Consider the following 63,927-nt stretch of genomic DNA (forward strand, 5'->3'; position numbering starts at 1 on the left):
GCACTATAGGACTCCCATCCACTGCTATTTAAAGGGAACACTGCAGGATGACTTGGAAAGGTTGATATTCATCATCTGATTTGGTTCTGATTTTCATAAATTGAATCAGATTCAAGTAGGAGTCTGGTAGAAGAATGCTAGAAGTCTTAAAATTCTAACAGGTTCTATTTGAGGATATTCTATAAAAATGGAATGCCCAAATTGTGTAAAAGGCACACTCTGCCATGCTTGAGAGCACCTCAAAGGGAAAGACTACATTAAGAAGCAGTTAGTGTGGAACTTGGCTTGGGGAAAAAGCCTGGTGAGGGAAGTGGAGAGGTTTGTGGTCCTGCCACCAGAAGCACTGGGTGTTCATGCTCTGTGCGTCTGCTTTCATGACTATTGCATCAGCATGCACGCGCCTCTCTCGGCAGCTGGCAACTTCATGGCTTCCCTATCAGCCGTTCCTAAATATTCCCTGGTCTTTAAGGCCAAGACAGACTGGAGGGCCCATCCATCTGCATAGAATTTCAAGATCTAATTTCCAAACTTGCTGCTCGTTTCAGTGCCATGAATGATCATTTCTAGAAAAAATTGTAAATAATGATTCATGCTGATTGGCCACATGCTCTATTTTTAAAAAAGCACCATTCTGAGTAGCTGGCATCTAGTTTTTAGCACATCCTGTGAGATGCAGAGAAAACCACTTCTTATTCAGGATCTCAAATTCTTCATCTTCAAAGTGGTAAAGAAAACCTAGATAATTAAGCCATATTGTTATAATAGAAGTCATGAGTGCTTGGGAAGTCATTTGATTTTGGACTTCATTTAAATTACCTGATGTTTAGGGAAATTGCAATAGACAGAAAGAATAATGACTTTAAAGATTTGAATCAAGAAGCATTAGAAAATTGTACACTTTCTTCGTGTCTTCTCCTGTGCAACTTAGGTTTCAGACAGGTGCCCTCTAGCAGTCTAAGCAGAACTGCTTTTATGACAGCTCCGGAGAAAGGAAGGTCATTAAAGCAATGAGTTTCAAAGAGCCAAATTCAAAGAAAGTGTAAAGAGTGTAGGTGATTGACGAACAAAGAAAAGTCAGAAAACAAACTTTGCCATTGTTATCTGGATGCTTATCAGTGAAGTAACAGAATTTCATTTCCTACTGGAAGTTGCTTTAAAAAAAATAGTGGTTTACTTTCTGACATGACAAGAAGTCCAAGGCTGATTCTGAGGCTTAAAGTTATCAAAGACCCATCTTTCTGACCTGGCATCCTGCATTTTGGAAATGCTTTATTTCTGGTCTCAGAAGTGATTGCTGAATGGTGGTCATAATGACCAATCACTGGCAGAAGAGGAAAAAAAAAACGACCATAATTGGCTTATGCTGATTACTTTCCTTCCCTGGGGACAGGTATGTATTTCCAAGCAAATGCTGTGCAACATCTGAACTAAAGTGGGGTTCTATTAACAAGAAAGAAAGTAGATGTGACAGTGAGTAGGCATCAACCATCTCTGCCACAGCAACAGAAACTTTCTGTCTGGGGATAATGAAAAAAAAAATTGGCTGAATTTGGCTTAAAAAAATAATTTTTCATTAACTACAACCTATGCCATATTTGGGAAATCAGCCTAAGACTTCCAACTCCTCATATTCTCTTCTTACGTGAGTTTATGACAACCTCAAGGGAGAAGAAATCTGATTTTGTTATGCATCTTGGGACAAGATTTAGAATGCTAATTTGGGCTCCTGGTTTTCATAATAAGTGGCATCTGCAGTAGATCTTCTCAGTAAGAGCTAGAAGAGTTCTCAGGAATGAAGGTAGGAATGAGGGGTAGCCTCTGTTTATTAGTTCGGACATTAAAATATGGTATGTGCAAGGCCATGAACATCTGGTATCTCTGCATGGTAGAAGGTCTTACTGTCTTGAATGCCCAATCTCTGAAAACAACTAGTTGGGCAGAGCTGAGATGTAGCTCCCGGACCTGCTCCAAGTCATGGCTGTTTGAGAAGGAAGACCACCTGCTTACACATCAGAGCGATGTCATGTCAGCTCTCCGAAGGTCTGATGCCCGGAAAGTGGCCACCATCCTGCTGTGTGGGCATATGACAGAGGCTGCCCATAAGCAGCACAGAGACAAAATCTTGGGGGCTACCACAGGGCACACTCATGACCCTCTCCTGACCTAAGTCCAAGAAGATGATCATTCAAACACCAAGTAGATGGCTCCCACGACAAGTAGCACTGTACGTAGACGGCCCAAGATCTAGCAAGAAGAAATGGACACACAGCCACTGAATGCTCCGTTAGGTAACACAGCTCACATTTCAACACCAAGAGAATCCGCTCACATTTAAAACTCAGGAATATCCCAGTGCTTTGCTAAAATGTCTGTAACAGGGAAAGCTGCCATTTTTTTGTCTCCTTGTAAAAGCAGCATTGGGGAAAAAGAGGTGGGAGAAGTAAAATCCCCTATTATTACAACAGTGTAACTTTCACCGGAAACCCAAATGCCAAATCCCTGACTACTCCAAAGGGTTAAATAAAGCTCCTTTTCCTTAAGGGTGGAGTTGTCAAGCCCTAAAAGAAGGAAACTTCCCCCACTGGGTTCAGAATAGGATCCCAAAAAGAACTTGTCAGGCTGGTATTTGGCTTCTCAACCCTTTCCTCTCCTGGGGGAATGGTAATATATGGTAATACTTGAGGAGCTTTAGACCAGGGATAGAGACCAGAGACTGTTTTGTTTTGCTACAAACTTAACCTCTATGGGTCTCTTCTTAGGTGGTAAAATAGGACTCACTTCACAAGATTATTAAATATCAAATAAGATAAAGTGTTTGAAACTGCGAGGATTCAGTTTGGCAAGTATAGTATTTTTACACAGATAACGCTACCCTCTGAGCATCCTCAAGGTGACGTAGAGGAGAGAGAAGTAACAGCATACAGTGATCTCATTCCTCTGCCAAGTTCTCTGCACTGAAGGGATGAGGGCTGGTGAGATTTGCTGGGCTGGAACTCAATATGCAAACCAATAAAAATGTATGTTTGAGGATATGTGTGTTTTCTTTGATCTTCTAGAACATCCGTAGCAGAAATCACTTACATTTACGCACACAAATACATGGTTACACAAGACAGACCTTGCCTGGAGCGTCAGAACCAACATAAAAGCCATCCCTTTCCCTTTCATACTGGAAGCTGCTGTTAGAAATGTGGTGGACAGAAATCGACACCCCCATTACTCTCTCCTGAGACCACTAGACAGTTCCTGTCAAGCATCATTCAATGGGAAGAGTGGGTCACACTGGAAAAATGATCAAGGCATAGGAAAATGGCTTTTTGGTAACCTCATGTTTAAAAATATATTTTTATAGAAAAACAATGCTATGACTTAGTTGAAACACATTTTAACATATTTTGAGGTTTGACTCTCTGGACTTGAATTTAGACACAATTTACAATGTTGTTTCTATAAGGAAATAAATGTATTCTGACATCCAAAGGATCAATTAATACATGAACTTCAGCACAACTCATCTGTAAGTAAAACTGCAGTACTTGTTTTCTTTGTGTATTTTTAATGAGCCAAAGAAAATCCCACACCAGCAGATGGATAGTTCATGTGCAAGATCAGTAATTGAGTGATATGTACAAATCTAGTAATTAAACTTATTTGCAAAATAAGCATTAGTGGTATTGAGAATGGAGAGAATTTTGTGGGATGGAACTTAATCTGAAATTAATGTGTAGTGTTAGAGGAACATGCTTAACAATTTTAAGATGCAATATTTTTTAAACCATCTGTGTAATTCTCTGTATACAGAATAACCAATATTTTATGGTATGCAAAATCACACACACAGAAGTCTTAACTAATTAATTTAATCTTCATGACAACTTCAAGAGATTACTATTCCCAATTCAACCAGAAGAAACCAAAATTGAAGCATAGTGAATTAAGTAATTTGCCCAACATCATCACATGGTGAGCCCAAAACTTCTGACACCTGACTTTCATTTTGACTATCTGCATTAAACCACACTTTTGATTTCAAAGCCTTACAAGTCTTTAGATTTTTTTCAAGGATTTCCAAAACACTCTTTAAAAAAGTTTTTCCTTTTGAGTAAATAATGTTTATGCATTAAGTTTAGTTACAACTTCCAGAAGTTGAAATCTATAGCTAGTCTCGTTTTATATTTTTGAAAATTCAAAATAAGTAAAATAAGTCAGATGCCATGATCCTAAACTCGGACATCTCCATTGCGCAGAGAATCCACCCTACCAATATCTGAATATTTGTGCTATCAGAATGATTCTGGAAATATGCTGGAACTGCCTGCCCCTAGAGAGACATGATACAAACAAGAAAGAGAATGGGCTCCATGTTCACTAGACTGGGGTGGAAATAATTCAGCTCCCTGAGCCTGTATCTCCCACGTAATCTCATCCTGTCAAATGGAGATCCTAATGTCTACCTCACAAAGTTATAAAGTTTGAGCAGCCATGTGAAAACACTTTGTAAAATGTATATAATTTCCATGTAGTGTTTTAGTTGAGCCGCAGGTCAGGTGAATGGTAGCATTGGGTACAGAGCTCTGTTAGGTAGAAAGATAGACATAAGCAGCCAGGGAAGGGGAGATAAGGTTCAAGTAAAAGACTGTCCAGTCTGCCCAGGCATGGGGACCCCTGTAAAGACAATAAAGGCTTTGCAGGAACCGGAAGTCTTTGCCTCGCAGAACCAGGCCAAACTGGTCCCAACACAGGCATAATCAAAGCTAAGAACCACCCAAACCTTTCCACCTCATCATAGTCTCATTAAAATAAAATTGCAGTTTTGCTCCCCTCCCCCACCCCCTTGCCACCCCACTGGCTTTTCTATGTGCATTTTGGGAAAAGATGCCCGCACCAAGAGGAATGGGTGTATAACTAGACCTGCCAATCAAATTACCTCACCCTGTCAATCAAAGAAGGGCCTTCCCTGAAAAGTTCAGAGCCTTCGTCTGCCTTGAGTCTGGCCGGCTCCTCCTACGGAGTGTATTCAAATAAAACTGTCACTCTGCTTCGCTATTGCGTCTCAGCCTTTCAGTTCTTTGTTACAGTGGGGCAAGGACCCAGGAGAACAAACTCAACCTGTAACAGTTCTACCGTGAGGAAGGATGCTAGTTTTATGTCCTCGGGCTTTTCAAATTAGAATGGCTTGTTTCTTCTGAGGCACTTCCTCTATGTTTTCATAAACAGGGTGGAAGACTATAACTCAACTATCCCAGCTAACAATTGATAACCACCAATTCCAGGTACTTTGTGCCCCCTTGAAGAAATAAATGTATCCCCTTTGTCAACCACAGAAGAGAAATATGAAACATATGCAAATGGTTCAACTGACTCTAGTGTAATAAACCTATGACTTAAAATAACTGATTGTAGTTCATTTCCCATTTAAATTACTTTCATGACATACTGCCATAACCTGAAAGACTTTGCAGGAACTAACTTGGAAATTGAAGATCAATGTTCTGAGACATCCTAAGAATAGTTAGAGGATTTTTCTGTCTTAAACCAGTTGGGAAGTGGAACAGGTCTCCCCTCCTAGAGTTAGGGGCCCCTGGGGAGAAGTATCCTGACTTATTCCCGGGTTCAAACAAATCTGTGAAAATTTGATAATCCCAACAAAATTAATTAGGGTCAAGTGAGAAAAAACACAAATTTCAAAGGTTAGTCCCTGTGCAGGGCTGGAGGGGTGGGTCAAGAATTCAGCCTACGGTTAATGTTGAATTTTGTCCCTTTTTATTGAGGATGCAGTCCATTTGGATTCTTCGTAACTCCCAATAACAAAAAAAGGCCAGCTCAGTTGCTACAGAAGATTCTAGATGAAAGAATCGTCTCCACAAAGCTCCTCATTGTACAGATGAGAATCTGAAACCCAGATCTCTGGATGTGGTGATTTGTTATCTGGGATCCTCTCTGTGACTCAACTGGCTTATCAGGCATTTTGAGGTTAGGACTGGAGCATATTTACTTTTCATCCTATATACAGTACAGCTGATAGTATAACGAGTACTGTTAGCTTGAGGAAAAGAACACTTAATGTCCTGGCTGTCCATTTATGAGACCATGAACAATCTCGTTATGAAAATGGAAGGCATACCAAATATTCCTGGTAACAAGGAGCACCAGCCACGGTCCACCTAGGAAAAGATGACAGTGCCTTCAAGGCTGCATGGAACGACCCAGCCAGCCCCACTGAGTGGAATCTTCCAGTCACTGGAGTGAGCCAGGAAAGCCGATGGCCTGGTCCCAGTGACGCCTGCTCTGGGCCATGCCCTTAGGCACATGGCAGCCTTGGGATGATTTATGATAAGGATACAGCCCCAGACCACAGCCCCAAGCAACTGAAGAAACAGGAGGGAAGTCAGATGAATATGAAGTTGTCCTTCAGGACAACTGCTAATCCAACAATAGAGGCCACCTTGCATGGAACAATTTTAAAATATAAATGATGGTATTTGTCAAGGTTTATACATCAATCTGAACTGAAAGCCAAGAGTAAATTATCTTTCACTAGCTCAGGTCCTGGAAAACTTTTTTACCTTGATTCAAGGACACAACTTGTTCTGAAGTCTTTGGATTTGACATGGCTCATAATGCTTGCTGTCATCAAAAGATGAGCTGGAAAATACCACATCCTTGTACCCTTGCTGATGTGATTTGATGGGTACACACAATGTGCTAGGCACTGGCGGGACATACTATATTCCCATATAATCTTCAGGACCTACATCCCAAATCATGTCTTTTCCTGTAACTACATATGTTCACTAAATATACTAGCATCATTTGTTTAAAAATTCTTACTTTCATAAGAAGCTGTTGAAGTTAGCAAGGAATGGTACCAATGTTCATAATACATTTACATTTAGGAATCATTTTTACTGAAAACAAAGGTAATTTTTTATTAGAAAAAAACTAACATATTTTAATACAAGATCACCAGTTATGAGAATGCATACCAAAGAATGGCACCAAATTGGTCTTCAAAAGAAACAGCACAATGATGGGGCACCTGATAGTCCACCACAGCTGTGAGGAGCCTGCAGCCAGGCTAACTGCCAGCAGACACACAGTTCCCACCACCCGACACACAAATATGTACAGGTTATGTAAGATTTAGAAAGCACAGCAGAAGAGAAGGATGAACACACCCACATACGCATATCCATGTTGTGTATATGTGTGTATGTTTTCCTTCATTTTTCTCCGCTCAAAGAAATTCCCAATCTAGAATTATTTTAGGCCTAATACCACACATAGGAAATATCACAAAGCAAAAGTTTACAATTTCCTGGGAGCTATTAACTGGAAATATAAAATGTGTTTTGCATTCTTTTTAGTGTACAATCCACAAACAAACAGAAGTTGTTATGTAGTGCTTGCCAATTAAGTGTAACATTACTGAAAAGCTTTATTTATACAGTGTTTACATTACAGAAGAGGAGGATCAGTGCTGAAGAGGTAGGTAATCAGTGCTTCCTAACTTTTCTGATACTTACACGGGGAGATCTAAGAGTATAAAACATATTTCAATTTCAAAGGAGTTGTTTGCTTCCCACTGATCATGTGCTCCCTGCAGGCACGCTGCTTGCTGTTCAGTCCCGCACCTTCCAGGGGGGGCAGACACACAAGGTCTCTTCTACTGGACCCTACAGTTCTCGTTGCTCTTGGACTCGGGGCCAGCTTCTGGGCTGGGGGCCAACCGACCTCGCTTGGCCCTCGAGTCTTCCCTGGGGCTGTCAGCGGAACCCCTCTCAGGAAGGTTACTGCCCGAGAGAGATCTCTTGGAGGGTTCCCGGAAGATGGTGCCTGCGTCCACTGGGCTTTGTTGAGCAACCTTGACCTGCAGCACAAACATCTCTGTTACAGGCTTAAATCACATTCACATTTCTACAACATGGAAAATAAGATAGTTATGTCACCAAGTATTAAGTTAAATTCTTCTGTAGGAGTTATTCATGGCTTTGTTATTTCTTCTTCTTGAGAACAGACTCCACCTAACAGAAGCTAGGGCGATGCTGGACAGGACCCCTGACAAGCCACCTCACACACTTTCCTTGAAGGCTCCGATGGCCAGAACTTGCTCGCAAAGCCAGTGTGACATTCCCAGGTCAGAAGGTAAGCTTTTGGAGGACGTCTATATCCTTTTCACCTTTGTATCCCTAGTGCCCAGAACATGCCTGACTACCTAGCAACATTCAAAGAGAACCCACACCAGCTTCCGTTTATCCTAATTGAGCCCCTGCTGTCATTCAAATGAGCATAATCCAAGCTAGGACCACCTTCATGGGGTGGAACCTTTACTTATAAGACTGAAAAGACCTGCTTCTCATACAATGGCATTTTAATCATTTTTCTTAGACTTTTGTTTTCTTTCTATATTGAATTCAGATTATAGCAGAAGGGAAGTTACCTAATAACAAAGTCCAGAGAGAGTGAATCCTCTTTCTGATATGCTGCCCTTGTAAGAGAAAGAGGGATCCCAGAAAATACAAGACTTTAAAAAGAAGCAGATGAGAGGGCGGGTGGCTAGTAGAGCCACGATTTTTTGAGGTTTACAAAGTAGTGACACAAAATGTGGAGTCAGGGAAAAGCAAGAGGAAAAAGAAAGTACAGAAAAGTTTCACTCAACCAGAGTTATAGGCGAGAGTAAAATTTCAAGTAGGAAGATTTTTGAAAGAAAAAGAGAAAAGGCTCCTAACGAGGGTGATGCGCGTTCAATACCGATGCTGAGCAGTCGCCATGTGACGGATCACTTCCTGAGCAACTCACTCCAGGGACCTCCTTCTGAAGCAGTAAGAAAAAAGAATGGAACGTATTTCCCCATTCATATTCTTTCCATAGGAAGTATGTGGTTTTAAAAGGCAGCTAAATACTTTTCATTACAGAACACAGTAAATCTGGCCAACAGATCAAATCCCTGGAAAGCTTGCCGCTCCTTCAGATTATGTTCAGGACACTTCAAAGGAACAGCCTTGAAGGATCAGGCCTTAATGGAAAATGACCATCCTTGGAAGAAAAAAAAGTTTTACTGGTACTTTTTTTTTTACGTAGAAAGTAATACAAAAGACATTCCTCTTGAATCCATCAGATGCACGGAGCCAATCTTTAGGTTCACTATTAAAAAAAAAAAGGGACCAAAAGAGATCATATAGGGAAAAGAGAATTTGAGCTCATAAAACTTTTTATTTATCCCAATTAAATAGCCAAAGCCCACCCCCCATTAGTTTATTCCTCTAGACTCAATTACTCTGATGCCGAATTGAGGAAACTATAGTCTGTGATTGGAGTTTATACTGGAATTGATCTTCATGTTGGTTAGCCTCAGACTTGTCCATAACTGGATGAGGTCAGATTCACCAAGTATTCAAACTATTAAGTGTGCCCACACCCTAACTGTCTTACAAACTATGCCTGCAGCCACAGAGGGAAAAGGGGGAGCAGGTGACAGCTCAGTGTTAATCAACCTCATTAGCAGGAAAAAATGCAAGGTCCCACTAAACTGACGACAGACGTGGTGGTGACAGCATCACTGTCACCCCTACAATTTGGTGGGGGTCCTCTGGGGCTGCCCACCAGCCCCAGTTCAGTTAAGTCTACATACACAACTCCCCTGTCCCCAGCAAATGAGGAGCTCCTGGGCTTACTCACCCCAGGGACATAACAGCAAGTGATCGATCCTCACCTGATCTGCCCTTTACCGGCTTCCCTTCTGAACTTGCCAGAGTCACTAAAGGACCTGCTAAATGACTTAGGGAATCACACTTCTCAAAACTTAGCCAGTCCTTCAGGCAGGGACTCATAATCCTGAGTTTTTAAGCAACTGCTTTAGGAAATGATACCTTGCTCTGTATTTCTCAAACTGAAAGAGGAAACGGGCTTAACAGATGAGGCAAGATTTTTATGAGGCGACTCAGCAAAGGTCGAATTAAACTAAAAATCAATAGTCTGAGTTTTGAAGAGTTTGTATCTAACCATGAAGTCTCCTAACCCTCCTCTCAAGAGGAACCCCCCCCATTCATTTGCGTAAGTGCACAAAATTGCTTAGCAATTCATAGCTGCTGGTGCTCACTGCAGCCCGTAGTTCATGCACTGAGCTCAGATCTGCAGGAACCATGGTTACTACTCTGTAGGCACCAGATTCAACAGCGGTGTGGAGAGAAGGCCCCCTAGTGGGCAAAGCTCTTTTTCCTAGATAAGAAGTATGAATGCCACAACACATGTAAATGGCTTTTCCAATCAATTTCTCATACAAGAAGCAAAAAAATGACTGGTGGTGATTTCATGAGACGATTCTCTAATGTACTTCTGAACATCCACACCTGCAATCACTTCAGGGCAACATTAACAGCCCCCATCATTCAGCAACTATCACTGAGTGTCAGACACAGTATTAGGCATGAGGCCACAGGTAAATCATAAACATAAGGAACTAGCTCATCAGAACTCGTACTGCACCTCAAAGGCAGATATTTAGCAAGTCAGCGCAAATAAAGTGAGCTGCCATAAAGCAGTGAAAGTACAGGGTGGTATCTGCACATCATGATTTTGTTTTTAGAGAGCCAGGTAAATACTTTATTTGATCCCCATAAGTGTGAGCCAAGCAGGAAGAGATATTAGTACACACAGAGGAGCAAGGAGTGGCTCCGGTCACCCACCGAAGGAAATGACACAGCCTACACCAGAGTGTAACCTGACTTCCCCTGCAGCCAGGGCTGAGCTTGAGGCTAAGAGCTTTGGTCAAGCAGCTGGGGGGCAGATAGGTGGGAGGAAAAAGTGTGCAACAAGCAACGGCCAGGGCCTGTGGCCAAAAGGAAGTCTCCCTCTTCAAATCCTGCCATGGCAATGCTTGGCATTTCCTACAAATCCTTCGGGTTCTGACCTACCAATGTCATTCCCCATCAAGCTATTCATAAGTAGCCTGTGGGGTCCAGGACGAGATTGTGCACGAGGATAAAGTAGTGTTTATCCTCGGGTCTGCTCACTACTGCCTTATTTATAAATGCACTAAGAACAGTGGACTTTAAAGAGCTCCTGAGCCAGAGTGCAGTGTCAAAGCCTTACCCAGATAACACTGCACATTTCCTGGGTTTCAGGGGGCTGATGCATGTTGACAGGAGTTTACCTTTTGTGCTCTGCTGCCCCCAGCTGTTGGTTTGGAGGTCTCAGCGTGATTTTCTTTGTGGAGACTTAGTGGGGATGGTGCTGGCTTCTGTGCAGCAAGGCGGGGACTGGTCCTCGTTGCCAGGGTTGTTCTCCGCAGGACATATGGGCTTGTCTTTCCTGATGGGATGTCAGCAAACCCTAAGGGCAAAAAAGCTGCCGGTCAGCACTGCTAGGTCCAGCTCTACCCACGATGGAAACAATAGTTGTTACATAAAGTTTTGACAAATGTAAGGGGAATTCCAAAAACACTTTCTCCCAGCTCCAGGAGACAATGGATTAGCTTCACAGTTGCCCTGGGAGTTACCAAATCAAATAACAGGTTTTATCCTACTGGAAGCACTAAGAAACCACACTGGGAAGAGAAGAGACAGTAACGTTAAACAGAAAAATGTTTCCTGCTTCCTCTCTATATGTGGATGTCTTAACTCATGTTTTCCTAAGATGTGAAGACCCAGCAGGCCTTCCTGTAAAACTTAGATTGGAGGGGAAAAGGGGATAAAATGGAGAGGAAAAATAAAAAACAAAGTCCAGCTCTGTTTAAAAGAGGGAGAATGTAAAATGGTAAGGGCAACTTCAGGTGACGACTCTCCTGTAAGCACTTGGAGGGAGGACAGACTTGACCTTGGCTAAGACTGATCCCACTCTGCTCACACGGTCTCCTTCCACAGAGGGAGCAGACGTGATGGGGGCTGACCAAGGGGAGGCAGCCGATCCCCAAGGCACTAAAAGACAGCATATCACAAGCACTCCCGAGCAGCATCAGTGGCTGAAGCAGCATTTGTTTTTGTCTTGTTTTTAACCCTCTAACTACAAATAAAAAGCAATAATGAGAAACAGACAGCTAACTCTCTATGGGCTAGATTTCCTAAGGCCCAGAGACACTCAGAACAGTGCTCCTCAAACTATGTATGGCAAAGAACCAGTTTTGTTCATTTGGGGGGAGGATGGCGGGGAGTGCGTAATTTCCAACCTGCTGTGGTGCAATACTTTTGTTTAACATGATAAAAATGAATCATTAGGAAAATGATAATGTGCTTGGAGCTTGGATGTTATAGCAACGTCAAAATGCTGTGAAAATTTCCATACTCTTACTCTTGATTTCTGTATATGTGTTCCTGGCATGAACCAATAACAAACAGCTCCTACACTGGCCCCAGTCCCTAGCCACACTTGGAGGAACACTGGGTTTAAATTAAAAAAAAAAAAAAAAAAAAAAGGCAGTAAGTGGCTGCAGCCAGAAGGCTAGCATCATCAGCCCGCCCTCCAGCTCTCCTACCTGGGTTGCAGCTCATGCCTAAAGGCAGGAAAGCTAGAAGAGTGCCCTTCATTGGGGGATTTTTTCAGCACAGAAATATCAAATACTACGCAGATTTTTGATGGTCCTTTTTCAAAGCTACGAGCACTTTTTGAACTGTGGCATGAGTAATTAGATCCTAGTCATTCCCTCACGACAGAAGGAAAACACCTTACCAATTTAAAAGTGAACTACTGCTCCTGAAGGTCAATTAGCAGTGTTGCCCAATAACCTAAAAAATAAATGCTTCTGTCTTTTTGTATAGAAATTTTTCTATGGAACTTCAAAAGAAAATCTTGTTTTTAAAGATTTCTACCTTTCTTTACAACTTCTGGAAGTCCCTCTGGCTCAAACTCAGTGTCTTCAGCATCTCCTGTAGAATAAATACTACTTTTGACTGCTTTCCTGCTTTTTTCAGAAAATGTCTCTGGTGCCGAAGGTGTTGTTCCTCCTCCATTTTCCCGAATCCCACTGGACCTTTGCCTTTTGCCTGAAGCTTTATTTTGGCTGGATAATAACTTCTTTTCAGTAACAGAAGGGACTGGAGATGGTCCTGAAACAACTGAATCTGGCAAAGGAGAACTCTGGAGATTAAGTCTAGGCTGTTGTGAAGTCAGACGGGCAACCTGTGTTTCTAACATCTCTCTGGCTTTCTCTAGCTTCTCGTGGCTTATAAGCAGGGAACAGTACTTCTCCAAGTATTCGTCTGCCTCCTTGTTTTTCTCTTCGAGAGTCTCTTTCAGTTCTTTCATCTCAGTCACTAACTCATCTACATTAGCATCCACAGCAGTACCTGTCAAAAATAAAGCAACACATCACGTCACTTGACACTTCCCTAATTAACACTGGGCATCATAAAGTAGACCACTTTAAACTTGTTCCTTGATTTTTTGCTGGGGAGAAGTGGGGCACCCACGTCTGTATATGTTCTTATAGTTCAAACAACGTTTGTCCAGGAGGGATCATACCAAAGTACATGTTCTAATAGATTACATGACTCTTACCAGGAGAACTTAAATAAAATCCACCCAAATCTCAAGCTTATATACCAGCTAACCCATCAAACTTTCTTGTAGTTATTCCTATAAGAGCAAATGGATAAGTTTGTGACAACCCCTGTTCTCCCCTGATAATTATTTATTTCCATCTTAAGTGAATGAACAATAAAAGTCAAAGAACATGTCACCCCCCCTGTTCTGAGAGAAATCTTCCGCATACGTGGATGTTTTATTGCCCTTGTCTAGCTTGGATTAACACATAGGCTACAGGCACACACCTGATCATCTACATTTGCTCTCTTACAACACTAAACTATGTTTTCTACCTTTATCTTGTATCTACCTACCACTTCAGCATTTTATTAAAAATAATAATAATAAAGAGAGAAATGTGGTATCCACATATAAATCAAGTATAAAAACCAAATGAGTATTCATATTTGAACTGACTGTTTATAGTTCATAATGCATGAGCAAAACCGAAAGCTTCTGTGATGAATGCCCCTGTAATGTTCACCATGTAACTTATTCACTATGTAAGATTTTGTTCTCCATGTAAGAACTTGTTCGTTAAGCTTCAAAAGACTGGAGACTGACAAAAATTAGGCTTGGGGTAGATTAATGATTGTGCATTGAGCATTGACCCCCCTATACAGAATTTTATTGTTGTCAACAACCATTTGATCAATAAATATGAGAGATGCCCTCATAAAAAAAAAATATATATATATATATACACGTACTTGCAATTGTAAAATAAATAAGTAACCGGGATGTAATGTATAGCATAAGGAATATAGTCAAAATATTGTAACAACTTGGTATGGTGATAACTGGTACCTAGAATTATCATGTATATAAATGTTGAATCACTGTGTTGTACACCCAAAACTAATGTAATATTGTGTGTCAACTACCCTTCAATAAAAAAAAATAAAAAAAAAAAAAGTCAAAGAACATGAAATCTCTGTTGTAATGGCTTTGGGAGACAGAAGGGGACCAGTGAGAAGGCAGCTCAAAAAAAAACTCCAAAAACCATCTGGAGGCAATGGAGAGTCTGATGGACTAGGTGGGCACTATAATCGGGGGAGTTTCATCAACTCGTAGCTGCCATGGTTGGCATTAAATCTGTGTGAAGAACCCCCTGAGATCACTCGCCCAGCTATGGTCCAGAGACCCACTCACTCTATGCTTGCCACCATCTTTCCACACAGTAAAAGCATCCACCCTGGGAACAGTTGTCATTTCTTTCCTTCTTCATTTCCACATCCAAAAATACAGCCCCCACCCCCAAACCTTTACATGTAGGTGACCCACAAGGACAGGCCAAGCACAGCCATAATCAGCTATGTACAAATTGCCGTCGCCAGCTCAGATGCCCATTTGCCTTTGACGTAGGAACTACGTAAATGGACACCCACATGAAAAACGCTTCTTGGAATGGCTCATTAGCAAAAAGTGCTGCCAGATTTTTGTACGTTTTATAGAACAGAAGAGGAGGTATGTCTGTTTCAAAATGCAGGCATTGTTCTGAGTCCTGTCAATGACCCCAAGCAAGCTGAGCACAACATGCGGAAACTGGAAAATGGGTAACTGCTGAAAATCAGCACTGAGTAACAAACAGCACATGAACAGCGCTTCCTATGCGTACAGACCCTGTGTGTAAGATTTCACCAGACGAAGCCAGTTTGGGCCCATTGATGTGCCCAGGTGACACCCACCTGTGTTTTGTTTCTCTTGCGCAGCTCCAAGGTGAGACAGCTCTTTCTGCAACAGTTCCTTTTCCTCTTCCAGCTGTTTACAGGACTTGATCAACAACTTTATTTTCCCCTGCGCACGTTCATTTTCCTTTTTCAACTGATTTGCATATTTTAGATTGTCCATCTACAAAACAAAACCTTGCATTTAAAACCTGAATTTCTTTTCACAAGCATTTAAAAACATAATCATGAGACATAATTAAGAATCATAGATTATAAATTTAAGATTTGTTATATTCAAAATAAAACATCTAAAGATGCATGAAACACCTTTCCTACCCAACTCAGTCTAAGCCTCCCCAGTAGACACTGGGTTCGCCACTCCCTTTCTTAGTATCAGCAAGTGCAAGTCCTGGTTCCCAAGGTAATGGCCTATGAAATAGCCTGTGTTTATCCCACAAGAATCACACCTGGGGAGGGGTGGGGGGATATGTGGACATGTTCTTGGTGGGTCAAAAATTGTTGATGAGAGAATCATGTTCCCATTTGTAATCTGTGCTGTTGCACAATTTCAATACCTAAAATGGAATTTGTTTTAGTCATACCAAGTGAAGGCCAAATATTATGGCTCACGATACAAATTTACACTTTATAATAAATGAATAGAATAGAACGGTGGGCATCAGTCACAGCTCAATAATAGAAGTTCACAGTACCCTAAACACTGCAAAATTCACGTCCCACAAAAACCTTGAAAATGATATAGAGGCAAAACTTGACCTGAACAGACAGACATAAAGGTATTTATAACCTTTATTTATCCCACCTTGTGAGAATATTCATACATACATTTTGCTGCAGAAATATGAACTTGATTATGAAATATTACTCCGGACTCCTGCTGGGGTATTATGTAATATATGGCATATTGCATTGTATTATGTAATATCCAAAAAAATGCAGAATTCTAAATTCAGTGCTAAGAGTTTCTGCTAAGAGACTGTGTACAAAGGCAGACCAAACAAAAAAAGAACCTGAGTATCATATTCATGCTGCAAGTAAATTTAATTCTTTATATATTTCATCTTGAAACAATTTATTAGCAACGTTGCAGTAAATCTGTACTTTCAGATCTCCTGTTTCTGATTCCAACCATAATTCAATTAGAAATCCATTTAATTCAATTTCATCAATGCTTATCAACTAGTACTTCATTAAAATTATATGTGCTCTGGACTCAGACTCCAAGAAGGGACTAGTGGTTACCAAAGGGGAGGGGTGGGGGAGGGAGGGGGAAGGGGACTGAGGGGTATTATGTTCAGCACACATGGTGTGGGGGGGTCACGGGGAGTGTACACTGGAGAATGGTACAGAGTTCTCAAGATGGGTCTCAAGATAAGTTGACGGCAGCTGAGGGCAGACCCCTCCAGCCATAGATAATAATTTGGTGGGTAATTCCAAAGTCTTGTTTTATTTGTTTCCAAGTTCACTGCTGTCACCAAACCCACTTTCCCATGGCTTATTGGGAGGTCAAGGTGTAGCACAGAGAAGGCAAACAGTGAATCTGTGGCATCTTATTACACTGATGGACAGTGACTGCATTGGGGTATGGGTGGGGACTTGATAATAGGGGTAAATGTAGTAACCACATTGTTTTTTCACGTGAAACCTTCATAAGAGTGTATATCAATACCTTAAAAAATTAAAAAAAAAACTATATGTGCTCTGAATAGACTCAACTAACAATATACCATTTTGCACACAGTATGTAGACAGACATTCTCCACAGAACTGTTCAAGACTTAAAAAGCAGAAAGCACACTTGAGATATAATGTTATATGCCAATTTTACCTCAATTTTTTAAAAAAAAGCAGAAAGTGAGTAAATTAAAAAGTAGACCTAAAGCTACTTCTTTTCTCTTATTAAACCTAATATCTCTCATTTTGTAGGAGAACATTATTGATCATTAATATTATTTTGAATTTGATTAGTCTGTTTTTTATTGGTATATTTCTGTCACTTGATAATTGTATAAGAGCATTAAACATAAGTTTATACCTAATTTTCTGTTTGAATATATTCAATATACAATATCATCATTTTTAAAATTTAAATAATCTTACAAGTAAAGACCTTTACTGGAAGATCTTTATTTTCCAGGTTCACTTTTATACATTCTGGATGGGATTTGTTTTGTGAAAAATATTTGTAGGAATCAAAAGAGCCTCCCTTTTTGAGCAGAATAACTATAGCACTATCCACAGTCTGAGAATCCTGAGACTAGGGTTCACCTCTTTTTTTTTCTGAGAAAAATATCTTATGGGCCTGCATGGAGAAGAGGAGAATGTGTGCCTGACCAAGTGCTCCCACACCTTGACCTCCCAATAAGCCATGGGAAAGTGGGTTTGGTGACAGCAGTGAGCTTGGAAACAAATAAAACAAGACTTTGGAATTACCCACCAAATTATTATCTATGGCTGGAGGGGTCTGCCCTCAGCTGCCGTCAACTTATCTTGAGACCCATCTTGAGAACTCTGTACCATTCTCCAGTTGGAGAGGATTCACTGAGCCACTGATAAAAGTTTATTCAAGCTGTAGGACTACAGACCATCCACTGATTTTTAAAAAAAATAACTCAGCAAAGAATGAATGAGTGATATTATTTTTTGACTGCAAAATAATTCTCATAAAATTAAAAGGAAAGCACTTAATTCCTTCCATACCACTACAGCCACTCGTATCTGTATGATTCATTCTAAGTCATGAAGTTATAAGAAGTGAACATACCTTGCTTTTCTTTAATTCTTCTAAAATCTGAGTGGTAGCTTTCAAAGAATTATTGAGTTCTTCTTTACTCGACTTTAAGAGGTCCATCTCTGCCTTCTGTGAGTTGAGACATTCTTCTTTAGAGGTCAGTTTCTCTCGGTACGTCTGGATTTCCATTTGGTACTAGGGCAAAAAAATGTTACTTTAGCCAGGAGGCTCAGCTGAAGAAATCTTAAGGAAAACAACATAACACTGCTGTTCCAAGGACCCTCTTAAATCATCTTAGCAACTCTCCTACTACTCTACTCCAAGATGGAAATGTATTTCAAAAACGCAAGTCATAAAGGAGACATGTACAGGCAACTGGAGAAAGGTAGTGAAGGTAATGTGATGTGACCCTTCATAAGGTCACATAGCATAATAACAATGCAGAACGTTGATGTTCTTGCAAAAAATGCTTCATTACCATGGTCAGCATACACTCCGTATCCCCAAATCACCACACCCCACATTTTACCTGTTTGTTTGCATCCACAAGCAATGCCTCATGCTTCCTGTCAGCTTCCTGAAGCTGTCGCTGATATTCAGCTATTTCTTCTTGCAGTTTCCCTTGCTTTTCCATCTGGTCTTTGTGTACACAGTCTAAACTCTTCTTCAATTCACTATTTTCTTGCATGAGCTCCTGTAATTGACCCTAATGAGAAAAATAATAGAATCACAGGACATCCTTTAAGAACCTGGCTATGTACCTTTAGGAAATACTGAAGAAAAACAAAGGAGTGTACAGATAAAGTCAAAATCTATATAAACTTGTGCTATAACCCTTAGCAATGCATTCGCTTTAAATTGTGATTTCATCTCCAGTGATAATTTCTGCTCAGCCCAGCCACTCCCAAGATCACACCCACAGGGACCACAGACTCTGAATATTCAACTTTAACTAAACCCTCTGAGACCACACCCTCATCTTCCAGGGTCACTTAACTTCCACTGCAGTGAGTCCTTGACCTCATCAATAGAACCGCTAACGCCATGACCACCTTGACACTTACGCCCCTCAGACTTCCGTTTTCTTCCTCAGCCAGTGTAGATTCCATGTTCTATCACAGTGAGAATTTCCTTCCAAATGCCCTCAACTCTTCTGCCCCTTCTGCCTCCACCACTCAGGACCAGCAAAACTCCAGCCCTGGAGGCCTCTGTCTTCTCTGTTTGACCCCAAAAGCATTTCCACATGTGTTCATTATATATTGGCTGCATCTACTCGCTCATCTCCTGTTCACTCTTCAAGCCCCATCGAACCTGCTTTTGCACCAACCCCGCTAACGTAGCTTTCCCCGGCATCGCTGGCCTCCGTGCCGCAGACCAAGGAGCGCTCTGCAGTCCGCATCTCCTCCACCTGCTGAGCGGTACCGCACACTGCTGTCCACCCGGCCCCTCCCGAGGCAGCCTCCGCTCTGTCTCAAGGACATGACACTCGCCTGGTTTGCCTCACCGTATCCTGTGGCTTTCTTTGCTAGCCCTTCATCCTCCGTATTATCCTGCATGCTGAAGGTCTCTGGGCTTCACCATCGGTATTTTCTACTATTCCCATAACTGTTAAACACTCTCTACATTCTGAACTAGCCAGATTCACATATCCACCCTAAGCCCTCCTTTTAAACTCCAGCCTCATGCATTTGGTGTCACTTTAGATTGCATTCTCATTCTTTACCATGGCTTCCCTAGTGCTCCAATCTTTTACACATCATTTCCCATCTGACTCCAGCCACAGTGGCTTCCTTCCCATTTCTAAAAAAACATGCAAAGATCTTTCTAACCCCAGAGATTTTACCGCACTGCTCTCTAGACCTAAAACACAACTCCTTCCTCTGGGTTGCTCTTCACATGGCTGACTCCTCACCCTGCAAGTGATACTCTCAGACCAACCTGTCCAAACTAGGTTATTCCCTGCTCCCACATCCCACTTACCTATTATTCTGCAGTAAAGAATCTTATTTGATGCCTTTAAAGGACTAAACAGTTTATGATTATGCTTCCTATTTAATAATTTACTGTGTGCCTGGATGGTACGCTCTGTGAGTGCAGGAATAACAGCATAGCTGTGGTTCAGCATTCTATCCCCTGACCTTAGTAGCACTTACTATTCATAGAATAAATATATGAATATATGAATGAATAAAGCCACTGCAAACTAACACATTCATACATATGGAGCTGAGGCTTCCTTTTAGTAGGGCTTCTAAATGAGACACAAATGACGACATGCTTGGGGCACTCCCAAGCCGCTCAGTACCGAAGATTTCAGCAGACGCTGTACTCAAGCCTCATTCACAGGGGCTCCTCCCGTGCGGCAATGTCGGAAAATTCTGTTAAGTCAGTTACTGAGATTAAATGTGAAAACTTTCAGAAATGTTATCACATTAACTACAGTATTTAAAGAAAATTACAAATTTCCCCAACTCCTTAGGTTATTACAAATGTCATTTCAGCTTTTTGTGATTGTATTTTGCTATTCTCTTCTAAGTACTACTTAGGGACGAAGTTGCACAAGGACTGCATCAGTACAGGACTGTTGACCACTTAGCTAGGTTGGGCAAACAGGTTTCACTGTATCTGTCAACTCTGCATGCCTGGTAGCTGCCGCCTAGGACTCAGTGCTCGGAGGTTCAGGAGAAAGGAAAGGTGTGAACCAGCAATGTTTGCTATGGGAAGGCAGTGGGGCAAGCGGGCCAAAATGCTATAGATCTAGCACACTAACACTGCCCTAAAAGAACACCCTAACACAGACTACAACTTTACATTTTGCTGTGACTTTGTTAGTCCTTAGCAAGATCAGTGCAGCTGTCCCTAGCCACATTCTGGCTTGTGATCTGTGCAGGGCTAGGAAAGCAGATAACCCTATTGAAAACAGCATGAAATCTATTTCATGTGAGATAATGTAGTACAAGGGTTGTCTTCTACAAAAAAAATATTTGGGCTGTGTGACAGGTTATTCTGTGTGCAGAGGCTCATGACAGTGCTGGATGGTAGACGTAACTCCATGTCTGATGTGACATAAGCGTGGGATTACCTTTTTTATACGCTAAAAACAGTTCGATACATTACAGGAAGGTCTTACAAAAAGAAGGAGAGTGCACGCTGAATTGTCAGAGTGTAATGAATTGGTCACAGAGAAACTTACTTTGCTGCTCATTATTTCTTCCGACATCAAATTCAGTTCTTCATTTAGCCTGTTTTTCTCCCCACTAAGTTCTTTCAACTCTGTCGTTTTCTGTTCCATCGTGTGCATTTCCCTCTGCAGCTCAGCTTCCTTCAAAGCCATGGTGTTTACCTGAAATTTCATCTTCGTTAGGATGTGCTTTTGGTTGTCTGTTTTGATCAAATTAATCACTCTGATTCAATGTATTCATGACATTCACTTGAGCCTTCAATAATAAAATGGAACTTGGCTAATCCTCTCTTTACTAATCCACTCTAATATTCTCAGAACCAACTGGGAAGCTTACCTTTTCTTCACAGCAAAGATTTACTGAAAGACAGCAATAGGGAAAGGAATGACAAGGAAAGATAATATTACTAAGTCTTAAAATCCTTCATAAAGGCATTAATTTGTATTAAACTTGAACATCAGAGAGTATTGTATGAGGTAGTGTCTTAGCTTTTTATCAGCTCTTGAATCTCTGCTAATCCCCCAGTGCCATGCTAATCTGAAAGAGACATGCCAATGATTAGTTAAAACCAGGAAAAGCTATTGTTTGCATTTGCCCCTTGAAGTTGAAACAGCCTGGCAGTTTGTCTAATCATCTCTACCATAACTGCCAGCTCTTGCAAGCCATACAAAAACTTGTAACTGTTAGTAGTCACATAGTTGTGATTGACTGCATTTTCTGGACACTCCCTTTTTAATATTTATCCAGTAAAAAATGTAATCTGAAGGAATTACTTCCCTAGATCAGAAAGCATATAGGACAAAAACTTCATTTTTCTGTAATAATTGAGCTTTATCATAGCAGATCTTCTCTTCTGTCATCAGCTAACAAAACAGGAGACTGCACAAAAGAGAAGGTACAAAAGAGGGAGCTGCAAGCAAAAATCCCCTGGACACACCCTGGAAGCCATGAGGTTCTATTGGTACAATCACATCAGCATCTTTAACAAGTCTTCCTTCTAAAGGCAAAAAAGGCAGAGCAGGGGCAAAGGAGATCCCTTCTGATCCTAACTTATATTTGTTACACTCTCTAGAGCAGCGGCTGTCAACTGGATATGGGAAAGCTACTGTTCTAATGAACTGTAAAAAAAAAAAGGATTTAATTAGAATCAGGAACTGTGCATAACTCAAAGCTTCTATGTCCAGGTGCCACAGTGAAAACCTGGGCCGATCCATGGATGTGTCCCAGGCAAATGTGTGTCAGAGCAAAGAAAGAGTACTTACTACTGCTGGAGCCAACTCTCTGTCCCCAGTTCAAAACCCCACAAACTTAAAGCCTTTAAAAAGTTCAGTCTAATATGCAAATGCTGACCTGAAGGAAATACACTTTCACACAGTGGTTATTCTCCCTCATGACTGTCTATTCAAATATAAATAGATTAAGCCACTTACTTTTTCAACAAAGGACATTTTTTCCATTTTTGTCAATTCAAGCTCTTCCTCCAGATTCCTGCAAGACTTCTGCAGAGCTTCTGAGGTATCCTGCAAAGTGGTGTTCTGGGATTGCAGCTCCTGAACCTTCTGCTCCAATTCCACTGCTAGGTGCTCCAATTCTACTTTTTGCTTCTTCCAAAGTTGCTGCTCTCCTTCCAGTTGGGACAGTTTAGAGACGAGCTGCTCTTGCTCTTGAATTTGAATTTTTAGCACACTGATTTCTTCATCCTTCTTCTCTAGTTTCTGTTTGCTATCTTCTGCTTCTTGAATGAGGCCACTCACAGAAGATTGCAAAATAATGTGATTATTTTTTGCCTCCTCAAGGCCTTGTAGCAACTGAGCCTTCTCATGCTGCAGGGAGTCCACTTGATGTCTCAGAGCCTGTTCTTTGGCCTTACAGACCTCTTGGTCATTACTCAATGCTGATACCTTCTCATTTAGCTCTTTTAATTGCGTTTGAAGCACCTCCACTGCAATTTTAGTGTCTTCTTTCATCTGTACTTTTTCTTGCTCTTTTTCTTGCAATAGACTTTCAAATGAAGAATTTAATATTTCTAATTCAGATACTTGTCCTTGTGCATTTTGTAATTCTTTTGTCAGATTTTCTTTTTCTGATCTGATCTTGACAAGATCTAATTCCAAATTGCTCAGAATTTGGGCATTCTCCTCTATTTTTGCTTTTAGGGTCTCTACCTCTGCTTTGGAACTCTTGGCCTCAAGAATCACATGCTCTTGGTTTTTTCCCGATATCTCTAGTTCTCTTTCAAGGTTCTCAACTCTATCCTTAAGCACAACTGCATCATGCTCACTTTCCTTCAGTTTCCCTAAGACATGCAGCTGCTTCTTTTCTTCGGCTTCTAGGTCGACTTTCAGCTTTTCGATGCTATTTCTCAGCTGATGCACTTGCTGCACAGGGGAGTCCGGACTCTGTTCTTGGACCTTCCAGGTTTCTCGGTCATTACACAAGGCTGCTACTTCCTCATTTAGCTCTTTCAGTTGTGTTTGGAGCATCTCCATGACAGCTCTAGATGCTTCCTGCATCTGTATTTTTTCTTGCTCCTTTTCTTCTAATAGATTTTTAAATGAAGAGAGTAACGTGTCTAATTCAGACACTTGAACTTGTTTTTCTTGGAGCCGTTTCATCAAATTGTCTTTTTCAGACCTCACTGCGACAAGGTCCAGTTCTAAAGCTTTCAGGCTTTCAGTCACCAGTTCTGCTTGTGTTTTGAGGGTTTCCACCTCTGCTTTGGCATTCTCGGCATCAAGAATCACCAGCTCTTGGTTTTCTTCTGACATCTGCAATTCCCTTTCAAGGTTCTCAACTTTATCCTGAAGCGAGTCATTCCTACGCTCACTTTCTTTCAGTTTCTGTAAGACGTGGAGCTGCTTCTTTTCGTCAGCCTCAACACGGACCCTCAGCTTCTCAATGCCTTTCCTCAGCTGGTGCAGTTCCTCCTGGGTTGAGCTCAGCCTCACTGCAACCTCCCCCTTCTCCATGAGCGCAGCCTCCAAGGCCTTGGCAATGTCCAACTTTTCATGTTCCAATTCACTCAGTTCGGTCTGCAAGCTTTCAGAGATCCTCACGAGTGATGCTTTCTCTTTATTCAGTTGTCTGGTTTGGTCTTCCAGCTCACTTTTTTCCAAAGACAGTGCCTGTGAGTCCTTTTCCAAATTCTGCAGCTGCTCCTGGAGATAAGCTTTATCTTTTATCACCTTGCTGACCTCTGAAGACAGGGTCTGAAGGAGCTGCATTTTGTCCTCTACCTCAGCTCCTGCGTTTATGTGATGTAGGCATTCACCTTGAAGAGATTTGAGCTCTTGTATCTTCTCCTTCATCTTTTCAGACATCAGATCCAGCTCTTTCCTATCTTTTGACAAAGTATCTAATTCTCCATGAAGCTGGTTTCTCTCACTTATGACCACAGAGAGCTCTTCCTGAAGACAGGTGATAACTTTCTGCTTATTTTCAACGTCTCTTTCCAAATACAGCTTCTCTGCTTGGACTCCCTCTAAGTCAGAAAGGGCACGATGCTCGATGCTACCCTTCTCAGCCTCGATCCTCTTCAGTTCATTCTCCACATCAAGCACTCTCTCTCTCCATTTGTTGTTCATCTCGGCTATTTTATCTTCAATAACCTGATGTGACAATTCATCTGTGCCCACTTTTAAATTAGAATCAAGGTCTTCTGAACCTTCTCTTCTCTGGTGTAACTCCTGGTTATCACAAGAAAAGGATTCCAATTCTTCACGTAAATTTGATTTTTCTTTCTTAAGTTCCTCAACTATTTTTTCCAGTTCTAAACATGCTTCAGTCTTGGTAGTTAGTTGTACTTTCTGCAAATCAAGTTTTGAGTCTAACCCTTTTATTTCATTTAGCAAACTTTCAACTTTTTGGTCACATTCCTCTATGACATGACATAATCTCAAATTCTCATTTGATGTCTCCTCTACCTGCAGTTGGAGATTCTGAATGGTTACCTGGTTCTCCAGAAAACCCACAGGTACCAAGGCATTAGGACCAGAAAGTGACAGTTTGGAAATGTGTTCTGAACAGCCCTGGGTTTTATCTTCCACTACGGTCTTGTAACTGGTTTCTGGTGACTGCTCCCTGGACCAATCTGTCAGTGTGACTGCACCCATCTCAGTTACTTTCTCTGTCTTTAGACTGAGATCCTGCTGTCCATCTTCTTCACAAATCTGATGAATGTCATGCACTGATGTTCCATCTTCAGTTTCTGATTCTTTTATATCACAGCTATCGTTTCCATTCCGAATAGCCTATAGATGAATTATGAGAATGCATTTTTTAAAGAATCAAAATAGAATAAATCAGATTATTACTTGATAGAAATTGGCATCTAGCCTCTGCTAGACACATCTCTTCAAATGGCATGTTTCCCACCACATTCTCCTCTCTCCATCCAAATTGTCAACATCATTAAATATTCAGTAAGTGTTCTCCATGGTCTTACTCAATTCTCCAAGGCACTGACTAAGATATTTATCACGAAGAAAAACCCTTCAGTTATTTCACCATCTACATCACAACATATTTAAATTTCTTTGTTTTTCTTGCTAAGAATATTCTAGGTAGCTTAAATATAGTATTTCCTTTTGTTATCAAATGAGAGAGTAACAAATTCCACATGAAATTTTCAGCTTCCATTTTTAGCATTTATAATTGTCTTCAATAAGAAAAAACAGTAAGGCTTCATGACCAGATTCCCAGCCTAAGGACTTAATCACAGAGCAGGCACTAATTCTTGATAAATCACATGTCTGACCTCACCTGCCTGCTGCCACCTCACGCCTGCCCTCCCTACAGTAGAGAGGCAGACAGGGAATTAAGGGGGCTCTGACCTTACAGCATTATTAGTGTCCCCAGAAGACTAGAAAGGACGGTTGTAAGTAATGAAATGATTTTGTATTCAATTAAAAAAGGTCTCTTGAAGCAACTGATACCCAATCACAGATTTGTTATCAGAGCAAATTGTTAGAAAATTATTCCATAATACGCAATGAACTCCTACATTTAGTTTTGTAACTATAGCTCTGTAACATTTGAAGTCATCTGAAAAGGGCAAAAGAGTAACAGTCACATAGCATTACCATTCACAAGCTCTTATTTAATGTTTAAGTGTGCTTTATTAACTCACAGAGTGAAAACACATACATATCCTGAAGAAGACTGACTCCATGGTAAGAATTTTCTCCAGGAGACTTGAAAAAAATCATTAGTGATTTCCCATATAATAGTGTCTCAACGTAATCACTGTAGAAATTCACCCTCTCCCATAAGGCTTAGTCATGTTCTAACGTTCTGGCTTGTTTTAAAAAACTGTTTGGTGTATTTTGTTCTTAAGTCCTTGAACTTTAAAAATATTTTAAGTGGGATTTAATGGAGAGCTCAGTTCCACACGCACTGCGCGCCTACTGGGCATGTAATCAGGGAAATAGCACGTCAGTCATGCCAGGTACTTACATCCTCTACGTCAGTGCCGAGCAGAGACCGAGAACTCAGGTCCAGACCTTGTAACTGGAGTCGCGCGACTTCGAGCTCAAGTGACAGGTGTTCCGTCTGCTTCTTCTCTGCCGCCAATCTGGACTCCATCTCCACCGTCACGCGTGTCAGCTTCTGCTGCCACTGCTCATCTTCTGACAAATACTGCTTCCTAAGACGGTCGAGCTCTTTCCTCTCAGAGCTTAGTGACCGTTTGAGCTCTTCAATTTCCTTATTTTTCATCATCTCTTGATTTTCGATTTTCTCTTCTAGCTTCTTAAGGGACTGCAGGTACATCTGACAGATGGCCTCGGGTTCCTCGGCTCTCCCCACTGGGGAGGACATTGCCTCCTTGGTCAGAGTCCCCTCCTCCAGACTTCCGCAAGACACTTCCTCTACGTGAGACTGGTTTGCTGAAACATTCCCTTCTATGTCGTTAAAAAGAGATGTTTCTCCTGTCTGTTCTAAAAGAAGATCTTTGTAAAAAGAGGACTCTCCCAAACTTGTAAGACCAGGGCTGTCAGTCACACCAGAGAATGACAAGGACAGAAAATGTTCCTCCTCGGGTCCCGGCATCACCTCCTTTACCAAGTCCCCTTGAAAGTTTCTCAGACTCACTGACAAGACTGAATTTTCAGCCTTTAATGTGTCGACATAGGACTGTAAATCTGACATCTTAGAGCTCATTTGACAGTGCTGATCATGTAAAATCTTGTGTTTGCTTTGCAAAGATGAGAATTTCTCCTGCAATTCTGCAAAGTGCCTTTGAACTTCTTTATTTGACAATGTCAAATATTCATAGCAATTACTGTCATCCAAAGGATTTAAGGGTGCAGACTTCTGCTCATTTTGCTTTCCACCAAATTCACCTTCTGGCATTTCTTTCACTAACTCACCTTGGAGAAGACCATTTTCATCATTCAATATTTTAACTTCACTGACTAATTTCTCTACCTCTTCAGCCATTTTACTAGTTGCTGTGATACATTGTGATCTTGAATCATTCAGCTCAGACATGAGTTCAAACTTTTCGACCTGCAGTATTTCACACATTTTCTCTAATTCATTCAGCTTGCTCATTGCTGTTTGCAGAGAGCACTGTAGATTCGCATTATCATTTTGACTCGCTGACAACTCATGAAGCACGGAAGTATACTTTTCTTTTGTGTCTATTTCAGAGTCTTCAGGGTCCCTACTTTCTTGTGACTGAGTGTCTTGCTGCAGATTTCCAGCTTCCAGTCTGCTTCTGATTGTCTGTAATTCATGCTGCAGGTACTCCTTCTGTATCTCACTTTCTTGAAGTTTTAATTCCATATTTCTTACCTTTGCTTCTAATTGTGCCAGTTGTGCATTATAACTGTCCAGAGAAGTATCTTTAGCTTCAAGCTCTACTGGGAGTTGAACATCACACTTACATATCTTACTCTCTCTTTCATTCACAGAGTCCCTAATTGGTTCCAATTCTAGAGTTTGATGCTGATGTACAGTCTTCATCAATGTCATCAGGTGCTCATTCTCTTGTGATAAGGCACTAAACTCCTTCTGCATCTGACTTTGTTCTTCCTTTAAAGTCATGATTTCTTGCTTTAAACTGTCAGCCTCGCTCTTGGAATTGTTGTGCATGTCTGTGATCTCAGATCTCAGATCTTGCTGCACTGCCTCCAACTCTAATATTAGATTCTGGTTCCTTTCTTCAGCTAAAGCTAATTTTGTGACAACTGCTTGGTGCTCCTTTGCAAATGTTTCTTTTAGCTGTTCCAGTTCCTTTTTTCTATTTTCACAAACATCAGTACATTCATTTAGCAAGCATTCTAATTTAGAATTCTTTTCTTGCACTGCTTTATATTTTTCACCAAGATCCTCAAATGTGTTTCTTGTTTCTTCACATCTTTGTAGTAAAGCAAATCTTTCTTGCTCGTACCGATTAGATAACTCTGACATGCTTTTGTCTCTTTCATTTATGCAGATAGAAATACTCTCACATTTTTGGAGTAAGTTAATCTTCTCTTGATTTAAGGTTGCATTAATTTCCTTGAGAGTCCCATTCTCTCGGGTCAGCTCTTCAATTTCCTTTTTATGTTGAGAAATGATGGAGTTCATTTCCTTTTTCTCCAAGCTCAGAGTTTCAGACAGAAGTTGTAGCTCCTTTAGAGATTCTTGAAGTAAATGGTTGTTCTTTTTTAATTCTTGAATCTCTGCTTGCTCAGTTTCTAATTTTTCATTCAAAAGTTGGAATTCTCTTTCCTTGTGCTCCAGGGCAACTAAAGTTTCAGCAACAACATTCTGATGAACAGAAGTATCTTCTTGTAACTTACTGATGCGTTGACTTGTTTCAGCTACAAAACTTTGATGCATCTGTTGTTCTGCTTTGATGAGATTTTCTTCTATTTCTCCTCTGACTTGTACCAACTCTTCACACTGCCTTTGCAGATCTGAGTTCATCTGCTTTTGAGAATCTAATGAAGACTCAAGAGAAACAACTCTACTTTGTAAGATGGTTGAATTTTTTTGAGTTTGGTCTGCTTCTAAATGGCATTTGCTCCATTCTGAAGGCATGCTTCCTTGCTCTCCAATTACACTTGCAAAGGAATTATTCACTGCAGGCTGCTGTTCAAAAGCCAAAACACTTCTGTGATGTGCTTCATCTGTCACCAGAGAAGAATCTTTGGATTTTAGCAGATCCCTGAGGCTCTCATTCTCAACATGCAAGTCTTGGTAACGCTGGTCTTTGTCCATTATTTCACTTGACAGTAAGTGAAGCTTGTGTTCTAGATCTCCAACTTGCTCAGTAAGCTGGGAAATTTTCAAACACATGTTTTCTATTTCCTTCTTATGTTTCTGATCTGAGAGCTCGGCTTTCTGTTGTAAGTCTACATAAGCTTGTTTCTGTGTCTCTACCTCCACAGTCTTGCTGTCTATCACATTGTGAAGGTTTCTGATCTCGACATTTAGATTTTCTTTTTCCATGTCCAGTGTTCTTACTTTCTCACTGTATTCGTGACTTTTTATTTGTTGTGTCTTAAGACAAGTTTCCAAGTGATTTATTTTACCTTGCAAGCTTTCCTTTTCTGATTCCTTCTGATTTAAAAGTTGTTCTTTTTCACTGTTCCAACGAGAAAACAGAGTTTTTTCTTCTCTCAATTCTTCGTATTCTTTCTTTTTTAATTCCAGAGCACTCAGTAAAGCTTTGGACTCTCTCTCTGTTTTGCTTAACTTATCATTCAGTTGTTCAATGTGATGTTCCCTTTTCTTCAAAAGATCTTGTGAACAATCTCTCTGCTTTTCCAGATCAGCCAAGGCAAGCTTCAGTTTCTCTAAAGTCAAGGAATTCTCTTGCTGATTTATTTTTTCTTGAAGATCTCTTAACCTGGTTTCCTGAGAGGTATGCTTAGCTATTGAAAAAAAAAAATGTTTTTTATTGCCATGCTTTAAATAAATATTTATTCTATAAGAACCCTAACTCTTAAAAACAAACAAACAAAGCTTCTCAAGCCCTGTAATAATTAGTATTATTGCCTGGTACCTCCCGGAAAGTAGATAACATTAGATAATTACCTAAACTTTTACAGAGACAATGAGAAAACGGTCCTTTTAAGGATTGTCATACAGGTGTTCATCTTCTTTCTAAACAGCTTAATGCGGTGTTATATCAAATAGCAAGGGATTCTTTTCCTAAACACTTCAGCTTTCTTTTTCTTTGCATGTGTTACATGTACGGGTATTCTTCCCCTTTTGAAACACATATTCACAAAGAGAAAACTGCGAGAAGAGCAGCCTTGAAATGGAAATATCCCACTGGTTAGAGTAATTCTGGTTTCCTAGAAAAGTAAATAACTCCTCCACCATTTTAGTCAACAATCCGTAGGACTGAGCTTGATATAAAAGAGTATGTGATGCTATCTATCAGTAACTCTTGAGGCCTGTGTGTGAATATTATCGAGGGACAATGTCCCCTGCATCCCAGCCCCTCAAAACCAGAGAGTAGCTATAAGTAGAAGAGTCACCTGGAAGGTTTTTCAAGCTCTACACCACCTTGTTCTCTGCCTACTAGCTCACCTCTACCCACTGGCCACTGGCCACTGCCAGTTGGGAATAACCACAATGCTTTCATTCCATAGTGATGAGAAGGCTTCGTATTCTTCAAGTAAATTTGGGAGAAAATAAAAATTAAGAATCTCAACAGATGATAAAGGCATCATGTAGCATAAACTCAAATGTTACACCAAATGGAAAATAATTCCTATTTTAACCTGCTAATCTCGATCTACCTACTGGGAGTCGAAGGAGACAGCACAGCAAGGGCTATGAATCCACTTTGCTTGGGAGGACCTTCAGCAATGGCACTGGTGACCAATATCAAAAAAGGCCCCAGTCCTTCCTTCTCCTAAACTTTTCTTTCAAGAAAGCTGAAGACTGACATGTTCACCAACTGCCATGGAAAAACTGAAAGCTGTTTTGAGGGGATTGGAATTTGAAAAAGAAAACAGTCACAGAGAAGTGTGACACACATTCGACAGGTCAGGTTAAAAGAAACCCTAGATGTGCAAATACACCCCAGGTAAGAAAGAAAATGTAAGGAAAGGACATATGGTACATACAGATGAATGTAAAACCCAACAGTGGGTTCATTTAGTGAGTATAGCATAATTCTATGACTATACAGAAAGTAAGGAAATAAAATCAGTCATCAAAAACCAATGTTCATTAAGGGCTGGGAAAACATGCATTTAATATAGGGTTTTTCCATTATAAGAGAAATGGCAATAAGTGAGACGAGCTGTCTAGATGTAACTAACAAACACACTTGAGACACAAACTAGCACTTTGGGGCCAGACAGCACCGACTATTTATTTTCTGTGTGGAAAATATTTATCCTTCTGGTTTCAAAGTGCTGAGCAGTTTGGGACTCAATGTGTTCCAGTAAAAAAAAAAAAAAAAAGTCCAACTATCACTCTGAAAAAGTGGAAGAGGGAAAACTGTCTTCACATCAGACATCTTCCTGAAGGAACAGAGAGAACCACTCAAAGAAGGTTCCAGTGCCATCCATCCTCCCTTGTGGGGCCACTGCTTAAGAGAAGTAACCCTGAGCACCAAATTTTCTTACCCTTCATTTCTTCTGCCAAAGCCTGGCTCCAACTCCAGCCCTGCTTGGCCTTCGTCAGTTCCTCCTCCAGGTGGCACACGGCCTGGGCTCTTTGCTCAGACTGACTCTTCAGGAAGCCGTTTTCCTTCTTCAGTCCCTAAAGCACACAGTAATGGTCATAATCAAAGCCAATGTTTCAGCAAGGGTGACTTCTGCCTTAGTAAGCGTCCCTAAAGGAACTGTTTATCTTACCAGAGGAATCACACTTTTCTTTGACTTCTGAGTGAAGTTAAGACATTCTTACTTCAATCTAATTTTACGAATACAAGTCAAAACGAAAGGACAAAACCCCAAACTGATGATAATCTTTTTCCTTCAAGAAATATATTTCTTTGAACCCTCTGCTTGTTAAAGAGGTAGCTCATAAGGGAAATCCTATTTACAGGACCCTCAAAGACACAAGCTCCAAGTTCCTATCACACCTGAAAAATCAAATACATCTTTATGAAGATCTGATGTGCTAATGAACCAAAATAAATTCACACGACAATGTCTTACTTTTCATTGTAAAACTCTCTTAAGGTTCACAGTTATAAGCATAACTGTGTGAGCAAGATTAGCTTTAATAAATGTTTATTAAGAAAATGTGCCATGTGACAAGGTGCTGAAATGGGCATTATGAAAGATGCAAATATAAAGAAGACAAAGTCTCTGCCTTCAGGTCAGATATCCCCAGTGGGGGCAGATGTAACACCAATCACTTGATACATACCAGAAGTGCTAAATACAAAAGCACAGCATGGGAAATCAAAGGGCTGGAGCGCAGGTAAGAATTCACTGGAGATGGGGGAATGTGAGCTTTCACAGTGAAAACAGGTTCTTTGAGTACCTGATGAAATGAAGTATCCATGCATCCATGTGCAAAAAGTAGCAGAGAAGCACATGCATTTCCATTCTATTAATAGGGAGACCTTTATATTTTTCTGAAACTTCAATATTTATATGCCAAAATAAAAACCCTACTGTTTATTAACCACCCAAGCCTTGCGTAATAAATATAAATCTTCTTTTCATATTCCTCAACCTGTTTTTCAACCTTCAGTGACTTAATAGCTGATGAGTATCTCGACCTATATGGTATGCCACCCTCTGGACCTCAAGGAATTGGAACGTATCATCACAAACTCACAGAACCAAGTACCTCGCATCCGGGGGGGGAGGAGAGGAATTTCATAAAGCTATCTTTTTAATTTTAAACCACACTTCAAAAATACCCCTCTGAGAAACAGAGGAGAAAAATTTTGAATCTTAAGGAAACAATTAAGAGCCATCCTCTAAAACCCTACTGCACCGTTAGAAAACAGATGGCCCTGGCAGTGATGTGCTGGAAGGCTGCCCTCAATTATCAGTCTGGTTACTACCAGCAGATGGGTACCCGTGTGCCAAAGCCAAATTCAAGAAGAGGGAGAATCTGGCTAGTAGAAAGTACTTGAAATCTTGCTGGCACCTGCTGTGTTCATGTATATATGTTCATTTCATCATCAAAATAAGACAGAGCCTTGTTGTAGCTACAGTCCTCTGGCCCCTTTGTCCTCATCCTGCCTCCCATCCATGAGCTGAGCTGACAAGCTATCGCTATATAATTAAGAAATCCATCAGAGCTAAAGGGCTGCTCCAGCAGAACCTCAACACTGAGAGGTTCATGTTCATATCAGTCAGCGATAAATTCTGCAAAGAATGATCAGTAAGTTGCAACGATGTGACTGACTTAAACTTGCATCATGAAACTATAGAAACTCTACTCGCTTGTTTACTCTCCAGGCTCAGAATAATCACCAAAGCAGAGCACAGATGTGAAGAGAAAAATAACTTAGAGCACTTTAACAAGGGTAATAGAACATAATTATTAGTATCTCTTTCCTAAATTTAACAGCAGCCAGATCTGCAGGATCAATGCTAAGATCAGCTCAATGAGTTCACCATCAAAGGGTAACAAGAACTTAACCACCTACGTTGATTTAGCATTTTTATTTTGCAACTTATAAAATATTTTTTATCCTAAAAAACTGATCGAATCAAACGGCATCTACATCTGGAGGTGGGACAAGAAAGCTGAAGAGATACTGGGTGCAAAGCTGGGTGCATCCCAATAGGAGGAAGGAAAAAGGAGACAAGGAGGGAGGGATCCAGGCAAAGGGGGCCAACTTAGGTTTATATATGTCTGTTGATCTCTGTCCATCTCAGTCCATAACTAGGGACATTTAAATGAATAGGAAACTCAATGGAAAGATTAATACATCTTTCTCTGTTCTGGTATTAGCTCTATAAATATTTGTTCTAACAAAGAAATGTTCAGCCAATCCTGGGACCCAGCACGCTTATAATTTTATAGCTATGACTACCCCAAGAATTTTAAAAGGGCAGAATTTAGAAAATGAACATCTAAAGACGGATCTGTAGGCTGCCATCCATCAGCAATTAGTATTCTGCGAGGCTACAGCCACTTAAGACTTGATTGGGTAGCTCATTGTCAACAAGTTAAGCAGACAAGGATGTATTCTCCTAGGCATCTCTTGCATCTTCACATGATCTGCTAAACTGGGCACTAGTCTAGAAAAACGCAACAAAATCCCTCTAACCACAAGCCAGGATTAGAGCTTAGCAAGCAGTTCCACCCAGATCGACCTCGGTTTAGGAGCAGCAAGACAAGTACTGTCTCCACGGCCAGACAAAACAAATTTCAGTCTCTGTGCGGCATTTCATGATGCCGTCTATGAACGGAGCTTACTACGACCCCTGCGGGGACAAAGTCCATATGGCGACACGGAATGAAGGCAAAGAATGTGTTCTTCTCCCTTCCATCTCATCCTTCTTGGCTGCCAGAATAAGCTCCTTAGAGAACCTGGTGTAACACAGATCCCACACTCAGCAAGGCCCCATGCAAGCGTTCCCTCGTCTGGCTGTCAGTCAGTGCTAATCCCAATGCTGTGGGGCTGGGAGGCTTATAAAAACCCTCCATCCACTTTGATACTAAGTGCTAACTTTCTCCTCGACTGGCCATTAAATCATGTCCTAGTACTGATAACTTCTCATCATGAGCAGCGTGTTAGTTTAGTAGATTCGGACAAAGAAAATTTCAGTACAACTGTCCCATTTCAGCATCCAAAACCTGTATGTGTGCTGAACTTGTTTGTACTTACCTACAATTCAATACAGAAAGAAAACCAGAACAATAGAAATAGTAAAACAGACAAAATTCTCAATGTGAAAAATCTGAAATGCACTCTCCCCTGTTTATCATTTTTTGCACCTCTGGTGACAGCACACGCTGGAGACATCAAAAGGTCATTAACAGTTGTAAAGACCAAAGCAAGGAGCAGGTGGACTGCAGTAATGTACTGAGCACTTAGTGCTGGGCATTGGCCTACGCACTTTACATGTAACATTTACTTTAATCATTAACACAGCTTTGAAAGGGAAAGATATTAGTCCCTATATGCATATGAGCATAGTCAGGCTCAGGGTAAGTCATTGTTCTAAGCTCGCACAGCAGGAAGGTGGCAGAAAAGTGATGTAAGTTTAGTTCCCACTTACTCTAAAGCCAGAAACATTTTACCACTCAGTTATACCACCACTCTAACTGGGTAATTCACTTTTCTGATATGAATACCAATTCAAAATACAAGAGCCAGCTAAACCCTTTGAAGTCTTGATACCCTCAAAAGAACACACACACACACACACACACACACACATGAAGACAAATACTAATTCCTTGGCCTTGTGCTAGACACTGTTACATGACTACCCTCGCTGGACACAGATGTCAATGTACTGTAGTGCGATACGATAGGCATTTGTTATCAGTGCTGGCTGGAGTTCACGGCGGACAGCTCTATGGCTGACAGACCAAACCCTGTGCGGATACACAAGTCTTCAGAAACACCTGCAAGACAATGTCCAGCCTTCTGTTGTGCCGTGGCCAAGCAAACAGTGTTTGGACCCTCTTAATCAAACGATTGCTTCTACAAAATGTTTGCACCAGGCAGCCAGTGGAGCAGTGGGAGAGAGTTCCTGGCTGAAAGGGGAGGCTCACAGAGGGAAGATCTCGGTGCCAGTCAGCCTGTGGAAATGTTAGCAGAAGCATCTGTTGGTTGGTCCCCACTGGCCAAAAGGCAAACATTTGTTTTGCTGAAACAAACATTTCCATTTGAAAACGTTCGCTGATGAAACCATCATTTGACAGGAAGTTTTCTTCCATTTGTGTGGCTGTAGCTGAAAATTCCTGTCTCCACCAGCATCACCTATCTGAGGCCGGCCACTTTACCAGTCGCCTCTTTGCTATGGACAGATGTTCTGATTTTATCATCACGATCACTCTTCAAAACCATGGGGATAAATACATCTAGACTTTCCTCATCTGGACAAGTAACATTTTTGTGCAGCATTAAAAAAAAAATCTTTACTGTCTAAAGAATGATTGCAAAATATTTAAACAGTAAGTGGAAAAAATTCTTTCTTGTGACATTTGGTGGAAAAGAAAACATCTACTGTTTTGCTGTACTTTATAAAATTACAGCGCTGATTTACGGCTGTATCCAAGTTGTTTCAGTCTATAAACTGTCCCTAAGTGGTTCTTAATTAAATCCTTTAAAATAAACCCAGGCCACCAAATAATCAGAGAGAAGCCAAATTAAAGTAAGTATGGGTAAAATCCTATCAGTAGAAGGCAACTCAGGGTACTCTTGTATACATACCGTCGGGGAAACTTCATCCAACATTTTGTATAATAAACATGAACCTCTAAAGACATTTTAAACCACACCTGCAATGCTCAACACTAAGGTTAGTATTGACTTCTGAAGTTGGTGTAATTTACAATTACTTGCTTTTTTATAAGAATGTTAAATCTAGAAATTCTTCATCTGTCACTACTCTTATTTATTTAAATCTATGACTTTCCTTAAGGTTTTAAAGAAAGATTTTCCTTTCTTCCATCCTTCCATCTCTAGGTGATCTAAAAGAATCTCAGAAAGAAGTAGTACATGTTCTTAATGTTAAGTCATGTTTTCCTATAACTGCTAGTGTATATTAGGAATTACATGGAAATGGAAAATGGAAAAAGCGTGTATGTTCTATGTCACAGGTTGACAAAAATAATAATAAGACACTGTAATACTCACTTCTAGCAAATAAAAAAGAAAATGATTTACAGTCACGATAAACTACTGAAAGCCAGTGCAGAAGTTCTCTTTAACCCTCCCACTCGGTCCCGTATGGAGTTGGTGATACTCATCTCCACTCCGCACGCACCTCACTGCTCCTCCGCAGCTCATCTTCCCTGATCTGACTCGCCTGCAACGCCTGCTCAGTTCTGCAGAACCTCTGCTTAAACTCCTCCAAGTTTTTTTCTAGCTGGTACTTTACTGACGTGACCTACAAAGAGAAAACAGGGCAAAATTTCATTTTCATATTCTTTCCTTTTCGAATAATTATTTATTCTTATATAATAAAAAGGTCACAGACTATAAGAATTGAGGCCATCTGTTTTGATTGAGACACAATATATCATAGTGAAATACAGCACTATAAGTTAAACTTAAAATACCGTCATATAAACTTTGATGTCACTTGGTGACAGCATATAAGAGATAGAAAAGGCTGGGCTTGGAGAGGAAACAAGCGACTCCAAGGGTGGCATTCGTTCGTTGTCAACATGGGTAATGCAAAGTTACTGCAATGCCTTTCAGAGGTGGTGCCATTTGATAATTCACACAAATATACCGTTTGGCTAAGAATAGACAAGACTGACAAATTTTATACATTATGTTCTGCAACTATAATGAAGTATTTGTTTTTATGTCTATTCTAAAACCTGAAAACCAATAAAATATGTTAAGTTTGTATATTTATGAACTTTAAAAAAAAAAATAGCTACACATACAAGTCAGGTTTATTCTTAGCAGGGAGGTAAGGAGCATGACGGGTTTCTTGGGTGGTCGACAAGATTTTATGCCCTGACACAGAGAGTGGTTATAAGAGAGCATTCCTTTTAATTTATTAAGTTGCACATTATTCTATAAAAATTTTGTGGGTTAACACAAAAAAGTTTAAACATACTATGCATATATGTACAAAATATAGGGACACACGTGTGTGTGTGTATGAATGTAAATAAATAAAGTTTGAGTCAGCAGAGTTTCAAATGGATTGAGGTATGAGAGGAAAAAAAGAGTTAAAGATTTGAAGAGGATAAAGGTGGTCTGGGCTGAGCAAAGTGAAGAGTGGAATTTCCTGGGAGGAACAAACTGAAACAAACTGCTGGAGTCCTGCTATGAACGTGTAGAGTGTGGGATGCCTGAGACATTCGGATGGAGATTCTGGGTGCACACCTGCAAGACAGGGGGGTCAGAGCCCAGCTGAAATATAGGGGTCAGCCTCACACAGACAACTGGTAAAGCCATAAAACTCGAGATCAAGTTTTGGAGTGAGAATTAAATAAGAGACTTTTCCAGTGCTTTGACTATTTGGGGGACCTAGTTTGGGAGAGCTCCCACCTGGTGACATGACCAAGAGCTACCAGAACAGACACCTCCACAACTCTCAGATCTGAGACCCTCACTCACCCCCTCTTATGTGAATGGAAGAACCCAGACCCAGATTCAGTGTGCCCCCCTCTTTGATAATTAAGGAAAGTGAGGACAGAGCATTTTTTTTCCTTAAAAAGTATCATGTCAGCTGTGGTACAGAAGTAACATGTATGAGGAAAGGGGATTACTGAGGGAGAAATAAGTCAGCGCCTACTTTATCCAGTTCGGCCTGCAGGGCGTTGTGCGTGTTCTTGGCTTGCTGTAGCTCCTGGGTGAGCCTGGCCTTCATCTGCGCGCACTCTTGGTCCAGTGTTTGGAAGGAGCGCTGCTGACGGGACAGCTCCTAAAAAGCACAAGACGCACCCATCAGACTGATGGTCGCTGACGAGGGAGATTCCAGGGTAAGACACAAATGGCTCACGGGCAGGTCTGTACTGAAGGAGCGGGCGACAACAGGCAGCCAGGCTGACCATCCACTTGATGATGAACACAGTCAGCCTCAGCCCTGGTCCCGGTAATCAAGTCCAGGTGTCCAAGGAGACGGTGAAGCAGCCCGCCAGTTGACCACATGGAAACCACCCCATGTCTGCCTGCCCGCCAATCTTAAACTAATCATCTCTGTTTTGAAGCATCCAGGGGCAAAAGAGAATACAGCTGAGCCACGGCCACAAGTCAGTTAAGAGTTGATCACACCACACTCAAAAATGGAGTTTAAAACATCAAATATATACATAAAAATAAAGCATTAAATGCCACTTACAGTTTAGAATGACAGCAAGGATATGCCCCCAATTAACTTTGATAACCACATAAGGATACAGGATCAACATTTTTCAGTCAGCCTTATGGAAAGGGTATGAAACGCTCGCAGGCTAACCCACCCAACACTGGCGTTAATACCCACGGAAGGACGTCTCCGGCCCTAACCTGTCTGCCAACTCTCTTCCCCACCGCGTCAACTACCTTTCTAATGTGTTTGCCAACTCACAGGCTTTAAAAGCGGCAGGAGAACGTAACACAATTTCCTTTGCAACTGAGAAGAAATATGAGCCTTTCCTACTCAGTATCCAATCTCAAATCAGAGCAGATGGATAAAAAAGAGCATTCTGACTACTAAGTCTCTTCCCCCACCAAAAACTGAAAGATGGAAAAACGTGAAGGGAAATGCAGGGACCTCTCCCTCACAAAGCATTTCCCGCTGAGTAGAACTTTCCAGATGGTGGTAAGCAGCTCCTTTTTTCAAATGGTCCAACCATGAAGTGCCCACAACAGCCCTCTGGACAAACTGCTCACGGATCCCCTTCCCTTACCTCCTGAAACTCCTTTTCTTTTTCCTTGATTTTCTGTTCCAGAGAGCACCTGGCACTTTCTGCATTTTGTCGCTGACAACTCAGATCTTCAGTCAATTTTTTCAGTTTTTGTTCCAATGTGGTACACTAACAACAAATAAAAATGTTCAGTACAAAACAAAATTATTCAAGGAAAGAAGGGAATATTTTTAATTTTAGATAAGTTAGCCCCAAGATCTGGTTCACGTTTACGATTGTGTTTTGACATTTTTATTTCATGAAAAATTGGGCTTCAAACTATCAACCCAAAACAAAACCATTGTGATTACTTTAGCACACACAAAATGTATATTTGGGAAATATCTGCAAGGATGTAAAGCATTAATTAGACCATTTAAATAAATACTTCATAATTTGCACTAAGAAAAAAAAGCAGGTTTTAATAAACATTCTAACATGTCACTGCATGGTAACAAGAGGTTAAAACACAGTGATGCTGACCTGTGTAATTTAGAAGCTGTGAAATAATCAGGGGGTACCCTTACCCTCATATAGCAGTCTGCTTCAAGCATAATAGATTTTATGAGAAAATATTAATATGTTTCTTTCTAAAGCACTTCCACTATGCCATTTTAAATTTCTGGAAGTTCACGGCACCCCAGAAAATATCATGATTGGTTTTTAACCAAGTTGCCAAAAGCAACACCAAGGGCATTCTTTGGCATTTTTACGTAGCCAATTATCCTTAATTTTTAAATCATGAACTACATCAAAATTTAGGATGTTAAAATTAAGTTGGGACAAAATAGTCTTAAAATTTCAAGTGTTGAAACCCACTCTTCTGAATCTTCCCCATGGTGTTCAAAGCCGTAAACTGCCCCATAAAACAACTCTCAAAGTTCAAAGGAAGAATAAGTGTACTTCATATGGGTCTGGGAGAACTTCCTGGTCCAAAAGAAACATGCCCCAGTTTGGCAAATCTCTATACTAATGCATTTCTCTCAGATTCATTATAGTCTCATTTAGAACTATTAGAAATAACAGAAATTTAACAGAGAATTTGGAGGAAAAGAAAACACTTTGTAATCCTTGCCAGAACACCAGACAGACGCAAATTATTAACTAACCAAAGATGAAAAGGTCAAAGCTGGTCATCAATGACTGAATGATCTCACAAATACCAGAGCTTAACATATATCAAGTTAAAAAAGTAATATATTGATAAGTTGATCACGGGGACTGTTGAATCACTGTGATGTATACATTTGAAACCAGTTTAAGATTGTATATTAACGATACTTTAATAAATGTTTTAAAAAGTAATATTTTGAGCCTGTGGTTCAAATTAATCCACTGCCTTGGAGGTTAAGACATCTTTACTGTTATCCTACTGTTCTTGAATGTTCAAATCCCCAAGGAAAAGTATTACAAAAATTATTTAAAATAATAACAAATGTGAGCTCAACACGTATTTCTTGAGAGCCTACTTTATGCAAAGCTCTGTGCTAGGCACTGGGGATGGAGCAATACACAAGTCAGATAAAAATCGTTGCCCAAATGATGCTCCAGTATTTTGATAGCTGATAATTCTCAGGTAAACAACACCCCCTCCGCCCCCCACCCACACACACATGGCAGAGGATGAATGAGCGCTGTATGCCCTCTGCTGGCCAACCTTTAAACTGCAACACATTCCACTAAAGGATCTCAGAATCAATAATCTTTTCTTACTAGGAACAAGTAGATTTAGAAAAGAGCCTCTGGGAGGTATTTATATTTCACTAAAAATTTTTTTAAAACAACATTCTGATACTGATGATGCAAAATTGATGTAAGAGTCTCTGGCCACTAGGGGTCATGAATGTTCCATAATATTCTAAAGTAGTGTGCAGAGCTAAAGTCCTTGAGAATATGTAGCATGACCCTGTGTACTCACTTAACACTGAGCCTGAGTTTCTCATCTGTAAAATGTGGGGAAAAAAATGTGGGTGCTGAGCTCCAAGTTTGTTGCCAGCCTCAATACTCTGTATGTGAGTTCAACTGTATCCCACATGGGTCATAAAAACTTGGAAAAGCAGCATATGTTTACAAAAGAACACAACAGTATTGATTTTGGTGAAATTAGCCCCATTTTATTTATTAGGTAATTCCAATGGTAGATCAGGGAACTGCACAAAGCTGTTTGACGTCAGCAACACATTTGACAAGGTCATTATCCTTGGAAGCAAGACCTAGAGAGGCAAACTGCATTTTTGGGCAGCGGAAGCTCACTGGAAGAAAAATGGAATCCAGAAAGCACTGAACAGTCAAGTCCTAACCTGGGAGGGAGTCTCTAATAGAGAGAAAGGCAGGGCTGCGTTCTCAGCACCATCCTAGTCAGAAATTTTAATTCAAGATGCAGTAGGAAGAGACTTCATCAAATGTATTAGATAAAACAAGGATCCCCTATCTTGTCACACCGAAACCAAGAAGTCAAAACATAAAAGGATAATTTTTATATATAGGAAGGCCTGAGTTGGCAGAAATACAACTGAAAAATGAGCTTAATTGATAAAGAACAATGTAATAATAACAACTAATATTATAATAATTCACCATGTGCCTTCACAGAAATTATCTCCATCTTTACAACAATGCTATGACACAGGTATTATTAACACTTTATAGATTAGACAATGGAGGCTCAAAAGTCAATTAAGTGGCTTCAAAAGCAATACAACTGGGATGTGGCAGAGCCAGGGCTCAAACCCCCAAGTCCTTCTTAACTTAGAAGACCAATTTACAAGCTCAGACTTCACGAAAAGAATAAATATATGGGTCAAGGTAGGTCGTAGTCCCATTGAGCCTTCACTGCACCCACATACATCTAAATCCGTATTTACAAATATCTTCTATGTGCAAACCATTGCACTAAGAGAATATCTAAAAATGAACCTAGACTACCATTTCCAGGAAGATGGATAGATGTATATTTCTCTATTGTTCACATAAAGAACAATTTAAAACCTTGGGCATTATATTAGAAGAAACTTAAGAGAACTCTGAAAGGGAAGAAGACTGACTGAACTTTGGGACCCAAGGGAAAAACATGATGGTGTGGAAAGAAAAGAACTATCAACCCAGAATCCTCATACCCTGAGGAAGTATCTTCCAGGAATGAAGAGGAATCAGAGAGGAAAACTAAAAGAAACTGTAGTAGACTTACCCTAAAAGAGTGGTTAAATGAAGTTCTCCAAACAGAAAGGAAATTATGTAAGAAGGAACCTTGGAAGGAATGAGGAAGGAAGCAACTATATTGATATATATAATAGGCCTTCCTTCGCTTCAATTTTCTAAATTATGTTTGATGGTTGGAGCAAAAATTATAACACTGTTTGATGTGGTTCTAAACATATGTAAAGAAAATTATATTATAAATGGGGAGGGTGAAAGGATGAAAAGAGAAGTATATTCTATAATCCATTAGATCTGGTAAAATATGACAATAGAATGTTATAAATCATGGGTGTATGGAATATTATAAATTATGGGCAAAAATAATGTAGTATCAGGATCACTATAAAAGCTCTACAAAGAAATACACTCAAAAATACTATAAATAAATCAAAATGGAATAGTAAAAAAGATTCACATAACCCACAAGAAAGCAGGAAAAAAACAGAGAAATGAAAAAAGTAGAAAAAAAAGTAAGATGACAGATTTGCACTGTGACCTATCAGTGCTTACATTAAATGCAAAAGGTCTATATATTAAATGTAAATGTTGAAATGACAACAAAGGATTTAAAATATTTCATAAACCTAGCTGATAAAGCAGTGGATAGTTTGAGAGGATTGACTCCAATTTTGAAAGAAGTTCCACTGTGTGAGTAAAATACTATGAAACAGCATCACATACTAGTCATTTGATATGACAAACTTCACTGCTGTCCTGTTTTAAGAAATTGTCACAGCCACCCAAACTTCAGCAATGACCACCCTGAGCAGTCAACAGCCATCAACATCTAGGCAAGACCCTCCATCAAAGCAGAAATATCACCACTTGTTGAAATCTCAGATAATGATCAGCACTTTAAACAATATTTTTTTATGAAGATATATACATTGTTTATTTAGATATAATGCTACTGGCACACTTAACAGACTACAGTCCAGTGCAAATATAACTTTATATGCACTGGGAAATAAAAATTCATTTGACTTGCTTTATTGCAGTGGTCTAGAAGCAAACACACAATTATCTCTGAGGTATGCCTGTAAATGATAAGGGTCAAGCCACCAAAAAGTCATAGCAATCCTAGATGTATATGCACCAAATAACATAGCTACAAACTATGTGAAGCAAACTGATAGAACTGAAAGGAGAAACAGACAAACCAACTTACGGGAAACTTTCAAAATTCTGCCATCAACAATTGATAGAACAAACAGAAAATAAGCAAGGATATAGAATTCAATAACACAATCAACCAACATGTAGCTTAGAGGCAGTTTGAGAACCCTTCACCCAACAACAGAATATACATTTTTATTCAAGTGCCCACAAAACATGTACCAACACAGACTATATCTTAGGCCATAAAACAACCCTCAACACAATTTAAAAAACTGAAATCATAGAGCATGTTATCTGAACACAATGGAATCAAACTAAAAGTCAATAACAGGAAGAGGAAAACCTTCAAACACTTGGAAACTAAACAAAGTGTTTTTAAATAATCCATGGGGGCAAAGAGGATATCTCAAGGAAAAAAATTTTTTAATATAATGAATTGAGTAAAAATTAAAATACAATTATCAAAACTTGTTGGACACAGTTTAAGCAGCAGAGAGAGAAATTTACAGCATTAAATGCCTACATTGGAAAAGAAGTCAAATCTCAAATCAATTATTTCAACTCCCCACTTCAGCAATCTAGAGGAAAAGCAAGATAAACCCAAACCAAGCAGAAATAAAAGAACAAAAATCAATGAAACTGAAAAAAAAAAAAGAGAAAAATCAATGAGCTGAAATGCTGATTCTTTGGAAAGACCAATAAAAATCAACAAAAGTGACAAATCTCTAATATGACTGACAAAGAGAAAAAAAAGAGAAGATGCAAATATGAGAAATGAACAAGGAGTATCACCAGACCTACAAACAGTAAGGAAATACTACAAATAACTCTACATACATAATTCTGCCAATTTAAATGAAATGGATCATTTCCTCTAAAAACACAAATTATCCCAACCCATCCAATATGAAATAACTAATTTTACCTCCAATGAGTTCTACACAAGGGTATAAAGGGCATATAGAAGTGTAGGCAAAGGGCCTGTTTGTGTTTATACAGAGGATCAAAGCCTAATTTGGCTACCCAGAAAATCAACTAAGATACAATATGAAAAAGAACTTCCAACATCAGCACTCTCTGGAAGACTCATGCCAGAAGATAATCATCAAAAAACCCCAACAAAGATCCACGCACTGCTACAGCTGTAGATGCACTCATCCCACCAGTTCCTGGACTTGCCATGGGAATGAAGAAGGAGATACCTAAGCTGGCCTGTGCATACAGTAAAACAACAAATTTGACTGGATCTATACTGTTGGAACTCAACCAAGAATTAGGAGAAGTGCAAACTGTAGCGCTCCAAAATCTTACAACTACAGACTATTTACTGTTAAAAGAACATAAGGGACGTGAACAGTCCCCAGGAATGGGTTGTTTTAATTTGTCTGATTTCTCTCAGACTGTTTAAGTTCAGTTGGACAATATCCACCATATCATAGATAAGTTCTCACAAATGCCTAAGGTGCCTAACTGGTTTTCTTGGTTTCACTGGAGATGGCTGGTAATTACAGGTATGCTTTGGTTATGTAACTGTACTCCTATTATGTTAATGTGTGTGCGCAATTTAATTAGTAGTTTAAAACCTATACATGCTGAAGTTACTCTACAAGAAGATATGTCAAAGAAATAATCAATCTTCCCATGTTTTCTTCCGCCTGCTACTTCTATAGCTTTTCTTCTTCCTTCCTAATTACAACCCTTAAATAGAATTCGTGCCTCATATCAAATTTACCGAGTATCATAATTCTTCCAAGTGGTAAAGATACCTCAAGACAAATGCTGGGCATAGAAGCCACAGGGCATAAATATGCAAAGAAGTAAAAAGCTAACCTTTTCAAACAATAAGGCTTCTCTCTCACTTACCAAATTTACATTTCCCTGTATGGCTCCGGAAGATGACTGGTTAGCCAGAGACAGGTAAGATTCCTCAAGGGAGGAACAACCTAAGACAGGCACAGTCACAGGGGGGCCATCAGGTGAGAAATTGGGGATCAACAGAGGTGAGGCTTAGAACCTCACGCCTCCTGTTCTGAGAGAAATCTTCTGCATACGTGGATGTTTTATTGCCCGTGTCTAGCTTGGATCAACACATAGGCTACAGGCACACACCTGATCATCTACATTTGCTCTCTTACAACACTAAACTATGTTTTCTACCTTTATCTTGTATCTACCTACCACTTCAGCATTTTATTAAAAATAATAATAAAGAGAGAAATGTGGTATCCACATATAAATCAAGTATAAAAATCAAATGAGTATTCATATTTGAACTGACTGTTTATAGTTCATAATGCATGAGCAAAACCGAAAGCTTCTGTGATGACTGCCCTTGTACTGTTCACTATGTAACTTATTCATTATGCAAGAATTTGTTCTCCATGTAAGAACTTGTTCGTTATGCTTCAGAAGATGGAGACTGACGAAAATTAGGCTTGGGGTGGATTAATGATTGTGCACTGAGCATTGACTCCCCTATACAGAATTTTATTGTTGTTAACAACCATTTGATCAATAAATATGAGAGATGCCCTCACAAAAAATAAAAAATAATAAATAATAAAATAATAAAATAAAAAGTACACACTTCCAATTGTAAAATAAATAAGTAACCGGGATGTAATGTATAGCATAAGAAATATAGTCAAAATATTGTAACAACTTGGTATGGTGATAGCTGGTACCTAGAATTATCATGTATATAAATGTTGAATCACTGTGTTGTACACCTGAAACTAATGTAATACTGTGTGTCAACTACCCTTCAATAAAAAATTATGTACAAAAAAAAGAAATAACTAATTTTAAAAGCTATATAACTATTTCCAAAATAGAATTTGTAATTGTAAAACTCCTGAGTAAGAAATTTCCAAGCCCAGACGGTTTCATGGAGAATTCTACCAAATGTATGAAGAAATAACACGAGTTCTACAGTTTCTTCCAAAAAGATAGGAGGGGAACACTTCCCAGTTCATTTTATAAAGCTAGTATTACCTCTGGTACAAATACCAAAGACAAAACAAAGAAACAGCTGACCAATATTCCTCATGAATATAGACACAAAAATCCTTAACAAATTATTAGCAAATGAAATTCAGAAATACATAAAAGCAATTATACACCATGGCGAAGTAGGGTTTATTCCAGAGATGCGAGGCTCATTCAGATATTTGGAAAGCAATCAATGTAATCCACCGTATTAACAAGCTATGATTTCATACAAGTACATATGAACCTACAATTATCTTAAATTAAAAAGATTAAAAAAAAAAAAAAAAGAAAGACAAAGAAACCTTCCCCCAGGAAGCAAATAAGAGATGTAGGTCTACCTTCTACAGTGGTTTTTACCTAGTGTCTTAGAAATATCTAGCCAACTTATTACGAGTAAATTCCTTAGGCCTACTTAAGAAGTGAGTCTAAAAAGATTAATTCTGCAAATTTTTCAGTAATTCTGACAGTCCAGTGTGGGGTAGATCACAAATAACAGCAATAAAGGGGTCATAAAGGGGATGCAAAGAGAAAAGATCTCACTGCATTAAGAATTGAGGGATGGAGCTCACAGGACAGGCAACATGAACAAAATTCCAAGAGGACGTATACTGAGTAGAAAGGCAAATGTGAGTGAAGTGCTGGGCCCAGATAAAGGTCAGGTTCAGAAAACACCAAATCATCACATTCGGTTCTAGAAGATAATCCACTTATCGCCATACACCACACTATCAATGTGATATGTATCTATGATACATCCCACATTAGGATGAAGTTCCTCATCCTTAAGGGTGATGATTTTTGTCCATTTACTCACTGCTCCGTTCCCAGGCAGAAGAGTGCCTGGCATACAGCAGTCAATAAGTATTTGTCCAGTGAGTCAGTGAACGAATAAATAATAGCAAAAAGGGAGGAAAAGACTAGAAAGGTAGGTTGGGGCCAAAGCAACATCAACAAAAAGCCCTCAAATAAGAAGCTAGAACACTGACCTTAACTACCACCTTGAGATCAGATATAAAGTGCCTACAGTATGGGAGAAAACATTCAGAAACGACATATCCGACAAGGGGTTAACATCCAAAATATATAAAGAACTTACACCCCTCAACACCCAAAAAGCAAATAATCCTATTAAAAAATGGGCAGAGGAGATGAACATACACTTCTCCAAGGAAGAAATTCACATGGCCAACAGGTACATAAAAAGATGCTCCACATCACTAATTATCAAGAAAATGCAAATTAAAACCACAATGAGATTATCACCTCACACCAGTTAGAATGGCCAATATTGAAAAGACTAAGAACAACAAATGCTGGCGAGGATGTGGAGAAAGGGGAACCCTCCTACACTGCTGGTGGGAATGTAAATTAGTTTACCCATTGTGGAAAGCAATACGGAGGTTCCTCAAAAAGCTAAAAATATAAATACCATTTGACCCAGGAATTTCACTCCTAGAAATTTACCCTAAGAAAGCAAGATTCCAGATTGAAAAAGACATACGCACCCCTATGTTTGTCACAGCACTATTTACAATAGCCAAGAAACGGAAGCAACCTAAGTGTCCATCAGTAAATGAATGGATAAAGATGTGGTACATATACACAATGGAATATTATTCAGCCATAAGAAAACAAATCCTACCACTTGCAACAACATGGATGGAGCTAGAGGGTATTATGCTCAGTGAAATAAACCAGGCAGAGAAAGACAAGTACCAAATGATTTCCCTCATTTATGGAGTATAACAATGAAGCAAAACTGAAGGAACAAAAACAGCAGCAGACTCACAGACTAGCAATTACCAAAAGGGAGGGGCGGGGGAGGGTGGATGGGGAGGGAGGGAAAAGGGGATTGAGGGGCATTATGACTGGCACACATGGTGTTGGAGGGGGGGTCATGGGGAAGACAGTGTAGCACAGAGAAGACAAGTAGTGACTCTATAGCATCTTCCTACACTGATGGACAGTGACTGCAATGGGGTGCTGGAGGGACTTGATAATATGTGTGAATGTAGTAACCACATTGTTTTTCATGTGAAACCTTCATAAGACTGTATATCAATGATACCTTAAAAAAAAAAAAGACAAAAAGAAAAAAGAGTGCATGTGCTTGACCTTGAGTGTATATACATATACCAGTAATCAATTAAATTCCATCCTATGTCCTAGAACTCTTTCAAGCCCCATCAATGTAAGTACCTCTTCTATGTGCCAGGTGCTATATACACATAATCTTTATTCTTCACCACCCTCTGAGATGCAAGGTTTCAGTGACTTGCTCGAGTCACTCAGCTGGGAAAATGTATAATCCAGATTTGACCCCAGATCTGCTGAACTCTTAGAGAGCTTACTAGTTCAGCTGCATCAATACTGCTTAGTGTATATTAATAAAGTTCATTACTAACATTTATTTCATAGATTTAAGTATAAAGTACTCTTTCTAAAGAACTCTAAAAAAAATGGAGATTTTTCAGTCACTTATGAAAAGTCACATACCTTGGTGGAAGCCTGGTCATACTGTGCTGTTGTTCTCACTAGCTCATCCCTGCTTTTATTCAAAACTTTCTCTTTTTCAATTAATTCCACTTTTGCGTTCTCCAGATGGAGTTGTAGTTCTTGAAATTTATTCACTTGGCCTTTCATTTCTTTTTCTTGTCCTTGCAGACATAGTTCCAACTCGCAAATCTTGTTCCTTAGCTCTTAAATCACAAACAAAACCCTCTTCGATTAATTTTCTTTTTCTCACAAAAAATTTACAACTAAATTCAGAGTATATAATTTATGTTACTCTGCTCTGAAACCTTTGGTAAGACAGATATAAATCAATTCATATTAAACACAGAAGCTACTTTTTTGGACTTTATTTCCATGTTGAGGCTCTATTGTCATTTGTCCTCAAACATTGTCTAGGAAATGGGAAAAACAAATTTTCTTATGTTTTCACAATGACGTGGGGGAGAAACGCTTCTCTAAAATTGTGAATAGTATCTTATTAAGGCTACAGAAAGTGTACCACATAAAACACCCACTGTTAAAATCCCCACTTGGTTTTATACACTGGCAAGCTCATACTTGTTTTGTGCCCCTATCAATGCAAATGAGTGCTAAGCACTGAAAAATTCACCCTCCCATATTCTCCGGGAGCTTCACCTCCAGTGAAGATCAAGACAGTGTGAACCTCCTATACTGCCAACATTAACAATTTTTTTTTTCTCATTTTTTTTCCCCACATACACACAATGTTGGTTCCAACGGCATTGGCAGTGTGACAGCTCTCACCAATGAACACCGGCGGTGGTTTTCAATATATCCTAGCACTGGAAATTATCATAGTCCACAGAGTGGATTCCAAAACACCACCTGGTTCCCCTGGCCGTCAGCTGCAGTGTGGCACCGCAGCCAGGGTTACAGGTTTGCGCTCCCATATGGACGACCTGGCGGTACACAGCAAGGCTGTTCTGGAGACACGTGCCACACCTCTGGCCAAAGCTGGCAGACCACCGGCTTGTTTGTGGGCCACAGAAGGAGCCAGACGAAAAACGAGTGTCAACTGTAACCAACCTCCTTGCCCTGCTTTTCTGGAAAGACAAAATCAGAGCCACTCACCCTACTTTTGGGGGCTTCAGGGAACCAACTTCTTAGTATGAATTAAGGTACACTCCAAAACTGTGATATCACTTCTCATTATCACATCCCTGGACTGGAATGTTGACCACTGGTGTGTCTAACAAAACTCCTAAGTACATGCGAGGACTAAAAATGTCTGGAATCACCTCTGAGATGATCTCAGGAAAATCTCATTTAAACTTAATTCACCTCAAAAAAGTTACCTTGATTCTGGGCTTTCAATTGATCCGAAAGATGAGAATTGCCAGAATTATCACAGAAACTGCCATTAGCATCTCTTCTGCCTGGCCGCAAAGTTGATCTGCATGGAGTCACCCCGTGTTCCCCCGAGAAGTGAGATGCAGAGAAATCTCTCCTACTCGGAGTTCTCAGCCCATCAGAGGAGAGGCGACTTGGTGTCTTTTCCTGCTGCCATGAGAACACAGACGACGAAGCCTGATGTCGGGCAATGTCCCGGTGATTCATGGGGTTTTGGGGAACAGCCTGACTTGCTTCCTGTAAAAACAGAAACTCTTTAGAGCCCTTCAGAAATCTCAATATTCAGGGCTCTTTATTTTCAGATAGAATATAAAAACCATCCTGTGTACCAAGAATGTTGTTCATCTCGGGACCCAGCAAGTCCCCGTACCCCAGGGCAGGAATTTTCTAATGGTCAGACTTAAGCATTGAAGGGTTAAGCCAGGATCATTTGAGGCCCAATCTATTTTAAACGAAGTCTGTACTTATTCTGCAGCCCTCACATACTCCTTTAAACATGTGATTATTCACTACCATTCTGAATTCTGAAATTTGGTGTTCATGTCCTTGGTCACCTCCCCCTGTAGCTATGCACACAGAGAATCAAAATTAAATGTTAACCTAAAGAACTCTTCCAAAAGAACTTTTTTTCTACTATGCCACTCACCCCAAAAACATCATGGAAGGCATTTTATATTAAATAATATACATTTATGGATTTGCAACTGCTTTGAATTCTTTTTGTTCTTTTCTCTGCCTCCTTTCTGACAAATATCAAGACATAGCTATAGATGCTACATGAAATTTTTAAAAATTTTATTTAAAAAGAAAGCACTTTTCTTGCTGTAGGGAGAGGTCTGATGTTTTTGGAGACTCAGATTCCTCCACAAAATAACTCTGCCAATCAATGTCAGGGTCAGAATCGGTGCCAATGATTAAACCGGGTAACAAAGCACATGATATTCCTAGGACAAACCAGATAATTACTGTTTAATTTTATTCATCTTGAAAAGTGCTATATAGCCTTTGCTATAGATAAGAATTCTAGTGACTTCAAAACAAGGGTTAAAGGCATGAAAAGAATTAAAATTGTTTACACTCTAACAGACACTTTTTGATCCTCAATATTTAAGGTACCAATTGACAAATTTAGCCTTAAATTATTCACTGAATTGTGCCATTTCACAAAGTTCTTATGTTTGGCAGAAAGGAATCGTTAAGTGCAAAACTGGAATTTTTTTTTTAGCAAATAACATCATGTGAGTAGAAAAGCTAAAGATAAATGCTATAGATACCAGGTATTGTGAGGGTGAGTCCCTAAACTAGGAGCAGGGGTGTCTAAAACCTGCAGTTTGTTTATTATTGACATTAAACAAATTCTCTTCACCCACCTCTCTACTGATTTACCCAATATCAAAATGAAGTTTAAAACCCTTGTCAGCAACTTATTTATAAGAATTGGGGAGATGATGCTGATAATGTTCTATTCTGAAATAAACATTTCTAAGCAATGTTGCTCAAACCTCATATCCCTGGAAGCAATTGCCACATTTCATCAGGACTTTATAGGAAGCAACTGCCTCCAGGAGACAAAGCCAGCCAGAGAGGGTCAGGACTGGCTCTTGTCCTATCCCCTCCACACATGATCCTTTTCATTAAATCTCAATAGGGAAATAATTATATGGCTACAGTTTTATAGGATTTAATGAATATTTAATATGTGGACATAAACTAATCTCCCCACTCCTACTTATTTTTAAAGTCAAAAAATAATCCTAACCAATGAACCAGGAACCTTATTTTCTCAGTGTAAAAAAACGGTGTCAAGTTCTACATAAAAAAGATTTTTCTCTAACCGTATTCTATCCTGTATCAAAGTACTTCTTCAACTGCATACTGTATTGTAAGGCCCAGAATTAACCTACCTTAGCCTGCAAGGCTTTAACCTCTGCCTCTAATCTTTTTCGTTCTTCAACTTCTTTATAATATTTTTCTTTCAGATCTTCATACTTGGAACCTAAACACAGACAATGAGATGGCGTTTAACTTTGATCACTGTATTTCATGAAGAAATTCACAGTCCAACAATCATTATAACAGATGGTCTAGATATGAGTATCTTAGTACACTAGGTAAAAAGAACACTTTGGTTTGGACAACAGATACTGATCAAGTTACTCAAATATCAAAATATATGAAAACTTGGGTGTTCTGAATATTCTCAGACTGAATTATTTTTAAAGCACACCACAGAATAGAGAAAAACGTTGAAAGGCTCAACCTGGTGGCTCAACAGATACACAAATGGGCAAGTAACAATCTATTTTTTTTTTAATGGCCAAATGCAAAGTAGAATTCAAAGATTAATTAATTCACTTCTTTGGACAAATTAAAATCTCAATAAAGAGCTAAATGGGAAAAAATACTTACCACTGCAATGCTGACTTGGCGTTAGTGGAGTGATAAGAATTTTTTGTGGTGTACTGCATGGATTCAGAGAGTTGTCTGCCAACTGTGCAGCTTGCTGGCTTCTCTCAAGTTCAGATTTATACCTGTTGGAACAGGACCCAAAAGGAGGCCATATCAGAGCAAAGACTGCCAAATACAGCACCACACAGTCCCAGAGAGTAACAAACTTAAAAAAAACCCACCCTCTAAGAACTCCCACCACTTCATTTATCCTACAGACTTTTTATGAGAAGTCAGGTAACAGACATAAACTCAGTCCATCCTCAAAGGAACTCTAGTTAGGGAAAAGAAATATAAATACAAAGAGAAATATAATTACAATGTTATAAAGACTATACTGAAGCTCTAAAATCACCACTATTGTAGCAAAGAAAAATTGGGAGGTTGGGGGTATATTTCAAGCAAATTTCCCATTCTAAGCCAAAGAAAGCACAGGGATATAAAAGAACCCAGAACTTCAGAAGCATAAAGAAACTGGCATCATTGAAATATGGGGCTCAAATCGTGAAACTGGATGACATTATCTAAGACATCAAGTCGTTACAAAAACACAGACTTGATATCCATACTACGTATTTAATGACATTTTTTAAACAGTTATAGAACTCTAGTTAGCATGATGCATCTAGAGAAGCTACAGCTGGAAACAGTTACAACGAAACAGGGAAAGGAAGTTATACAGTACAGATATACAGAATATCTACCATTTAAGTTCTGAACACCCTTCAGAACCAAACAACCTAAGTGAAAAGAGGACTCAATTCTTGCAAAAGCCTCTAATGCCTCTGATTCTGGCTTGACACAAGAAATAAAACACATGCTCGATTAGAATAGCTAATGATGTGTACCAGGTATTTTCTTTTTCAAGGACAAATTGCTCAAAGCAAGGAGTGAAGAAAGTAGTCAAGAAAGAACCTCGGTGCCCTAGCTCTACCCAGCTCCTAATGCAACCTGGGAAGGAAACAGCAGTGCATGAGCTAAAAAATGACTACTCAAAAAATCATTACATTCGAGTTTACAGTAGGTAACTGCACTGCCCCACAGAAATGTTCAATCAACATGAAGAAAGTAACACGAAGTAAGTAAATTTAATCTTACATCTGATTTGACTCGCTATTTTCAAAATACTATCATTTCAATTTGTAATCAATACAAAAATAACTGAGGAGATAGTTTACATTTCTTTGTCCTAAGTGTTCAGAATCTGGTATGCATTGTATACTTAAAGTGCATCTGTTTGCACTAGCCACGTTTCAAGGGCTCAGCAGCCACATGCAGCCAGTGGCTCCCATGCCAGACAGTGTAGCGCTGTAGACACCTGCAGGTTTGACAAGGTTAGTGATTCCAGAGATGGATTTTAAAGAGCCTTGCAAAATCGGTGTTTCTTATCCCCTTTTCCTTATCCTTTCATTAAAAAAATAATAAAAGTTGATTTATTTTAAATATTAAAAGCATACCCTGTATTATTTCTATAAGCCTTTATTTGTCCTTTCTCTTTTAGGTTAAAAAAAAAAAGGCAACCACAAACTGCCACCAAAAAAGCACTAAATTAAGCTGTTTCCAGTAGGTTCACTGTGTAAGATTGCCAATATTCAACAGTTTTTGAACAACATTTCAAATGGTTTAACCTGACTTGTTGGAGATCTTCCTGAAACCTAATTAATGGTCATGGATGGAGAAAATGAGCTCCTGCCCTGCACTTGAGGGCTATCAGTAAGAATCTGAAGTTATACTCAACAGGTCTTGAAATGTATAGTTTTCATACTGCAGAAAATATATTCTTAAATAGGTTTTAACTAAAGTTTACACAGCATAAACTTTTATAAACATCTATATCCACATCATAGATACTAAGAATGTTTTTAAATTAAATGTGCTGTGGGAGCCTTCTAGCCCCATGATGATGAAGACAAGGACAGCTGGTAACAACTCTTGAGGTTGACAATAATGCTAACATTGAAGAGTTGCTTCGAGGCATACACAACCCTGAGCACTTTGTATCTTCAAGGACTGCTACCAACCATCCCTTTGTGCCGAGATAACAGAAATGCACACTTTCCCTAAAGTGTTAAAAATACAAACACTTTCATCTAAATTATTAAAACCACTCTCTCTAAACCCAGCAGCCAAAATTTGTGTTCCAAAAAAATAATTATTCCAACATACCTACTTCCCTAGCACCTGTTTTCCAAAATGATTGTCTATCTTTCATTTATTCATTCATTCAACAAATATTTGAGGGCCTGTAATTGCCAGGTGCTAGGGATACACTGATACACCAAACAAACAAGGTCTCTGTTCTTGCGGAATCTGGGATGGCAGACACTAAAGAAACAAAAACCTCAATGAGATAGAAATCATTTATCATTCTTACATGCAACTTATAGATAGCCACCTTTGTACATGGAGAGGAAACAGTAGAAAAAGATTTCTGTGCACCTAAATTATCATCTTCACAGGAAGACAAAGGTAATTTCTAAAGGTATTAACTTTCAAAAATGTGTTTGATATATAGGCAGCATCAAGATCACTGAGTTATGCTAACAGAAAAAAAAATTTCTTGGTATCAAGATATTAATTACAAAGGGGAAAACAGTAACTTTACAGTGGAGAAACTCAGACACCACCTTAGCCCAGAGATCAGCTTACAAGTCATATTTAATCATGTACCCCTGATGTCGTGCACCAACAAAAGCATATCACGACCTGTGTGGTGTTCTTACCAAAAAAATCACAACCGCTACCTGACCCCTGGTTCTCAGTCCAGGATGATTTTGCCCTCACAAAGGACATTTGGAAATGCCAGGAGACATTTTTGATTGTCGACACTTGGAGGTAGGGTAGGTACTACTGGCATCTGGGGGTAGAGGCCAGGAAGGCTATTAAGTTCCTACAAAGCACAGGGCAGCCTTCCACAGCCCAGATTAATCCCGTGCACAGTGCTAACTGTGCCATCATTGGAAAAAAAAAAAACCATGATGTAAATCAGGAGAAGACCCCAAAATGAGGACTATTCCACAAAAGCGCTGCCTAGGACACTTTTAAAATGCCAAGGTCACGAAAGACAAGAAACTGTCACAGCTTAGAAAAAGACAAGAAAACATCAGTTAAATGCAATGCGGTATCCTGGGTCAGATCCTGGAACCTAACAAGGACAATAACCACTCTTGACGGTTTTGGTGTTATTTATTAGTGTATCACCCAGCAACAATGTTACTGGCACATGAAGCAGCATAATAAATGTACACTGAATGAAAAAATGAATTAAGCAAGCAACCAGTTAATGAATATATATAGTACTGCAGAGCCATGCACCCACAGCATTGAAGTACATAAGGAAAAAATTAATTTTCCTCAAATAATTGTTTATTCCACTAGAAAAAAAAAAAGAAAATATCATAGTGCATAAATTACAACATGAAAGGAAAAGATAAATGAGCTGGATGAATGAATGAATACAAATGACATCCATGTAAGAACCATTCAAAAAATTACCTTTTAAGTTCATGTTCCAGTTTTTCTATTTGTTTTTTGCTTGAATTCAGTTGGCCTTCTTGGAAATTCACTTGTGACTCCTTGACCTGAAGTTCATGAGAAATCTTCTGCTTAGTCTTCTCCAGATTTTCACATATTTCCATCAAGCTTTGGTTCTCCCTTTTCAGGTTTGCACCCTCGGATTTTTCATTCTCAACCTAATGGGGACCATTCAGAAGGAAATCAGTCTCTTCGTGAATTTGCCACTTACTTGCAAACCTCAGCTTAACACTGATGACTAATTTTTTTGAGATGTGTCTGTAGTTAACCAGATGTCAGTGTTTCATGAACACAACAATTTTAGATGACCTCACTCTGAAGCCTATAGATAAAAAAAGTTCCATTGTTCAGGACTACAATCCCCATCCTAGAAGGGGAGGCTTTAATGCCCTTTCAAGAATTACAAAATCAAATATAAACCCTATAAATCTCTCTTAGCAATTCATTGAAAGTCTAGCTGCTAAAGTCAGTTATTGTAAGAATCTGGAAAATTCTCCCATTCACAAAAACGTGTTAGGAGCAGTGACTGTATTTCTACTTTGCTGGCTAATGCAGAGGATGGAAGAAGTACTGTGTAAGAGTTCATTTTTTAGGCATGAAGAAGTCTGGGACTTCCCAGTGAAAAGCCCACCCTCAGAAAGCAGTACCCAGCTGGATGGTCAAGTGCTCTAATGCTGTGCCCAGATTTGGAGCCAGAGACTCTTTGGCCTTGGTGCAGAATGCAAAAGCAACTCCCAAGGCACGGTCCCAATGAGAAGTTACGGTGGAACATACCAGCCCTAAATATTAGCAGGTAAGCAGAAATGAGGATTTAATTTTAAATGACTACAAAGAGAAGGGGAGGATTACCACCTGAAGATAGCAAAATCACTATTCTCTAAAGGTCAAAGACCAAGATGAAATAATTAACCCAACAATGAGCGAATTAAAGGTTTTAAATACCAGCATTGCAGTGGTACCTTCTGTTTTTGCTTCTGCAATGCAGCCTCCAGAGCTTCCAGCTGAAACTGCTTTTGCTGCCTTTCTTTCTTCAGCTTGTCAAGCTGTCCTTCAAGCTCTTGAATTTTCTGAAGCGCTCTTGTAGGCAAGCCTTCTTTCCATTCTTCCAAAGCCCAGCTCATTTTGCTCTCCTCTCTTTATTATGCAAACATTTATAAATAAACTGAAAAGAGTAATCAGGCTGTTAGTCTTACTACAGTAAAAGGAAACTGAAGTCTCAGAGACTGAGGAATCTGCAAAACTCCCTCTAAGCATCAAGTGTCAAAACTTCACATTTCAAAAGATAATGAAGTATAACATCTGTCTTCTCCCTCTTCTGAAAGGTGATTGCCACTGACTGGCTGTGAAGTACATAACATGGCTTGGTTTGGCTTCCCTAGCTTTTCTGCTTCTCTTATTTCTCACTTTTGACTTCTTGTATGGCTACTTGTTTTCTACAACTCAGTTTGTTTTCATTATACAAAATATAATATTTTGCTTTAAGGTTGTGGATGAAAAAAATTCCTACAAACAAATAAAATGCATGGCAAGTAATTTTTGCAAATGCTCTTTTTTTCCCATTTCCCATGGATAATGCCCACTCATACTTTGTCCCTCTCCCTTTGGGAAGCCTTTCCTGAGATCCATAACCTGGTCATATCTGCTGGTCACTATCTCCCATGGCACAGATACCCCTTCTCCTTCCAAGCAGCTAACATTTGTTGAATTTAAAGCATGAATGAATGCAGAATGAATGCCATATTAGTACTAGAATCAATGCAAAATGCAGTAGAGTCATGTTCCAGACACACCATAATCAAGAAACAGGTGTTTAGCCTTAGTGATTCAAATCCCAGCTCAGATACCTCTAAGATGTTTGACCTTAGGCACGTTAACTGCTCTGTGCCTTGCTTTCCTTATTTGTAAAATGGGAATAACAATGGTGGTGACTTCTTAAAGCCTTAAAACATAATCTCCTGATAAGATGTCTGTACATGTTTGCTATTAGTCTTGAAAACACTTTTCATTTGGGTATTTCAGCTATGTTACCAAGAGGGAAGTGGCCTACCTCCTTCTCAGACACATTTTAGAAAATTTAAATCAGCTGGGAGAAAAGTATGAGGACCGTTCTTTATTAGCCTTTACACTTCAAATGAAAAATAAGCATTCAGTTTCCACTTATTTGGGCAACAGTGAGAATTTGTTTTTTACTAACTGAAGCCCACAACCATTATAGTGTTTGTTTCAATAAACCTTATCAATTAAATTTTTATCAGAATAAATAGTTGATGAAAGTACTATGACAAAAAAATTTTCAAAAAGCAAGACAAATAAGCAATGGTCTTGGAAAACACATCAATTACATGCCCCATAAAGTGCTAGAAACTTTGGAAAGCTGGGTACACTCTCAGTTTTTCTTCCCCAGATCTCAGTTCTCTGAACACAGTATCTTAAACTCCACCATTTGCCCAAAAACTACTGAAAGGGGTCTCATGAGTCTCTCCACCAACAAAGGACAATCTACACTATCCCAATATGCCACCCCTTTCATTCCAATATAATTTGGGGCACACAGCTCTGTCCTCAACAATTCTGCCAGCCACTCAAATCATTACATCAAGATGCCACAGCCAACAAAATAGAACAAGGGATAATTTAGAAAAATGATAGAGATGAAGGAAATAAACTGAAGACTGGCAAGTTGAATGTTTTTCTATTTCAAAATCTAAAGTAAAGCTAGAAAGAAATGTTTAAAGCAGTCACTAAACACAGTTATGATTAGAGCAGACTTTGACAGATTAAAGCATCAGCCATCAACCATCTGTATGGAGCCACTGGAGCTAAAGGACAAAAACATGTAAACCTCAAAAGTAAGGTGGAAGGGGGCGGGGGCTGGATGTCGAAATTCCTGCAAGGATTTGCAGGACGACTGTCCTTTCCAGAAAATGCTCTTTCTATCTTAAACATAGTGGTGGCCACTTCTCATGCTGGAATCACCGACCCCCGTAGGGTGCCAGAAGGAGCTCTTTGGGGACGTGTGATTCACCCACCCAACACTGCAGGCCCATTTCACGCTTTCCCTTTATCAGAATCCACCACCACCACCACCACGAAACCCTTGTCCCCGCCTACCGTGCCTCGGCTGGGCCCGAGAATGCAATCTCTGCCTGCTCCTCTAGGAGGGCTCAGGTCATTTATTTCTGGGCTCAAATAACACAGAGCCAGGCACTCGGAAGCGTCCAAATAAACGTGGAATGCAAGGGAGCAATGCTCTCCCAATTAACACACCGACCCGCCGCCCAGGTGAAAACCCAAGCTTGCATCGCCTCCATGCAACAAAGGACCGAGTCTAATTACAAATAGGAGCCACCCGTTCCTGGACCGGGAAGGCTGCTAGCAAATACCTGATCTTCAATTCTTTTACCTTACAGAGGAGGAAACCGGTCCCCCAAATTGCCAGTGCGTGACCGAGCAGGTCTCGGGACACTAGTGCGAGCACAGCTTTACCCGGCGCAGCTGGGCGCCCGCAGCCGCCTAAGAACCTCACCGGACGGATTCTCCAGGCCCAACAGGTGGGCGGGGGCGGGCCGCCGCACCTTCCGGCCGGCAGCGCGATGCCACAGGCATCCCTCCCACATCCTCCTGCAAAAGGCCACTGGCTCCCCCCGTGCCCCGCCGGAGCTGGCACCCACGCAGGACGCTCACCTTGCTAGCCGGGAACCGCAAACAACCCCTCAGAGTGTCGGGCTCGGCGCAGCCACGGCGGCTTGGGAGACCAGACTCCAATTCAAACTGCCCGCGGCCGCCGCCCGTTTTCAATTCGCCCGCTTCCGGTGCCCACCAAACTCACCTCCAAGCCCATTGGTGCCTGCAAGCAGCCGTGGGCCAATCCGCTTCCGCCTACCGGGACTGCTGGCTCTGATTGGTCCTTTCGGATGGATTTAAAAATCAAGCATCACCACCTTTGATGTCAACGCCGGAATTACAGCGTTTCTCTGTTGTTATGGGAGGCGGAGCCCACGTGCTTGTGCTCAGGCCGGAGGTGTTTTGAACCGCTATTTCCACAGAAGCCAAGGAGCCGGGTGGGCTGATTAGGAGGGTGTGGCCTATCGCCTACAACCAGCGGGATTGTGCTGTCTGCTGAAAACTCTTGAGTTCTGCACGTACATATCTACGTATTTATTAAATATATAATTTAGAATATAGATTCTAGGTACTATGCTTGCCATGAATTCTTCACTCAGGGCATTTATTCTTAACAATTCTGTAAGGAAAATATTTTATTTAAAATTAAATACATACTCCATTTATTTGCATACTATTGTACGTGGTGTTTTAAAATTTCGGTTTCTAGTATGTTGTTGCTAGTATATAAAAATCAATCTATTTTTGTAAAATGACCTTGTATTCTACAAAATTGCTAACCTCTCTTGTATTAATTTTCTAGGGTTGCTCTGATAAAGCACCACAAACTGGGTAGCTTAAACAAGAGAAACCTATCATCTCACAGTTTGGTAAGTTAGAAGTCCAAAATCAGCCTGTTGGCAGAGTTGATTTCCCCTTTGCTATACGGGAGGGATCTGTTCCTGGACTCTCTCCTTGGGCTGTGGATGGCTGTGTTCAGGTTCACATGGTATTCTCCCTGTATGCATATCTTTCTCAAAATTCTCCTTTATGTAAGGACTCCAGTTGTATTGGATTCAGGCCTGTCTTAATTCAGGTTACTGTAATACATTATCACTGGAGCCTGGGAATTCTGAGAATAGGTATGCCATTATGATTAGATTCTGCTGAGAGGCTGTGTCCTCATCAAATAGCCATCATCTTGCTGTGTCCTTATATAGCACAGAACACATATGTCTCTTCTCATAAAGGCACTAATACCATTCATGAGGGCTTTACCCTCATGACTGAATTACCTGCCAGAGCCTTACCACCCATGCCATTACACTGTGGGGTTAGGATTTCAACATGTGGATTTAGAGAGGATACAAACATTCAGTCTATAACAGCACCCAACCTAATGACTCATTTTAATTTTGTAAAGACCCTATCTCCATATAAAGTCACACTCTGAGGTACTAGGAATTAGGATTTCAGTATATGAATTTGGGGAAGGACCACAATTTAACCCATGACATCTTTTAATAGTTCGAGTAGCTCTTTTGTGGATTCATTACTATTTTCTACATGTTATCTCTGAATCAACATGGTTTTACTTCTTTATTTCCAATCTATATGCTTTCTGTTTACATTTCTTCCCTTAGTCCACTGGTTAGGACCTTGAGTATAATGGTAAATAGATGTGATGAGAATAGACATCTTTTTTGTCTTCCTGATCTTAAGGAAAAGCATTCCACCTTTCACCTGTATGATGGCAGCTGTATATTTTTAGAGATGTCCTTTATCAGATTGAGGAAGTTTCTTTCTTTTTCATTTTTTTGACAATTTTTATCATATGTAGGTATTAGATTTTATTGAATTCTTTTGCTACATTTGTTGGGATGATCTCATTGTGGTTTTCCTTTATTCGATTAATATGGGGATTGCATTGTTTGATTTTCAAATGTCAAAGAAACCTTCCATTACTGTTATATGCACCACTTGGTCATGGTATATTATCCTTTTTTAAAAATATTGATGGATTTGACTTGTTAATATTTGTTGAAGATTTTTGGAACTGTGTGTAAGAGGGGCACTGGGTCATACTTTCTCATTTTGTTATGTAATTAAATATGATTATCAACTGGCGTGGTTTTGGTATCAGTTTAAATCTGACCTCATAAAATGAGTTGAGAAGTGTTTCCTCGTCATCTCTATCTGAAAGAGTTTGTGTAGAATTGGATCATTTATTCTTTAATGCTTGGGCCTGGAGATTTCCCTGTTGGGGGAAGGGGTAATTAGGAATTAAAATTTTTAATTGATACAGGGTTTTTCAAATGTGCTATTTTTACTTTATCCAGTTTCAGTAACTGTGTCTTTCAAATAATTTTTCTATTTCATCTAAGTTTTCAAAATTACCAATACAGTTTTTCAAATTTTTCTATTATTGTCCTTTCAGTGGCCTTACAGTATATAGTTATCTTCTCTTTCATTTCAGGTACTGTTATTTTTGTTCTCTCCATTCACCTCTCTCATCAACCCAGCTTTAATTTAACCAGTTTTATTGATCTTTTCAAAGAGCTTTTAATTTTATTGATTTTTTCTCTAATATTTGTCCATTTTCTATTTCATTGATTTCTGCTCTTGTATTTATACTTATTTTAATTTTATCTTCTTTTACTATCTATTTAAGGTGGAAGTTTAGATTATTAATTTTAGGTCTTTCTTTTATTTCTAAAATAATCATATAAAATTTATAGTAACTTAACCTGAGCACACAAATTTTGTTTGTTGTGTTTTTGTTTTTATTCAGTTCAAATATTCTAATTTCCTTTATGATCATATTTCACCTATGGGTTATTCAGAAGTATATTTCATTATCAAATATTTGTAGATTTTCTAGGTATCTTTCTCTTATAGATCTCAATTTAATTCCTATGTGAATAGAAAACATACAGAGTATGGTACCAATCATTTTTTAAATTTAATGAGATTTAACAAGTCCCAGCATATTGTCAAGCTTAGTGGGTGTTCTGTATGCACTTGAAAGAATGTGTATTTCACATTTTGTGGATGAAGTAGTCTATAAGTATCAAGCATGTGAATTTTCTCCTCTCTGTCATTATGGATTTGTTTCCATTTGTTCAATTAATAACTGAAGGAGTACTGAAATCTCTAACTGCACTTGTGAGTTTGTCTATTTCTCCTTTCCATTTTGTCAGATTTTGCTTCATGTGAAGCTCTGTTATTAGATATGTACATAAATTGCTTTTATTGATGAATTGTGCCTTTTATTATTATAAAATAACCTTTTTTTATCCATGGTGATATTCCTTGTTCTGAAGAATACTTTCTCTGATATTAATGTAGCCACTCTAGCTTTCTTTTGTTTGTTGCTTACATGAATATATTTTACATACTATATGTAATTATATAGTGTATATATATTATATTTCTTCTATCCACTTAGTTTTAACCAGTTTCAATAACCACCAACAAACTTTTAATTCTCAAATCTGTATCTTTAGCCCAGATCCCTCTCCTAAGTTTAACACCTGTGTATTCAACTGTCTTCTGGATATCTCTCTACGGATGC

At 39.6% G+C, this 63,927-nt stretch overlaps 1 protein-coding gene across 1 annotated transcript; it reads right to left on the reverse strand.

Annotated features, from left to right (window-relative positions):
- Positions 1-6,902: 6,902 nt before the first annotated feature.
- CENPF (centromere protein F) lies at positions 6,903-60,587 on the reverse strand. Its single transcript, XM_036912537.2, has 20 exons — positions 60,435-60,587; positions 57,710-57,912; positions 56,712-56,908; positions 53,178-53,299; positions 52,673-52,764; positions 50,714-51,005; positions 49,380-49,582; positions 39,579-39,704; positions 38,483-38,611; positions 36,992-37,114; positions 31,700-31,835; positions 26,577-29,986; positions 22,553-25,372; positions 21,134-21,283; positions 18,470-18,646; positions 17,974-18,135; positions 15,207-15,369; positions 12,804-13,280; positions 11,153-11,331; positions 6,903-7,870 (listed from the first exon to the last, which is right to left on the reverse strand). The coding sequence occupies exons 2-20, from the start codon at positions 57,869-57,871 to the stop codon at positions 7,667-7,669; spliced, it is 9,324 nt and encodes a 3,107-aa protein (XP_036768432.2). The 5' UTR covers positions 57,872-57,912; positions 60,435-60,587; the 3' UTR covers positions 6,903-7,666.
- Between the last annotated feature and the right edge of the window lie 3,340 nt (positions 60,588-63,927).

The sequence above is a fragment of the Manis pentadactyla genome, chromosome 9, assembly GCF_030020395.1.
Source record: "Manis pentadactyla isolate mManPen7 chromosome 9, mManPen7.hap1, whole genome shotgun sequence".
In the NCBI taxonomy this organism is placed as follows: domain Eukaryota; kingdom Metazoa; phylum Chordata; class Mammalia; order Pholidota; family Manidae; genus Manis; species Manis pentadactyla.

Coding starts and splice junctions, on each gene's coding strand:
- CENPF (XM_036912537.2), bottom strand. CDS start 57,871: ATGAGCTGGGCTTTGGAAGAATGGAAAGAAGGCTTGCCTACAAGAGCG. Junction 18,647..21,133: donor AAGAAATAATGAGCAGCAAA/GTAAGTTTCTCT, acceptor TTTTCTCATTAG/GGTCAATTACAGGAGCTCAT. Junction 13,281..15,206: donor GCAAGAGAAACAAAACACAG/GTGGGTGTCACC, acceptor TATTTTTGACAG/GTACTGCTGTGGATGCTAAT.